The following is a 59190-nucleotide window of genomic DNA, read 5'->3' on the forward strand; positions in this document are numbered from 1 at the left end:
GTATTTGAGCCGCTATCGCTGGTGGTTGGCCTTGCAACCCTCTTGCATGCATCTAGGATAGATTTTTACATTGTATAATTGCCTACCATTTTATTTTTTATTGAAGTTTTTATTAGAGGGAGCAGCGAGTACTGTTTCATACTCCTTTCCTCCCCCGCCATTTCCCTGAGTATATATTAATTTATAGCAGTCTTAACTTCTTATGCACGCATGGATCATTTTGCTGCGCTTCTTGAACTCATTCTGAATCTTTTTCTTCCTTTTTAGCAGTCATCGATCCCCATGCAAACTTCTAGACTGTGTATATATACTTTGTCCTGGGGAGAAAGAACCCGCATCCACATTTCTTGCAGATTAACATAGAGACGTCTTATTATCAGGCAACAATTCAAGGGCGATCACAAGGCTCAAAAGGTGCAGTTAGATCCAACAGGCAACATCAGAGTTCGAACAAGAGAAAATATAGTGGCAACCCTCCATTTGGCGTGAACCAGGTGCATTTCGAGGAAAAGCAACAACGTAATTATTTGGAAAAATTAAGTTCACAAGCCATCTTTTATAGTTTGATTTATTTAACAACTAAAAAAATAATTTTATTTTTCTATTCTATTATATTTGGTACAACCTCAAAAATCATATATAATCGTGAACAGAATTCATAAAAAAATTAATATAAGCTGATATAAAAAAATGCTAATAAAAAAAATAATATTCGTCAATATAAGTTGTTATGTAATTTTTAAAATTATGCTGATAAAAAAATAATGTAGACCGATATATAATCATACTAATAAAAAAATAATACTAACAATATAGAATTATGTTAATAAAGAATAATGTGGACTAATATAGATTATTATATGATTATTAAAATTATGCTAATTAATAGTGAAAAACTCATGTAGCAGTAAGGGGGCTGTTAATTATCCTACTCGCGTCCGAGGAGTTAATGCCAATATCATCATGCATCACGTCACTTAGATACCAATATCATCATGCATCACGTCACTTAGATACCAATATCATCATGCATCACGTCACTTGTCAGCTTCCATGAGCTCGCTTGACTTAAGTGCACATCCGCTCACCTTCTTATGTTATTTTTATTACATTTTTAAAGACAGGATTGTTTTCTTTTTTTGAACTTTGCGATCTAGCCAAGTATACCCGACGCATCCTGTCTCTAGGAGATGCTTTGCTTTTTATTTTTCATACGTTGCCTCTTCTCGATTGTTCTCCCTAGACCCCACCTCGCTTGGAACCCGCATTTGAGCCGCTATCGCCGGTGGTTGGCGGACAACTTTTAATTTTAATGGCATTCGATGGCCTAAATGAGTTCATCAAAATAATTTTAGATTATTAATAATTTTTATTTCAAAATAATTTTATTTTTGATGATCAAAGATCATCATGTTTGGCATGCAATATTCTAGTGACTAAAGATATCCGAATATCCATAAATACGTTTGGTATTGCATACGAATCCAAGATTATTGAGCATATATAAAATACATTAATTATTATTATAAATTATTTTTTATTTATACTTATATTATTTTATTTTTAAAATTAATATTTATTTTGATTAGAAAATAAGATAAAATAAAAGTAATATATTAAATAATTTCATAATACAAATATAAAGTGCAATAATATTTTTGTATTATAATTTAAAATTATGATTGAATAATATGATTGATAATATATTATAATATAGTATATATCAAAATCATAAATATGTATATCAATATAATATAATTTATGTAATATTGATATAAAATATTAGATATATTGATATACTAATTTTTTTTAGATCCAAGAGTTTTTTTTGTCTTCAAATTTCAATCCAAGATCACTGTCTTGGGATGATTCTGGATACTCGATCTCAGGGATAGGTTTTCAATCATTGGGTTAGGTGGTGATTTGAGAAGTAAGGGGTGTTTTAAGATCAATGCCACATAGGATCAATCACTGCAATGCAACCACATATGGTGATCCTGGATACTCGATCTCTTCTACCCACATCATCGTTGATTTTAGGATGATCGCTCCATACCAAATACCCTCTTAAGGTAGATTTATCAAAAGGCATAAAGACGGTGGTGGTCCACATTATTTGTTGTTTTTGTAGCTAATTCTATGGTATCTCACCATCGTGGCTCCCCCATAGCAGATGTCGGATTCATGCCAATAGCATCTATCTCAGCATCCTTCAATTGTAATTTTAGTTGGATCAGGAGCACCGATGAGCTAGTGGACCAGTCCAACTATAAACCGACATGCACAAAACACGTGTATATCGCTCCATTTTTCGTGTTATCTCTTTTTGTCTGTTTGTGTTGGTTCATGGTTGGACCAATCTATCGTTCAGTTAGCAAACCTAATGCAATCCGAAGGCCGGGCTCTACCGCCGTCTTTTTCATTCTAATAAAACAAATATTATATTATATCATTCGGTCAAAAATAAAAGCAGAGCAATTATTAACACTTACAAAGTTACAAAGTTGGCTGCCATAAAAATAATATATAAAAAAAAAACAAAATTGGCTACCAACTCCCATAAGAGCAGCTCTCTAATTGACGGACGCTTCATGACCTGTGGTGGTTATGAGCAATGTTATGGTAACTACGGGAAATAACACTCCAAAAAGTCTCTCTCAACCTAATTAATCTTTTACCATCCACTTTGCTTCATTACGTGACATAATTCCCAAGGCCAATATAGAAGGAGCACCGGGAATACAACGCATCTTACTAGTGTTTTTGTTCGTGTTAGAAGGAAAAAAAAAAACACAATCGCGTGGGGCCCGATCATACGTTCTTGTCGCTGGGGGGGGGGGGGGGGGGGTTTCGTTGTCGGCAACCGCATGGCCCTACTGAATCGGCATCTCACGCCGCCCATGAATTCCATATACAAGAGCGAGTTCTATAGCCTTTTCTCGCCCAGCTCTTCTGCGCATCAACTGAAGGGGGGCACGACAGAAGAAAAAGGATGAGGAGGGGGAGCACCGTTCCTTTGTTGCTCCTCCTACTGTTTGCATCTCTGGAGGTGGATTCGAGCCGAACTGCACCACGATATAGCAGGGATGACTTCTCACCGGACTTTGTCTTTGGGGCTGGAACCTCAGCTTACCAGGTAATTAAGTTTTCTCTCGATTTAAGCTCCTCAAAGAGAGAGAGAGAGAGAGAGAGAGAGAGAGAGAGAGAGAGAGAGAGAGAGGGAATAATGAGCAAGATTGAGACAAGTAATATACTGGTTCTTCGTTCTAAACTGTAGGTGGAGGGAGCAGCAGCTGAGGATGGAAGGAGTCCTTGCATCTGGGATACGTTTACTCATGAAGGTGAGTCCATTTCTTTCAGCTTGGATTGGGTGCATGCATGGGAGGGGCATGGTTTTATGCCATCAGATTAATTTGTTGTTAGCCGGAGAAAAGGACAGAAAGATCGGTGCAATCGGTTTTCACGTTAGGTGTACATCATAGAATTTTTTAGATTTAAGATTTGCTGGGGCCGATCAGGTTCGCAAACAACAATTTATCGGCAAAGGGTTTCTCTCTCTCTCTCTCTCTCTCTCTCTCTCCTGCTAAAACAATGGGTTTGGGCATGAAAAATACATCTAATAATTTTTTTGATTAGGTATTTCAGAATTATACCCAAAGTCTTGCTCCATAGGATTTGGGATTTGTCCCAAATCCAAACCAATTATATGCTTAGATACAAATATATGCATATATGTACTTGCACATGTAAAAATACACGTACACGTACATACATGTATATTTATCTATAACTTTTCTTGTCGGTCATAAAAGAAAAAAAAAATCAAGTAAAGAATAGTAAAACTTTTTTTTTTTTTTTAGAATGGAGGAAGTAAGATACTTCTCCCATATTATATTAATTATTCGGTTAAAAGTATATTAAGTGTTATAGAATCGGAAAGAATAGTAAAAATCTTAACCCATCTTATTCCACCAACTTTATGCTCATCTCATTTGCCAATATTTTTACTTAATGTTTATACTTTTAAACTCTTCTGATTGCATGAATGCTCGACACAACTATCATTTTTTCTATATCAATATGTGGTGTTTGAAATAGAATACTTTGAAAAATGATTCAAAAATATGGCAAAACAATTTGTTAAATACTCGATCTCTATCCTAATGCAATATGATATTGGACTATTTTTGACTATAATATTAAAATTAGATTTAAGATTTTAATTAGATGTGGATCTGAATTACAAATATATATATATATATATATACACACATCCATAAAAGGGTTGACTATCGATAACGAGTTCACGACCATGACAGGAAAGATGCCAGACAAGAGCACCGGTGACGTGGCTTCTGATGGGTACCACAAATACAAGGTATGTCACGTCCTATCTAAAGGCCGTCCATGCATTGATTCCACCATGCTGCTCGAGCGGTATTTTATTTATAAATTTTCATTTCTTTCTCTCGAAGTCCCCTGAGCATGTCGTCATAGTCCACCCTGAGCGTGCGAGAGTTGAAGAACTTATTTGGCAGAATTTTTTTTAAATATTTTTTTAAAAATATTGTTAAAAATATAATATTTAGAAAAATAGTTTTGGCATATTTAGTTGATCGGAAAAAAATGACAAATTATAGAATGGCTTATGTTTGATTGGATATATGTTTTACCAAAAAAGTTATATAAAATATCTATTATATTCTTAATAAAGGAAAAATTTTTACCGATAGATTTTGATGGCTTAAGAGTCCTACTAAAAGAAAAAGATTCCAATTTTCAATCAGTCCGGAAGTAATATTTTTTCCGTTGACCTTACTTTTTTTCTTTTTTTTGCAAACCAAACAAATCCAAAGATCAAGAAGTTTTCTTTAAAAGAAAAAAAATATGTTCAAACTTAACATGGAGGACTTGTTTGATTCGTGGAAAAAAAATGGAAAAAAAATGGTCAACGGAAAAACAAAAAAGTGTAACAAAAAGTAGCATTTTCATGGAAATAAGGTCACCATATTTTATGAAGAAAAAAAATTCATGGAGGACATAAGAAAGCTACTTTCCCACCAGTTGAAAATTGGAGCTCTTTTTTTCTAAAAGTACCCTTAAGTTATCAAAATCTATAGGTAAGATTTTTTCTTTGTTAAGAGTATAATAGGTATTTTATATAACTTTTTTAAAAAAAGTAGAGGCTGAACCAAACATAAGTCACTCTGTAATATATTACTTTCTCATGATTAATCAAATTAATATACCAAAACTATTTTCCATTATATTCCTAGAAATCATCTTCTCAGTAAAAATATTACAGCAAGGAAAAATTCTTTCCGTGAATCGAACAACTCCATAAGAGTAAACTGAGCTCGAGCCTAGCTCAAACTTAACCCAATATATATTCTTGTTGCGCTTAATCGTGAATTACCAAACCACTGCGAGCTATCAAGCCAAGCCAAGCCAAGAGTTCGGCTTATGTGGAGCTTCAGCCTGCGTATGTTTAAATGTCTATCATAAAAAAATAGCATGATTCTTTTGCAGGCCAATACAAGAAGAAAGGTTTGGAACATTTACATTTTTTATGAGAAAATTTAGACAGGTATTAGATGCAGCCTGAACTTGAATTAATAAGGTCCCTTTCTTCTTATCCTTCTTTCTTGACTTTCACTTCCCCATTGTACTGCACATGCGTCAATGGTCCTTGTGAAAATACAAGACATAAATAACCAAGTAAGACGTTTTTGTGTATTGATGAACGGAAAAGAGCTCTATCTTCATGATAGCAAAATTTTGATGAAGACTCTTCAAATCCTATTATAGTTAAAATTATATACACATCAAACTTTTCCTCTTTGTTGCACCTATTTTTTCTGGTTATAGATTATAACTCTATTTGAATATATGGAGTCCTTTTTTTTTTTTTTTGATGAAAAGGGAGGGAGACCCATCCTATATTTCATTAAGAGGTAATTAAGGAGTACAAGAAGAGAAGAGCACAAAAGCTGGAAAATTTTTTTACTTCCATCTAAGATAAGACTCTGAGATTCAAAACTTAAAATTCAAAATACCTCCCATACAAACCATATACCTCATTCAAATTTTAAAACTTAAAAATTCAAATTTTGACTGCAGTCTACTTCGCTGCTGGTTGACTCACCAAAGATTAGTGCATAGATAAGCACGCAGATTAAGGCCTTGTTTGGAGGAGCTGTTAGTAGTAGAGCTTTTGGAAGTAGAGCTGTTAGAAGTAGAGCTGTTTGAAGCAGAGTGTTTATAAAAAGCTGTTTGCTGTTTGATAGCTACATTTCTAAAGTGCTGTGGCACTTTAACATGTGTTTGGTAAATAAACTGAGAAAGTACTTCTGTGTGACAAAATGATCATAAAGGACATTACCAGTATTATATAACAGAGCATAATAAAATAAAATATATATTAATATATAAATATATGATATAGTATAATATTAATATAATGTAATATAATATTATCATAATATAGTACTATAACATTATGTATTATAGAATAATAATTTAATATAATATTAAATTATTTAAATAACATATCAATGCATAATGATATAATGTAATATAATATTATATTTATAGTATAATACAATAATAAATATATAAAATATTATAATTATTAGTGTAAATTTATTTTTCATCCTTCTAATGACCATTTATCACTCTAACAAATAGAGAGAAAGGAAGAAGAAGATTGAGAGGAAAAGGGAGAAAGGAAGAGACGGGATAAGGATTTTGAGGAAAAAAAGTGTGATTTAAATGGAGGTATTTTGGTCAAAAAAATAGCTTCCCGACAAAGCTGAAAACAGCATTTCGGAAAGCTCCAAATTAGAGCTTCTCCCCAAAAGTTATTTTCAGCTTCCCGCAAAAGCTGAAACAGCTTTCCGAAAATTTTACCTTGAAAAAGTTTTTTGGCCCTTCAAAAGCTCCCCAAACAGGGCCTAAGCCGCTGAAAAGCATTAAGAAAGAGCACAACTAGGACATTGACGTCCGTAAAGCAATCTACTAATTGAGCTCTCGTAAAGAGAGAAGGGAGAGGGGAAGGAAGGGAAGTTGAAACTAATGGGAGGCATTCACATTGAAGAGAGAAAAAAGAGGAGAAAAAGGAATGAGAGAATGGGTAGATTTGGAGGGCCAGTTGAGAGATAGGTGTAGAAATCTTATCAGCAACGGTATCAAAAAAAAATAAGGGAAGAGGGAGGAAGATAGGAAGAGAACAAGAGGAGAGCGCAAGAGAGAGAGAGAGAGAGAGAGAGAGAGAGAGAGAGGGAGGACTGGAGGGAGAGAGAGAGAGGGGGAGGCAGAGGGGTCCAACGGCCGGCCAACTACCAAAGAGGATGTACGGTTGCGGACACCTTCACTAGGAGAGCTCGGAGAAATTTGTTGTTTGGTCGAAGAGTAAAATATATGGAGTAATTTATGGTCCATGCCTCGATAGTATTATTTGCATCTTGTAATGGTGAACTGTGGGTCTCATCTTCTAAATGCATAGTAACTTAGATTTTGTGATCACATTTTTTCAAGGAAAAAACAAAACAGTCTGAAGAATTGAGATGTAAAGTCATGCATCAAAGTTTTGCAGCAAAGATGTGAATCTATGATTGTTTGTGACACTTTCCTAACGTCCAATGTAATCTTTCAGGAAGATGTCAAGCTTATGACAGATACAGGACTGGAGGCCTACAAATTCTCCATCTCTTGGTCAAGACTTCTCCCAAGTATCACAAACAAACCAATGCTTCTGATTACGGGTGTGCACCATAAAAAATGTTCCTTACTTGTGTGCTGTCTCTTATTTTGTAGATGGGAGAGGAGCTGTCAATCCAAAAGGCCTTGAGTTTTATAACAATCTCATCAACGAGCTGGTAAAACATGGTCAGCTCAGTTTGTTCTAATTTGCTCTTATCCTTAGTTTATTGATAAACGAAATTCAAAATTACGAAGTCACAAAATTCTAAAGCCATGCATCCTTTGTTGTGTGCGTGATACCATAAGAAGGCACAAGAGATCAACAATGGGAAATACATATCAATTAAGTTATCAAAAGCTCTAAAGATTGCTCAGCCTCTCCATAAACGACAGTTTCAGTAACTTTCTGATAAATTAGCCACACTATACAACATACCTCTCTCACCTTTCAAATTAGTCAAATTTATAGGGAAGACTAACCATACCAAGCAGGTGTCACTCTATGGATCAAGATGATGCCGGCCCTTTAAAATGGTGCTCAATTTCCACTAAGATAACATCAGTCAGGAGTGGTTCTTCCTGAAAATCAGATGGATGACAGTTAAATAAATGTACTATCAAAAAATCCAGCATAAAGTTGGACAAGAAATAGAACATCATCATCACATAAATAATGCCTGATATTTCAACATCACGTAAAGACTATCTCACTATATGCATATTTATGGGAGGATGAGAACTGAAACCAGGTGTCAGTTCTTTAAGTGTAAATATCGTACCATAGATACCGGAGATGTCAAACCTGTGCTCCTAAGATGAACTGCATTTGATTATATCTTCTTCTCAGTTCTGTTTTCTTCTGAATGATATAGGAATTCAGCCACATGCTTCACTCTATCATCTAGATCTTCCCCAAGTACTTGAAGATGAGTACCGAGGATGGCTGAGTCCTAAGATTGTGTAATCCTTTTTCTATTTGATGTTCTAAACTTTCCTACCAAAATGCAAGTGATCTAATGTCCTAACCCCTTCAAATTAATAACAGAGATGATTTCACAGCATACGCGGATGTGTGTTTTAGGGAATTTGGTGACAGAGTTTCCCACTGGACCACCATTATAGAACCCAACATCATGGCGATTGCTGCCTATGACAGCGGAGCATTCCCACCCAATCGGTGTTCTTATCCATTTGGCATCAATTGTATAGCAGGCAATTCCAGTGTAGAGCCATACATCGTGGCTCACCATGCCCTACTGGCACATGCATCAGCTGTCACACTGTATCGGACTAAATATCAAGTAAGTCATTTTGTTCAAATCATTTTCTTAAATTAAGTATCAATTCTAGTGACTTCCATAAGGGGCCAGGCTTCTATCAACATACATCTATCTTTCAGAATGGAAAAGCAGAAGTGTTTGAGTGAATGCTTTATAATTGTGAGGACACGCTTCCAAATTTATGCAGTTGCAAAGGTGTTGAACCCTCCAAGAAAACATGCTAAATACGTATATTATAGAACCATAGACAGACTCTATCTGTACAGTTCATATACATGATTGTAATAGGGGTGAATTATCTGCGTGTGGCGAAAACAGGTGTCACATTTTTTAAATAAAGAATCTACTATAATGAATGTTCAAAAGATATTAGTGACTAAAAATTTAAAACAGGATGGCTCTCATCTCTTCATTGATTATCCAAAGAATGTTTTGTTCAGGTCATAATCTCTCCAGGAAAATGCTCTACTCTAATGATACCGAATTTGGTACAGCATCGAAAACGCCACAAGCAAGTCATTGAAATGTTGTATCATAACAAAAATTGAAGACATCTACTTGTTTAACACCTTGAAGCGCAAGGCTAAATATGACCATTAACCTATAACTTTTATTCTGCCTATAACTATGACTAACGAGCTTTAAGAGGCTACTAATTTGGTTAACTTTTAGTTTTCATTCCTTGCCATTCAAACCCACTGCACAAGACATCCTTATACCGAGCTTCTATGAATTTTGTTCTCACAGCTTCTGAGTGAGGTTTCCTCCTCCTTTCTATCCTAGTTCAAAGTCAATATTTATGAAGAATTTTCAGTTCATGCATACAGCACTATGTAGTTTTACTCAGTTCTTCTTGACAACACTATCATTTTATTTGAACAATATCCACATAATAGTCTATCAAATTTCATTAAAACTGCATGCTTTAGATCAAGAAAGAAGGGAGGCAATGCTGCTGACATCCTTAAATTCAGGTTATGCAAAATGGCTGGATAGGCTTGAATGTGTATACTTTCTGGGCTTATGCATTTACAAACTCCACAGCAGATGTTCAAGCAGCCCAAAGATCATTAGACTTCATGATAGGCTGGTAAGGGAATAGCATGTATAGTACCCACACTGATATGGATATAAGCAGCTGACCTCCTAGCATCCACTTCAGGATCATAAATCCCCTAGTATTTGGAGACTACCCTGAGGTCATGAAGAAAAACGCCGGTTCAAGGCTACCATCCTTCAACAAATACCAGTCCAAACAAGTGAAGGGTTCATTCGACTTTGTTGGTCTGAATCACTATTTTTCGGCATATGTCAGTGATAACTCCAATGGTTCCAGGACAGATCTTCGAGACTACAATGCAGATATCTTTGCAAAATTCACAGGTTTGGTTTCCTTGCATTGGTAATAGGCTGATGGAGACTATGTGGACTGTACTCTAACCAATGGCTGATATCTCATTGCAGTATCAAAGAATATAACACCCACTGATCAGGTAAAAGTGCAAATGATTCCTTTATTGAATGCTGGTTACTAGTTCACTGCTTCTTGTGGCTGACTCAGGTGTTAAATCAGCTTATCCCAGTTCCTGCACCAGCAGATCCACAAGGGCTGGAATATATGTTGGAGTATCTTAAAGAAGCCTATGGAAATCCTCCCATTTATATCCAAGAAAATGGTCAGTCTGCTTCCAAGGTCACGAGGCACCTCCTAAAATCTTCAACTTTTCAAAAATCAAACAGTTGTTAAAATATGTCCTGGAAAACCTTTTTTTGAAGTTTTTATACCCTCATAAACCATACTTTTTGAATGTGTCAACCACCCTAAGTGTCTGAGGTGATGCTTGAATGTCTGATGTCTATGTCTGCAACAATGCATTTTTGCCATCAGGTTATGGAGTAGGAATATTTAACGACACAATCCATGACACTGCCAGGATAGATTTCTTGAGTGGCTTCATTGGAAGCACTCTAGATGCTGTCAGGTAACGCTGCTGTCTTGATGATATACACTACAAGCCACCAAAACAAAGAGTAGGAAAAATTAGGCTGTAAACCTTTTAAACACCTTGTTCATTTCTGCAGGAATGGATCAGATGTGAGAGGATACTTTGTGTGGTCATTTTTAGATGTATTTGAGCTCTTGGCTGGGTATAGATCACGCTTTGGGCTCTACTTTGTGGATTTTGATGATGTGAAGCGTGAAAGGGTTCCAAAGCTCTCTGCCTTTTGGTACTCCAACTTCCTCAAGAAGAAGCAAGATATGAACATAGAAAGGACTGGTCTAAATGCCACATCTCATGCTCAGCAATGAGACTGCTTCAGATTATCCCTTTTGGCCTACAATGGAGAGGAGAGCGAGAAGACAATGCACACGGCTACCTTCTGCCAAATCAGATTATGTGTGATGTGCACTCCCTAAATGGCTCAGTAATTCAAAGTTATGAGATTAGTAAGTTATAATCAGCAGGGAAAGTTACAATCTAGTTGCATGTAAATGTTCAGTAAGCTATTTCAGTTTCCATGCAGTGGCATTTGAGCTATCAATGCACTTCTTCCCTTCTATTTTCACACCAGTTATTCTTGTGACAGGACAACATATCTTTTCCTGACGCCTAGAATCATTTTCAGTCATTTGTCTGCTAAAAATTTTGACAGAGACTTGGGGAAGCCTTGCAGAAGAAAACTTTAAAAAAAAAAAGAAGAATTGGTGGGTTATATCCAATAAGTATAGCATCTATCGGATATGGAAAAGAAACCCCAACCATAAGTATAATATTTTGATTTCCTACACTAATAATTGGAACCCAACCTCATAGGTTTGAGATGCTGAAACTATAGAGGATTGATGCTTGGATCAAGGAATGGTTCTCACACTAGTGTTTATCTCATAATTCAAAGAAGAAACAGATTTTTTTTGTTTTCCTTCTCCACCAATAATGCAAATGTAAACATATATTCTATTCCATCCGAACATAACACATCAGCACACAATTCCCACAAGCACTTTACATGGCCAAGTCATATTTCATAGTGCCACTCTGTGGAATCTCTTGGCTCATTTGATGTCAAGATTTTGGCTGTTGTCGCCAAGAGTGGAAGCTTATACTGATCTACACTCTAATATAGATTAAAAAAAAATTAAAAGAAAAACTTTACATAGGACAAATGATAACAAAGTAATGAAAAACATGTCAAAAGTCAGATCAGATAAAAGGGGATATACTAATAAAAAATGTCCTTTTTTGTTTAGTTTACTCATCCTTAGTTTTAAATATAATTTTGTCATGCAAGTAGGTCTCTAAAATAATAATCATAACAAAGTGCATACAGTATTTGACATATCTGTCTTGTACCATGCCCAACAATATTCTTCCGCATGCCTTTCTTTTGGCATTATGCTAAATTTAACCCAAACAGTCAAAACTTTTGTTCTACCCCAAGCACAGCATTTTAAAAATATAAGAGCCCTTTTAAGAAGTTAAGATGCCATCAACTTATATACAAATCTCAATTTAATTATGTTTCTGATTCTATTCAAGCGCCAATATTTTTTCAAGCTCAAATCCATAATTCCAGCTACAGAAACAGCTTGCTACAAGCCCGGTATTGTCCAAAATACTGCAAAGAAATCTGACAAATTAATGACAAATTATAGAAATCTCAAAGTTTTTGGTTGTACAGCTTATGTACACTAAAGTGAAGGAAAGCTTGAGCCTAGATCTCTAAAGTGTGTGTTCTTAGGCTACCCAGAAGGTGTTAAAGGGTCCAGATTATGGGTGAAAGATGCTCGTGGGGTTAAGATCATTATTAATAGAGATGCAATCTTTAATGAAAATGAAATGCTTTGTTTGAGGACTAACAATGCAGGTAATGAGGCTGAAAGTACAGAGAGGAGTATATCCTCACCAGACAAGGAGTATTTTGAGTTTGAAGTGGAGTTTCCATCCTAAATTGACTATGAGCACCATGTATCTCAACCTGGTGTTACTGAAGATCCACCCAATAACCAAGGAACCACAGAATTTAGTTCAGCTGGAGCACAGGATCAGGTGGAGTTGAGAGCAGATGGATCAAGATCAGTCTTGAACTACCAATTATCTAGAGATAGAACTAAGAGGGCTATAAAACCACCTGTTAGGTATGGTTTTGCAGATTTGATCTCTTATGCCCTTATGACTGCCTTAGAGATTGAAGAACAAGAGCCAACTTCTTACAAGGATGCTGTTGAAAGTAAAGAGTCCAAGAAATGGATTGTAGCTATGATTGATGAGTTGGAATCTCTGAATAAGAATCAGACATAGATTTTGATTAAGAAACCAGAAAACTAAAAAATTGTGGGTTGTAAGTGGGTGTATAAGAAGAAGGAAGGTGCAACAGCTACTGAGCCAATGAGATTTAAAGCCAGGCTTGTTGCCAAGGGCTATACACAAAAGGAAGGGGTTGACTATAATGAGATATTCTCTCCTGTAGTCAAGCATACCTCAATCAGAATTTTAATGGCTTTGGTTGTGCAGTATGACTTGGAGTTGGAGCAGCTTGATGTCAAAATAGCTTTCTTACATGGAGATCTTGAAGAAAAGATATACATGTGACAGCCAGAAGGTTTCAAGGAACCAGGCAAAGAGGATTTAGTGCGCCTACTTAAAAAGTCCTTATATGGACTGAAGTAGTCCCCTAGACAATGGTATAAGAAATTCGATGGCTTTGTCATTAAGATTGGTTTCAAGAGATGCAATTATGTTGGGTGTTTCTATTTCAAAAGACTTGAAAGTGGCAACTTGATATGTTTACTAATCTATGTAGATGACATGTTGCTAGCTTGCAAAGAGAACCCTGAGATTCAAAAGCTAAAGGGTCTGCTGAGTTCAAAATTTGACATCAAGGACCTTGGGGCTGCAAGACGAATTTTAGGTATGGAGATCAAGAGAAAAAGAGATAAGAAGGAGCTATTTTTGTCTCAAAAGAGTTATCTAGAGAAGGTTTTGAAACGATTCTCTATGCAAGAGTCTAAACCTGTTGGTGTGCCCTTAGCAGGTCACTTCAGATTTTTTGTGACTCAATGTCTTGAAACTAATGAAGAGAAGGAACAAATGGTTAAAGTCCCCTATGCTAATGCTATTAGTTCAATGATATATGCTATGGTGTGCTCGAGGCCTGACATTGTTTATTCTGTCAGTGTACTTAGCAGGTATATGAAAAATCCAGGTCATGAGCATTGGAGAGGGGTGAAATGGTTACTGAGATACCTTAAAGGTACGGTGAATGTGGGATTGAGGTTTGGTGGAGCTAATAGTGTGGAAGGTATTCTATGGTACATTGACTTAGATTATGCTGGGGATGTGGACAAGAGAAGATCTTCTACTGGATATATTTTTACCATCTGTGGAGGATCTGTGAGCTGGAAATCATAGTTGCAATCTATTGTGGCTTTGTTTACAACAGAAGTAGAAAATATTATTGCTACAAAAGCTGTGAAAAAGGTTTTATGGTTACAGAGTTTGGTTAGGGAACTTGGGGTGATAAGTTCTTCTGCAATACTATATACAGATAGTCAGAGTGCTCTTCAACTCTGCAAGAATCCAGTATATCATGAAAGAACCAAGCATGTAGATATGAGACACCATTTCATCAGAGACATTGTGAGCAGCGGATTGATCAGTTTGAAAAAGGTATCTACAGAGGATAATTCTGTAGATATGGCAACTAAGGTTGTTTCGTTGGCCAAGTTTAAACATTACTTAGATCTGGTCCAGATTGAAGTCGGTTGATAAAGATGAATAAGGACATGGAAGCAACTACAATAGAAAATCACTTGTTTGTAAACCAAGGTGGAGGTTTATGAGTTGTGGTTTACAAACAAAGTTAGTTGTAACCGTTTTTTCAGTTAGTTAGTTTATAACTCTTTTCTAATTAGTTACTGACTTGGCACCTAAAGTTGTTAGTTAGTTATTCTATTATTTGCTTCAGAAAAAAGATAGTGAGAACATTGGGTGTACTGGAATTTGTGAAGTGAGCTCTTGAGAGGTTTTGCTTTGGTGCTAAGTCTAGAGAGTGAAATCTTGTATCGTGAGGCTGTGAGAATAACTTTCTCCTTGAGGGTGTAATCTTGTTTTGTATGGTAATTGCTTAGTGGCTGAGTCCCGTGGATGTAGGGTTCTTTATGAACTTGAACCACGTAAAATCGTGCTCTTGCCTGGTTTGATAACTTGATTCTATTTCTGTTTTATTAAGTCTGTGTATTTAGATCAGTCTATAATCTTGAAGGTTGATTCGGTTTGATCCCAACAGGTATTTAGGGCAAGCTCTAGAGATCGATCAGTTGCAAAGCTAGGCTTTCATCCTTATTATCATTATGTATGAAATTGAGAAGGAAAAGATTATCAAACTTCTGAGGAAATCTTAGGGTTAGCTTGCTCTAACAGTGAGATGGCATGCTCGGAGAATGCAATCAAAGTGTTTTTATCAATTGCAAATTTTAACCCTAGCTTAGTTATGGTAGCTGTTCCCTAATCTCTAAACCTCTAGCACAACTTCTGCCCACCTAAGAGTGTTAGCAGTTAATCCAAGAGGATCATCATATCCGACTAGCCATAGGGTTTAAGAGCAAGATTCGCCACATAGGAAAGCCAAGTCGTGCATTAAATTTCTGAAAGTCCTAACTTGCCCATATGATGTCCGATTTAGTGATATTTTTTATGAAATTGAGTAACTTTTTGAGATGCACAATATGATGTCTATCCATGAAGGATTTAGTGCACCAAGCAATCAAAGGAAAATTTTCATCATTTATGCCTCAAAACAAGCCAATCAAAATAAAAATTTTCTTTTTTAGGAAAGACTTCGGCTGTACATATTCCTCAATGTAAGAAAAATTAGCAAGTCAACTAAAAATAAAAGTTAATGTAAAAGTTGAGATTCCCAACTTGTAAGATTTTAGATTTTTTATGACTATTTACACTACACATATTTTTTTTGGAAAAAAATATGTAACATCTTTGAACTAAGGGCGATGATTGGGGATTCGTGGATTGAGCCACTAAATAGTATTTTCAGCCCAATCATTCAAATACATCCTAAAAGAGAATTCCAACCTAGAATTTATAAGGATGGACATCTTTAGTACAAATAAAGGTATCATAATTTAGTTTTATCATCACTAACGAAAGAGAATGGATCATGGACCCTACTTTTACTAGTTTTTCTATTTTCTAATATTATTTTAAGAGATTAGAGCTGAATGGGTTTAAAGATTTTTTTTCTTCTTTAGGATTAGATCGACAATTTTGATCTTCTTCTCAAGAAATCAGATAGTTTACTGTAATGGGGCTATAGGCCCATCTTGTTTATTCTTGCTGTTCTCTTCTTTCCATTCTAGTTTTTCGAAAAAAAAATACTTGAGAGTTTACACAATATATGCATATTGATGCATTATGATATCAACCTACTGAGAAGCCTAAATAAACTTGTTTGATAGGGTTACGTAGGAGGACATGAATAGAAGTTGGACGGCAACAATGTGTTGTATATTGATATATTAATTTTTTTTATTAAGTTATTTTTTTTTGAATCAGCTTAAAATTATTAAATTAAAAATAATTTTAGAAGTCAAAATAATTTAAAATTATTGTCATATAGAATTATTGGGGTATGATTGGCCTCGTCATCTCTGCCCACATCCCTATGTCAAGCTGGAACCTCACCTATTCAATTATAAGAATCCGATAAGAATTTGCCAGCCTGGCTTGCACGTTTTACAGTGCAGAGCATCTACGGAAAGATCACATCACACTTAATTTCACTGATCGGACGGTCCTTGAAAGAGTTAGTGTTAAACTAAAGCACCTGCTCTCTCCGACGCAGCGAAACCCTACGGCGCACCCAAACACTCGCCTATATAATCCTTGTCGGCCATTACTTCTTCCCTCTTAGCTCGCGCCTCCTTCGCCCTTCCCCGGCTCTTCATCTTTTTGTCGCCTAGGGTTAGGGCTTGTTCATTGGAGGAACCATGCTCGTCTACCAGGATCTTCTCACAGGTAGTTTGCCGATCCGTATGTTCTCTTAGTCGTTTAAGCTCTGGATCCGAGGGAAAGATATGCGATCCTGGAGGCTGTAGAGTACCAAATCAAAGCGTTTTATTAGTTAATCTGTGCTCGTTCTTTTCATATATTCTGTTGTAAATCTCCGATTTTAGTGCGATTATATGTAGTTCCTTGTTTGGTTGTCTGATTGTCTCTTATTTTATAGTTTCTGGTTTTAATCTTTTTAATCTGTTTCCTTGGGTTATTTTAGATGGTATATGACTAATGATTGGGATGTTTGCTTGCTTGCTTGCTATTTTAGTTCATTGATTGAAGGAAAACTTTCAGCTTGGTGGTGTTATAGAGTCATGCTGTGTGTTGTCATTGGTAGAAGGATTTTTTATTTAAAATCTATTCATACTTTGAGCTGTTGTTGCCGCCGCCGCCGATGTATGTGGATTTGATTTTTATTAGGCATTATAATATTGGCTTTCTCTTAAAATGAATAGAACTTGCTAAAAGAGCATAATTTTTCGGATGACTATGTGATGTTCATGCAGCTAGGAGCTTATTTATGTTTTCCTTTTCTGATTAAGGTGGAGCTGAAATGGGGCAGAAGGGAAGGATGGAGTAGATATTAGCAAAAAATGCTGAAACCCTTATCTTTATGAGAGTATCTGTTCCTCCAATTTAAAAAGTAGCTCTTGTCAAGATGGATAGAATTGAGAGGGGGAAGGAAGAGTAGTAGTGCAATGAGAGAACAAGGTGGAAAATGGTGACCTTGAGATATACTTCTGATCCCATATTAATGGATATTTCATCTTTGTGCAAATCATGATTTGGCCACTCGCACCATCTGAGTTGGAGATTTAGTGCTTCAGCTAATTACCTTCATATAGCTTACCTTGCCATCTAGATGCCTTTGATGATTTTTTTAGAGTGACATTGCAAAGGTGTGGAATGATGCTCTGTCAACAAAAATAGGCAGTGCCATCCTGGAGTGCCATCACCAGACATAAAGGGATATTAACAGTATTTTAACTTTATTAGGAAAATAGCTAACTCGTTTGATTATCTTCATTCTTCCAATGTCCATAAGTATCCTTGTCTCCTGTTTTCTCAAACACTGACCACTGCTAGTTTTTTTCCCAGTTAAACTAAACAGCTGATACATCACAAAATAAGGCATGTGAAGAACCCATGCTTATATGGACAATAGGTGAAGTTGGTATTAAGTGATTAGGGCATTGTAGTCTAAATTCTTTCAACCAGGATTTCTTATTTGCTTTAACTAGCTATTATAATGCATGTTTGAAATAAGATACTTTTTTCTATGAGACTGAAAATTGATCTATTGACTAAAGAAGCAAAATCATACTCTTTAATCCTTAAAGATGATAAAAGATAGTGAGTGAAAATAAACTTAGAGGGTCATGAGATTATAGTGCGAAAAGACAATTCTGTATTTCACATTATAGTGGATCTACAATAATAATGAAGAAGAAATTTGTAGATGCTTGCTTGGAGTCATGGGAACCCAACTTGGAGAGATCAGTTTATCTCAACTAGAGGCGGATTTCTTGGAAATAATTTTTTTAATATCTGCAAATGGTGGTCTCTTGTTTGAAATTTAGATTTGTTGATGAGGTAGAATATTAGAGTACTAGAATAAACGATATTTGGTATGATGGGATTGTGTTGTTCCCAGCAAGCCAATTTTTACTTTGCACTTGACCATCACGACTCATGTTGCATGTGGATCTTGATTACATATTGGAGAGATTTTTTTTTTTTGCCTCGTATGAGGCATGCTGGTGTAAGGGATTCTAGATTTGATTCGCTAATGCTGGTGTAAGGGATTCTAGATTTGATTTGCTAACTTATGTTCTTATTTGAGAATGCTTGCTTCATTGATGCACAGTTTTGCGCACTATCACTTTATGGACTTTTTTTTAAGAAGATGTGGTATTTTTATCTATGGTAATTTGAAAGAGCAATTTCACTTGCATTTTTGCATGTTGGACCTGGAGGCACCGATGTTTGCATTTATAGAAGCATTCATTGCAGCAAACTATTTTATTGTTTTATTTTGTTTGGTTTTTCAGTTTGGCAGAGTTATTAGTTCATAATAGCAAAGTGACAATATTGACTCTGGGACTTCATGTCTGCCCCTTTGGCTTTTCTTTATGCCTTTAGGGATGAACAAGTCCCTAATATGAAATCATCATCAGTAATATTCTATCAGCTACACAAATGACGTGGTTTAGCTGATTGCTGTTAGTAGAACATTTTGATTCATGATAAATTATAAATCTTTCTTTACAAAAGGCTGAATTTCTATTTAGGTAAGGTCTAAATGTGGATGCATCCAAATAATCTTCATCTCTGTCTTGTGTGTTCCTCAATATTCCTGGTTTCTTTGTCTAATCCTTTCTGAGTTTCAGCATGACCCTCAAATGATTTCCATCTATGTGTGCAAGTAAATTAAGCATGCCACTTATTTGAGTCGAGCCAAAGAAATATCAACATGCTTAATGTTCATATATGGATGCCTTTGGTACAAAGGAAAGAGGCTAAGATAAAATGCAAATGCAAATATCGTCAAACATATCTGGTAACACGAAGGGGCAAATAAATGGGTTCAACATATATGGCAGCATTAGCGGGCAGGACATTGTAGAAGTAGGATGTCAGAATCCTATGGTTGTACTTCATTTTAATTTGTGAAGCCCTTCTTTTGTAGTCTGGTGTTCAAGGCAACTGCATAGTTAAATCACCTGCACCTTTTCCGCTGCTGTTTCACATGCCTACTGATCTCGGACTTGTATAGCTCATGAACTTTCAAAAAAAGATAAAAAGCAGCACTTTCCAGTTACTGCTGCACCTCAATGTTGATTTACTGGTTAGGAAGGGTAATGTATATGACCTTGAGCTTTTCCTTGATCTTCAAGGCTCCATTGATTCTTAAACTTTGACTTCTTAGCTCTAGTATCAGCAGAATGTTTCTCTTTTTGTCATCCAACTGTTATAGTCATGTCTCAGTAATTCACATTAATTGTTGTTCATCAAGACACTTTGCAATTTTTTTTATAGAAGAATCCCTATAGATAAATGAATAGTTTAAGATTTGTTCTTGGCGTTTTCTGTCTAAAGCCTGTGCTAGGGATACTGGTCGGGTATATTATGGGGCATAGCCTATGTAAAATTACTTTAATATGTTCATTAAATTATAGTATATTAGTTTCATTGATTCTTGCTACCATGTTTGTGCTTTGAAGATCATGTTCCCCAGTCTTGATCTCCATGTCACATGTTAATGGACAAAATTTTGTGTTTAATGCAATTCAGGAGATGAGCTTTTGTCGGACTCATTTCCATACCAGGAAATAGAGAATGGTATGCTGTGGGAAGTTGAAGGAAAGGTCAGTAATATTTGCTATCCACTCACCTGTTTAAGTTTTCTATTTATCGATATTGTGAAATTTAATTGTTTGTCCCATGTTCTTTTTCCTTGTGTGGGTATTCGTGTGCATGAATACTCTGCGATTTTGCATTATATGTTGTGCTTGCATGTGATTCATGGGTTTTTATTGTAATGGCCTCTATGTGGCTGGGTGCTATTTGTAGGATAAAGTTTTCCTGTATGCATAGTTAAGGCAGCATCTAAATTGTTCCAGATCCTCCCATTCTGTTGAAGAAGTTCCAATATCATATTTGAGAAAGAAGGAATTTTAATATCACATATGAAAATTCTAAAGTTGAAAACTGTCCTTGTCTTATAACCTAGAAATAAAATTGATCTGGCATTGTTTGGCAGTGGGTTGTTCAAGGAGCAGTTGATGTGGACATTGGTGCAAACCCTTCTGCCGAAGGTGGTGGTGACGATGAAGGAGTTGATGACCAGGCTGTTAAGGTGGTTGATATTGTGGATACCTTTCGTCTTCAGGTCAGTACTCTTCTTGATTAACATTATTTGTTTAGTTAAAGTCTTGATATATGTATAACAGATATATAATGTTTGCTTTGCTGTTGTGTTGTTTCTTCAATTTTGTAGGAGCAACCAGCATTTGATAAGAAACAATTTGTGACCTTCATGAAGCGGTATATCAAAAATTTGACTCCTAAGTTGGATGCCGAGAAACAGGAGCTATTTAAGAAACACATTGAGGGAGCCACCAAGTTTGTACTTTCAAAGCTTAGTGACCTGCAATTGTAAGTGTTTTAATGAACAAGCGTTGGGAAATTTTTAAGAATTTATTCATATATCACATATGAAGATCTATTAATAATTTTTATTAGTAGTTATGAGCTATGTTATTACTACTAAACTTGGAACACTACAAAGCCATAATTTTTCTTCTTTTGGTGGTTCAATTAGTTATCTAGTTTAATTCTGCATGGATAACATATGTTATTTTTTTGTTGTGAACTGAAACTAGGTTTCGTTACTGCTTTGTATTTATGATGGGGAAAAATAAAATTACCCAATGTATTGTAACCAGATAGGTGACTCAGAAAGGTGTATGCATTGGCCCTGGTAAATTTTGGTTGGAAATCTCAAATTTTCATATAGATTTATTATATGCATCTCCTCTAGGTATCATCACTTCTCACTTGATAGGCGACTTGCAAAAGTTTAATGCCCTCGCCCTTGGGTTTCTTCATCTGCAAATGCTACAAAACTTTGATTAATTGTCTACCTATATCTATATGTGAATGAATAGTTGGTCCTTCTTGATATTCTATATTGTGGAATGTAGCTTAGCTTAGTATATTGTGTTCATTTCACTTTCCACTCACAAGAACCGTTATTTTGGCAGTTTCGTAGGTGAGAGCATGCATGATGATGGCAGCTTGGTCTTTGCGTACTACAAAGATGGTGCAACCGATCCAACATTCTTATATTTTGCCTATGGGTTGAAGGAGATCAAGTGCTAAAATATACCACTTCTCCAGATGGGGATATGCTGCTACTTCAGCTTATTTGTCATGTACCTGGGGGACTTAAGAAGCAATGCCTCTTCTTTTAATGTGCTTGAGAATTTGGATTTTGCTTTGGAATACTTAGTTGATCTTTGGTGATATTTGTGCTTCATCTCTGAATTATTTTGCCCAATTGCATAGATTGAACTTATTACAAGTGGACTCTGGTCTTGTGTCTCATGTCTGAAACATGACGTTAATTGGAGATTTGCAGTTAATGTTTGGCTTGTTGAAAGTATATGATCATGTACAAGCATCATGTATCAATGTCTAGTTGTCTGCTGGACTCGCTGTAAATGAATTCAGTAATCAGGCGTTAGGCGCTCAAAATCTTTGATGCTCCGATGTGTAAATATGTCACTGTTTCTATTAATCCAATGTATTCCTTGCTGGTCTTGTGAGAGCGCTTACCACACCCCCCCCCCCCCCCCCCCCCCCCCTCTTCCCACCAAAAAAAAAATTTTCTACTTGGATTTATCATCTATCAACAACAAAGTAGGGTTATATTCTTAAGCTCGGACTAGTTTCGAGTCCAGCACAACGTTACATTGGTGCAATCTTTAACCAGTCAAGAGTTCAAGATATTTTACTTAAAATATTCAACATGTTTAGTTTGGAATCTCAAAAGAGAGTTGGATTTTGGATGGAATTTTGGAGAATTAGAATATTTTTATGCTAAAATTAGAATGAAAATAAAAATTTCTTCCAACCAAATAGCTAGAATAAAAGTTACGTACTCATTCCATTTCAATTCTAAGGCCGGTCTCTCTCCAACCAACATGCCCTGAAATCAGTTCCAGTAACAAATGGATCCTTGGTTAAACCTCGTGTTAAAGAAGGATTTGATTAGTTTTTTAATATCAAATATTGTGTTCCATTCCACCCAGTACCAGACCAGTTTCTTTATTTGCACAGGAAAACATGGATACAGATCAGACCAAGGCGAATGGTGATTCACACGCAGAAGTACGAAAGGACGGAACACAGTTATTGGCTAGTCTTCCATTAAACAAACAAAATCCGATGTGTGGATTTCATAAGATTATCAGGTCAGATTGTGCTGTTTTTTCTTGGCATACAAATTGCTCTGCTTATTGTTTGGCTTAACAAAAGGCTAAATTTGAGCGTAAGCTGTACCATGTCACCTATGATGAACACGCAAGAATGGTGGGGAGCTCCTCTTTCATGCATCCCACCTAGTCACCTTTTTCCAAACATTGGGAGGAACAAACACCCAGTTTTCTCGCATAGCAAGCACCAAAGTTCACTAACAACAAGTACAATGTCCAAGTGAAAAGAAAATTTAAGAAGGGATAAAATGATGAACTTGATTCAACTCACAAACAGTGCTACATATATAAAGAGCATCGCAGAAGCATCAGGTATATAATGCATAGGTCGCGCATGTGTAACTTGCTAATACGTAGGAATTTTATTGGATACACGGTGATGGAGACTGCATCGCCAGCTTGTTGGCTAAATCACTTTTGCTTTGACTTGGGTTTCTTCACTATCATCACGGTGCAGTGAGCATGATGAGCACAGTAATCACTCACACTACCCAAAACTGCCCTGCAAAGTTCAGAGGGAATCCAATGTTAGACACATCACAAGACATTAAAAAGAATGGTGTAGCACTTTCTCTACTATGTTTCCTCTTGGTTTCCCCATTCGAGGAATAATTTTCTATTATGACTACTTGATTTACCGCAGATCCTTATATTTTGTTGAGATAGGCCCATGATTGATTACTTGTATCAAAGAAAAGTGAGAAGCTTATAAGTTCATTTCTTTCATGTTTGCTATCAGAAAACGACAGTTACAACTTCCCTACCAAGTTATATACTGAAGCCATAACTGGATATCACATATTTAAAACAGGCAAACATGATCGGCTTTGTCATTTGCAGTTGAAAGCAGTTTAAAGCAACTAACAATTTATTTTTTAACTCTCAAATCAAAATTTCAAATTTTATACTTATTGAAGTATGTTAAGGTATCACTACCCTCAGTTCTTGAAGGTTGTCACATACAAGGACTGATCTAAAATTAACCAGCAAGATAAAAATTTCCCATACCAGGGCCTTGGGTTCCATGCTAATAGTTGAAAGCCTCCTTGCCCTGGCTTATCTAGAGTTTTTACCATTTCTACGTTTGTATCTCTTTACACGATTATGACAGTAACTTACTACTAACATCTAGACGTACCACAGTATGTCAGATTCGTAAATGACATAGGTGTTGGTTGATGAAAAGGTCCTAGTTATATATTAATAAATTTGCAAGAAGTCTTAGGATAAAGGCTTAAAAATCACTAGAGCGAGAACACATTAATGTACATGGAAATGAAAATGAGAACCAACAAAGATTGCTGGTCAAAGACACCACAAAGACATTTAGGATATGATATACAAGAGAATAAAAAGATAGATAAAACCATAGCTAAAGATCTTCAGGTAGATGTATGAATAGAAATGTACCTTGTGTTCTAGATGACTAGCACATGCCTTGGAGACAAGAAAATTCTATGGAAAATAACAGCAGTAATACCAGAAATGCTGTATATTCAGAGTGTGGGGCAACGGCAAGGACACAAGCAGACAACACAATGCAGCAAAGGTTGCAGACAAAAGGAGGCAAGAAACTGGAAAACCTCTACAACACATGCATCCACTTCTATGGGAAACATGGAAACTTGAGACACAATATACTGCTGAAAGCAAGCTGACTTGGGCGTCCTTAGACATCACACTTGCATTAAATAATCAAAAAAATGCTCACATTCATATTGGAGTTCTGTAATGTCAATTTGCAATTCATATTGGAGTTCTGTAATAGAGAATTTGCCCAGTAGTCTCAAATAAGTACTTACCATAAATTTTCCCGTTACACAAGTTATGCCCACGTTGATATGTCATTGGCATTGCCATAAAGTTGTTCACTGTTCCTGCCAAGTAACATGGGATTACAAATAACAAGTTCCCCCATGATTTGTCGTGGATGGCCAGATAGCTGCGAATCTTTAACCACCCCAAGCCGCCTTTCGAAATGTCAAAATAACTCTTTGCTTCTTAGGTGATGTAATTAACTACTAGTGCAAAGACAACTAAATGATAAGATGCCCAAGCAAGATTGACATCCATCCATCTCATAATAATCATAATGAAAGGAAAGGAATTGTAAAGAAAATTTAAAGCAGATATCTTGACCATCAATTGGAGAAATAATTGAACAATATCTAGTCTCCTTTCCACTTGCCACGCTTTCCCCATATATTTCTTTTAAGGACCATGAACTCCACCATTATTTGAAACTCTACCACAGCAACTAGAAATCATGAACAGTCTGCTTCTTAACCTAACTACCTTAACATCTGACTTGATGCCCTTGGACATCAGCCAAACATTTGTAGAAATGATCAAAACTACCACATTGATTTAAGAACTTTTAGGTTTAGAAGATCCATGATAATCAAGTTAGTCCTAATACTATAGTACTGAGAAGTTAAAACTACCTTAGAATTTCTGTTATTGAGTTTTCTAATCAGCCAATCACAGTGTAACACTTTGAGAAGAGTTCAAAGAAATGCTGTTATCAAAAATTTTTAATGTTAGAATATATCCCATAACAGAATGCAGCTATTAGTGTCATAATATATATAGAGCTCAAGAATTCCATAACAGCTATCGATCATAATAGTCATATGACACATGAAAGATTTCATGATACTGCCAGGATCCATCATGAACATCTAATTGACAGTGACAAGTGCTCCATATATGTGACATTTCTTGAACTTCCCACAAAATCTATAAACCAGTATTAAGTGAGAAAATCCTACCTTTTTATTGCTCCATACCCATGGTTGCCCACAACCAACATATCAGCATGATGCTTTTCTACTGCCTCACAGAGAACATTCCTTGCATCTCCTTCCACCACTTCAAACAGTGCGCTCACCTGCAGTCAGGACATATAAAAAAGGAAGAAATTAAAGCTAGAAAAATAGACATCGGCTCATTTCATTTCAATTCAAGAATGTTAACATAAACTCCTAGATTTCCCAAGAAATGATTTTATGTTCTTGAAGACAAAGGTCTACAACCACCTTAGTTGTATTATTTGGACCTTCACATTTTAGCTGCAGACACAAGAAAGCAAATATTGGACTTTATTCTCTGAATACTTCGTATATTTTATTGCTATCCAGTGTCACGTGCAGTTGACAACCATTATGTTTTATCTCTAACTTTGGTGGCCTGTTTAACCTTTTTTCTCGGGCGTTCTTTATGGAAGTGAACAAGCATACACCACGATAGCCCATGCTGAACATGAACTAGCACTTACTAACTTTCATACATAAGTCAATGTAGAAATAGTAATAAAATGCATGTACATGTGCTGTTTTGTACCAAAGCCAATTAAAGCCGCGCTAAGTTTGGGTTGAATTGGATCCTTGTGGATTAGCTTGGGCTTCATGTGGCGACAATAATCCAAAGCCAACTTATACATCTGTGTCATGCCCACCAAGACTAAGATGAATGGTATTTCACTTTAGAAAAAGAAAGTATGTTACAAAGACAAAGACGATGAAGAACCCGTGATGCTTCAGTAGATAACACTACCAACCTCTAGTTCATGGACAATGAATAAGGTTTTCTACTTCCATTTTGCTTTTGTTTTTAGAAACGATTAGGTCCTAAACACTTGGTAAAGAGAATGAAATGTACAAAATATGAAAAAGAGCGAGAAAGAGCGAAGAATGCAAGAAAGTGAAATGATTAAGAAGGGAAGGTGAAAGGACTCAGAGAAAAAGGGAGCAAGGCTGTTAACCAATGTCTTAGGAGAATCAAAGAGCTTCCTTATATAGGAAATAACAAGTGTATAGAATTTAAGAGCCTCTTTCCATAGCAAACTTTCTCCAACTTCTCCATCTTATTTCACAAGGCAAGAAGTGGAGATCACAATGTGTGGTATTATACATGCATCTGGAGGGACTGCTTTTGTCATACTCCCTGCTTCGAACTCTTGCATACTGGATTTTAGCTCAGGAAGTTCAGGCAAAATCTTGATCAAAATCACCACAATTTGGGTGCCAGTAGCTAAATACTCAAGACTATAATCTGAACATGTGACAAATAGATGTTAGAGCATTCTTTCTAAACAGGAAACTAAATATTCCAGGAAAATATATTATTCCAGGACAAGAACATGAAGTGTGTGTATTATTTATTCATTAGTCAATAAAACTAAAAAAAAATTAGCAAATGGCTTGGACAAATCAGAAAAATTACTGATATAGTGTGATAACTGAGAAGTTTATAATAGATGCATGAAAGCAAATTGTCAACACATCATTCATTGATGCAGGCATATGAACAAAAACTTCAAGTCTGAAAGATATGTTACCGCAAACATACAACATCAAGTTGTCAATTTGTTAATATTTTAATCATGTTGAGAGATGTTACATTTCAAGAATAAATTTTATTCGTCGGCGATCCACATAATTCTACAGGGAAATAAAATCATCCATACGTAGAACTTGCTCTTTTTTACACGAGAACTACAATCAATTCTTGATCAAAGGAGCACATGACCATCAAAAAATAAAACAAAAATTCCCTTCCCCTGTTCCTAATTCAGTCTAATTTGTCTTCAAGCCTCGAAATTTCTAAAATAAATCAAAGAACCAGAAATAGGCCAGAAAAAAAAAATACCGATTTGGCCACGCAGTCCTCCCTAGCCTTCTCCACGATCCTCGCCGCGCTCTTCCGGAGATCCGCATCCACAAACGGCAGCACGTCCGCCGCACCTGCACCCAAAAGAACCGATTTTTACCAAAAATTAAGAACAATCCCCACCTCCCGAGCATCAAACCCCTAGAAAAAACTAAGGATCGATGAAGAGTACCAGGGCCGGCGAGGGAAACGACGGAGGAGGGGGAGGGCTTGGCGTGGACGATGACGAGCCTAAAGGCCGGGTTCGGGCCGCGGACTTTGGGGGAGAAGAAGTGCTCGAGGGTCCACTCCAGGGCGTAGTAGCTGTGCTCACTGTCGTCGATCCCCACCACCATCACCGTCTTCTCCTCCGCCGCCTCCTCCTTCGCCGGCGCAGCCGGCGCAGCCGTCGCGTCCGCCATCTCTCCGACCAAAGAAGGGAAGAAAGCCCGAGAACAATCGGTCGGACAGCCCGCTCGCTTAAAACTAACGGCGCCGCTCAACAAAAAAAAAGTCCGCATAGGGTATTGTATGAGGCAATCCCATTATTTGCATATCCGACGGTAGATTGAGTACTCGCTTAGAGATATTTATGAGGATATTTGGATGATGCTTGTCACTTGATGACTACGACATTGTTAAGAAGCGGATAGGTTCGGAGTCTGTCATTATTATCGGCTCATCATCTGGGGAGGAGTCCACACCAAACAGCGTTCCTGCAAACAGAAACTCAACACCTGCGGAAGCTGCGGGCCCACATAAGATGCATGGAAAACAACAGATTTTACGGGCTGGACTCTGATCCTTGGCCGGCCTTCCCGCCTCCCTTATCTTTAAAAAGAAAAAAAAAACGTCATAAATAGACACATATAGAAGTGAAAAAAAAAAAAATACACCCCGTATTGTGTGTATGATTGTGGTTGGACTGGTGCGCTGCTGAGCTCATGATTTGATCCAATTAATAATTTCACTATTGATAATAAATTAATAAATTGATCAAAAATTATAATCAAGTATATAGAGTTTAATTTTAAAAAAATTAAAATTGCATTAATATATTATTTAAAGAGTTGTCACATAGCATATAGTAAGGGCGGGACATTGTAATTAGATGCCACAATGGCAAGCTATACCATGCGTTCATACTTCATAGCTATGTCAATATATGAAACTATGGGTGGAGTGGCCCTTGCATTCATATTGCTCCTCTCATGAGCAATGAAAGTAATACCCAATCAAAAATTATAATTACTTAATGATACTGTGAGACCCTGGAACTGGGCCCGGTCCACTTGACCGGCCCAGTCCCAAGTTTTGGCCTCACGTGCGGTGCACGTGAGGCAACGAGATGGAGGGATCCATCCCGAAGAAGAAGGAGCCCCTGTTTTAGGGCTCCTTCTCCTTCTCCTTCTCCTTTGAGTCCACCGAGGGAGAGAGCCGCCGCACCCCAAGAAAGAAATGGGGGAGGGTCTTCTTCGTGTGGCCACCGAGAGAGAGGGAGAGAGAGAGAGAGGGAGGGAGAGAGGGAGAGAGAGAGGAGCCACGGCACCGGGTGGCGGGTGGTCTCCTTCTTCTTTTCCGTCGGAGAGGGGGAGGCGCCGGTCTTCGTCGGGGCTGAGGTAAGAATCTCTCACCTTCTTCTCCTTTTCTTCTGAAGCTTGGCCACGATGTGTGGTGGGTTGGGGCCAGCCGATCGCCGGATTTGGCTCCAAAACGGCTGCCCTAGCCGTCGGCGTGTTCGCCGCCGCCAGTCGCCGGGGGTGGCCGGGCTTGCTCCGCCACCTCCTGCCGCTGCCAAGGCCAGCCACCGCGGCCGCCTTGGGTCCGACCGAGAGGGAAGAAGAAGGGGGGGCGGGGTCTCACGGGTCCCCTGTCTCGCCAAAGGTGAAGAAGGGAATCAGGAGAGAAAAGAAGAAAGAAGAAAAAGAAAAGAAGGGAAAAAGAAAAGAAAAAGAAAAGAAAGAAGAAAAGAAAAAAAAAGAAAAAAATAATAAAATAAAAGGAGGGTGGTTTACGGGTATGAACCCGAATCCGAACCCGAACCCGGGGTGCTAGACACTTCGGCAGGGTCGGCCCTGGGAGAATGTTAAAATTTAGGTTTTATATATATATATTGTGATGAATTTTAAAAGAAAATATGGTTTTTGAATATTAGGTTCTGCGAGGGATTTGCGGAATTAATTGGATTTGTTGTGGATCGCGTTCGCAAGGTAAGTGATGTAACCTCTTTACTAGATTTATCGGCAAAGTAAATATCTGTTTTACGAATCGAATTATTTGTGATTACGAATTTGATGCATGGATTATATGTATATTTTTAGAATATTGTATGACTCTGATTGGACGTATTTGCTTCTGGTTTGAATTATGTATATTTTTAGAGTATTGTATGACTCTGATTGGACGTATTTGCTTCCGGTTGAATTGTATTTAATTGCTCTGACATTGTATTTTTCGGCTTGAAACACTGAACATAATGTAAGAAAAGATAATGACTTGAGATAGATTCAGACTTGCAGTCGAGCTATGTTGAGGACCCTGCCAATGGGGGCTAATATATTGGTACCGCAAGAAGAATAGTCGGTGATATGACCCTGCCACAGGGAACATGTGGTCATAGTCCTTGGCTGTTGAGTTGAATCTGGTAAATTGAAAGAGGTTAAGATATGAACGATATTTGGTTTTGACACTGTATGTTTTTATAACTGAAATATGAAATAGAGAACTAATTGAACTATCGACCTGGCTATGTTGAGGACCCCGCCAATGGGGGCAGATACGTTGGCAATTGACCGTCCTGAAGGACTCACCGCAAGAAGATTAGTCGGTGTTGATGACCCTGCCACAGGGAACATGTGGTCATAGTCCAGGATCGACAAGATGAATTGAATATGTGAAAGAATCTTGAAACCGCGAAAAGAATCTTATGAATTTAAGAAATATTTGACTTATACTTTGGAACTGCATATCTATTTATTTTCCACATATTATTGCTTGATTTATCTAGCTAGGGTGTTCATTACTTACTGGGCTGTCTAGCTCATTATACCATCTCTTGTTGTTTTACAGATTTCGAGAACTAGTCTATTGGGGATTCAAATTGGGAGAGCGCCTAGAAGGATTGTGGCACAAGTTATCTTAGATTAGGGTTATTTAAGTTGATTTGTTATTATGGACATTTATTATGATTGGTGGACTTTTATTATTTTAAGAACTAGGTTTCTGCATGTTGGTAAATGATTATTCCGCTGCATATTTAGACTTGTGAGACATTATGACTTGAGTTAGTCAATGGAATAAGATTTCAATTTATTCTGTTAAATTATTTTGGAATTTCATAATTGAGGTGTTTGGATTAGATGCCTTGCATGCTCGTGGGGAGAGTTTCCTACGGGTGTGCGGCGGTTGGCGCGACCCCCGGCCCGCGATCTCGGGACGGGGGCGTGACAACTTAAGTGGTATCAGAGCCAGGTTGGATAAAATCTAAGACAAACAATCTGACATAAGATGAGTGTAGGTGGATAAACACTAAGGGCATTGGACGTGAATCCATGTCAATTGCATTGTAAGCTACTTTCAAGATTTTCTATTAAGCCTTGTGATAGATTATGTATGAGAAGGTTACTAGGAAATTATGATTGAATTTACTTATGAGGTTTGATACATTATGGAAGATTGGGCAATCTATGAATCAAGTTATAATTAGTTAGATTTGGATCTAGATTAAGTGCAAAAGGATTGGCCATGGAATATTATCATGCATTGTGATTATTTATTATTTAAGTGAACTTGTAAACTCAAAAATTGATATGGAGGTATACTATGATTTTGCTTAATTTTGAAGATAATTTTTTTAGAGGCAAATTAAGATCCATTTATATAAAGTTGTTTAAGATTTGGGCTATGAAACCTTTTTACAGTGCTTGATTAAAATATTCTTCGAGGATTGAAAACTGTATGTGGATCATGTATGAAACTCCTGTGTAGATGGAGAATATATTTGGGATAAAATTCTAGAATTAATTTAAAATTACAATATAGATTGGGATTATGATTGGAAGTAATTTAGTAAATTATGAGAATACTGGTTGTTTAAATTATTTTAAGATGATCAACGATATTAACTCTATGATTGGAAAATATTTTCTGATGGGTTTCCTTGTTAAGGAGAATTTCGTTGTCAAAGAAAAGAATAGTATTTTTGATTTTGACTGGATATCATCATGTTATTAATAGGTTCTTCTATCTGTTGTAAAAAAGAGAGAGAGAGAGAAATCTGGCATCCCAAGTCTAGGATTAATTTAGCTGATCTTGGATTTGGAATGTTTTAGCCTAGATCTCTTTTCTTTTAAATTTGTAGCTTATGCTTTTGACAGAATTAAGAAATAATTATCAATCTTGAAGAAATAATTTTATTGGAGATTGTAAAGTATTCATCTCTGTGGATTATTATTAATTTAAATTATCGTCTTTGGATCCAAATAATAGATCTTGTTCCTGTCTATCAGAGACTATGTGATGTATATAAAACTTCAATTCAAAGTTTGGATTTAAGCCGATCTAGGGTCTTTTGTCAATATTGTTGCGGTTGCTGATAAAAATCTAGATTTGCATAAAGAATTTGTATTTTAGAGGCTTACATGGTTATGATGAAGGATCTTTGATAAATGCTAAAGATCTCGATGAAGAAAATGTTAGGAGGGATGGTTGAGTTGGTTTTACTCATTTGTATTGATTTAACGCCTTCTAATTTGGACGAGCATTGAGAGAATTCTTCTGGTTGATTTTACGTGGAGTTTGACTTAGAAGCCTCTAGTTGAACTGATAAGAGAATTAAGATTCAATTAATTTTGACCCGAGGGTGAATCTAGACGGATGGCTGGAGGTAAAGTAGGGGACGAGAATCAAAGATTTCTTTTTAGGCTTTACGTGGAAATTGAAATTTTGAATCTCTTTAGTTCATAATACAAAATAGTATTTTGATCAAAAAATTATTAGTGAATCCAAAGAATTTTGGTAGTTTGAATCAGAGTGCGCAACGAAAGCGTAGTGGTCTGAACTATTTTTCTAAGTTGGTCAGAAGTATTATTCCTTTAATTCGGCAAGTTTTAATAACAAAAGACTTGATTTGATTTTGAATTTTTGGATGTCGCTGCACTATCTTAGGTTCTCTAATTTTATGTCATGCTAAGGAAATGATTAACATCTTGAGACTAGAATTAATAGATCATCGATTTTGATTTTGGATCTGGAATATTTTGGTGTAGACCTATTTCCTCCTAAATCTGAAGCTTGTACTTCTTCAATTAATATCAACCCTCTATTTGAAAGAACTTGAGGTTGTCAAGTGACTTTGATGAATATTCCACTAGGGGTGGATTAGAGTTATTTATGACCTAATCTTGTGATAGATCGATTAATCAAGAGTAGTTGATATTTTGACAAAGAAACTTGATGTTCTTATTCAAAATTAAGACGTTGATTTTTTATTTATGAGAGAGAGAAGTTTGATTTACATCATCTATAAAAGAACCAAATCTGGAGGTATTGGACCTTATTCTTATGATAAGATGAAATTATATTGATAAGTAGAACTATTGGAAGACTGAGGTTAGTCTTCTAGTAGAGAAGAATGTTGTTGGTTCTATGAATAATCTGAAGGTAGCTATGTAATTTTCATCAGTGGGGTTTTCTATTGTTGACAATTCTTGGGAGAATCTTGGGCATCTTAAATTTAGTATTAACGGATTGATGGTTACTTGGTTGGACTTAGATCTGGAAAGTTTTAACATGGATCTCCTATTCCTAATTCTAACATTGTTAATCTGGCTATTTGAAAGGGCTTGAGGTTTTATAAGACAAAGGTTGATCATTATATCATGGAAAAAAAAAAATGAGGAGCATTTGATACTAAAGCTTTCTCCTACTTACATTTAACCGATTAAATTTCTATGTAGAATTAATCAGGAGCAATTAATTTCTTAAAAAAAAAAAAGAATTATGACATGTTAATCCAAGGCTGGAAGGTTAGTCTTATTTTGAAAGAGATCAAAAGAACTTGCTATGAATCATAGATGGAAAGGATTAAGTTTTAAGATGCCATAATTTTGCCAAAATCTTGTGAGCCTGCATTTCGAGATGGGGATTGTTTAGGAGCTCGGGAATGATATGATGTTTCTATATTTTCAAAATTTGAAGCCTTAAGTGAGTTAATTTCGAGGACGAAATTATTTTAAGGGGGGAAGAATGTGAGACCCTGGAACTGGGCCCGGTCCACTTGACCGGCCCAGTCCCAAGTTTTGGCCTCACGTGCGGTGCACGTGAGGCAACGGGATGGAGGGATCCATCCCGAAGAAGAAGGAGCCCCTGTTTTAGGGCTCCTTCTCCTTCTCCTTCTCCTTTGAGTCCACCGAGGGAGAGAGCCGCCGCACCCTAAGAAAGAAATGGGGGAGGGTCTTCTTCGTGTGGCCACCGAGAGAGAGGGAGAGAGAGAGGGAGAGAGGGAGAGAGAGAGGAGCCACGGCACCGGGTGGCGGGTGGTCTCCTTCTTCTTTTCCGTCGGAGAGGGGGAGGCGCCGGTCTTCGTCGGGGCTGAGGTAAGAATCTCTCACCTTCTTCTCCTTTTCTTCTGAAGCTTGGCCACGATGTGTGGTGGGTTGGGGCCGGCCGATCGCCGGATTTGGCTCCAAAACGGCTGCCCTAGCCGTCGGCGTGTTCGCCGCCGCCAGTCGCTGGGGGTGGCCGGGCTTGCTCCGCCACCTCCTGCCGCTGCCAAGGCCAGCCACCGCGGCCGCCTTGGGTCCGACCGAGAGGGAAGAAGAAGGGGGGGCGGGGGCTCACGGGTCCCCTGTCTCGCCAAAGGTGAAGAAGGGAATCAGGAGAGAAAAGAAGAAAGAAGAAAAAGAAAAGAAGGGAAAAAGAAAAGAAAAAGAAAAGAAAGAAGAAAAGAAAAAAAAAGAAAAAAATAATAAAATAAAAGGAGGGTGGTTTACGGGTATGAACCCGAATCCGAACCCGAACCCGGGGTGCTAGACACTTCGGCAGGGTCGGCCCTGGGAGAATGTTAAAATTTAGGTTTTATATATATATATTGTGATGAATTTTAAAAGAAAATATGGTTTTGAATATTAGGTTCTGCGAGGGATTTGCGGAATTAATTGGATTTGTTGTGGATCGCGTTCGCAAGGTAAGTGATGTAACCTCTTTACTAGATTTATCGGCAAAGTAAATATCTGTTTTACGAATCGAATTATTTGTGATTACGAATTTGATGCATGGATTATATGTATATTTTTAGAATATTGTATGACTCTGATTGGACGTATTTGCTTCTGGTTTGAATTATGTATATTTTTAGAGTATTGTATGACTCTGATTGGACGTATTTGCTTCCGGTTGAATTGTATTTAATTGCTCTGACATTGTATTTTTCGGCTTGAAACACTGAACATAATGTAAGAAAAGATAATGACTTGAGATAGATTCAGACTTGCAGTCGAGCTATGTTGAGGACCCTGCCAATGGGGGCTAATATATTGGTACCGCAAGAAGAATAGTCGGTGATATGACCCTGCCACAGGGAACATGTGGTCATAGTCCTTGGCTGTTGAGTTGAATCTGGTAAATTGAAAGAGGTTAAGATATGAACGATATTTGGTTTTGACACTGTATGTTTTTATAACTGAAATATGAAATAGAGAACTAATTGAACTATCGACCTGGCTATGTTGAGGACCCCGCCAATGGGGGCAGATACGTTGGCAATTGACCGTCCTGAAGGACTCACCGCAAGAAGATTAGTCGGTGTTGATGACCCTGCCACAGGAAACATGTGGTCATAGTCCAGGATCGACAAGATGAATTGAATATGTGAAAGAATCTTGAAACCGCGAAAAGAATCTTATGAATTTAAGAAATATTTGACTTATACTTTGGAACTGCATATCTATTTATTTTCCACATATTATTGCTTGATTTATCTAGCTAGGGTGTTCATTACTTACTGGACTGTCTAGCTCATTATACCATCTCTTGTTGTTTTACAGATTTCGAGAACTAGTCTATTGGGGATTCAAATTGGGAGAGCGCCTAGAAGGATTGTGGCACAAGTTATCTTAGATTAGGGTTATTTAAGTTGATTTGTTATTATGGACATTTATTATGATTGGTGGACTTTTATTATTTTAAGAACTAGGTTTCTGCATGTTGGTAAATGATTATTCCGCTGCATATTTAGACTTGTGAGACATTATGACTTGAGTTAGTCAATGGAATAAGATTTCAATTTATTCTGTTAAATTATTTTGGAATTTCATAATTGAGGTGTTTGGATTAGATGCCTTGCATGCTCGTGGGGAGAGTTTCCTACGGGTGTGCGGCGGTTGGCGCGACCCCCGGCCCGCGATCTCGGGACGGGGGCGTGACAGATACAAGATATGAAATTTTAATAATATATTACTTAAAGAGTTTTCATTAATTACAAGGAAAATAAAAATTATTTATAGATCATATATAGATTCTATTTCAATGTTTCTATATAGTGACCATAGAACTATTCAATAATAACAGTATATGATGGAAAATAAAATTTCATATAAGTCTTGTTCATTAATTACATTAAATATAAACTTTATGTTTCGATATACTGCATATTAGTGAAACATGGAAAATGAAATTTAATAGCAGGCCCTTTTATAGTTGATTAATTATTTTAGGGTACAACTTTCATGTTTCTATAGACATGGATGATTACAATTCCGTTTGTGGTTTATTATTTATAATAAGGCACAAAGTTTATGCTTCCATATACCAATTATATAACTATTCTATGGTCATTATATGAAAATGAGAAACTTTAAATTTAATGACATACCCATCTATAGTTTACTAACTGTATTAAAGTTCAATTTCTATGTTTTGACTACAAAACCATTTTGTGATCACTATATGAAAAATGGAAAGTGAAATTTAACATGTCCTTTATAGTTCATTGATTGTCATAAGGTTCATATTTTGTGTTTTATATTATTATTAAATATATAAAACACGGGACTTGAAATTTAATTGAAGGTTTCTCTATAGTTCGTTTATTATATTAAGCTCTAAATTTATTATTTTCATATAGTGACCAAAAATCATTCTGTGGCCACTATATAAAACAGTGAAGATAAAATTTAGTGACAATTTTGTTTGTAATTTTTGTAATTATACTAAGGCCCAAGTTCTATATTTCCTTGCATTAAAGATAAAACTATACCATTGGCGCTGTATGAAGCATTTGGAATAAATTTTGATGACAATTTTAAAGCTAAAATTTTTGAGTTACATAATAGTGGCCATAAAATTATTCTATGGTTATTATATAACACAAGAAATAAAATTTGATGATAAGTCACTCTTTAGTTTGTTGATTATATAAAAATGAGAAATGAAATTCGATTAGAAGTCAACCTATAACTTATTAATTATAATAATGCTAAATTTTCATGTCTCCAAGAAAGCTATTTTAAGTGACTAAATGAAAATGGAATTTGGGATTTTTGGGAAGGCCCCTCTTTCGTTTGTTCATTATATTAAAACCCAAATTTTGCATTTCCATACAATGATGGTAGAAAATTTTGTATTTTCTGCTAACGACTACAAAAATGTCTTGTTACCACTGTATAAAAAAAATAATAGAAGAAATTTGATGACATATCTATTGTAGTTCATTTATAATAATAAAATTCAAATTTCTTATTTTTATATAATGACCACAGAACAATTCTATGGTAATTATATGAAAACTGAAAATGGAATTCAATAGCAAGTTCCTCTCTCTTTCAACAATTATAAAGTGACTTAAATGTCATATCATACAATCATTTTATGGTCACTATATGAAACATTAAAAATAAAATTTGATAAAGAAATTATTCTTATTATTATAATCACTATGGTAAAATTATTATGAGCATATTATGGCTACAAGATAAAATAATAGATGATGGACAGCAAATAAATCATAAAGAAATATTTGTAAGTTTAAAAATAATTAATGCATAACTACTCCAATGGCGATATATCCAAACTTGCAGGCTTGACAGATATTATATACCTAGCATTATGAAATGTTGTGAGTAGATGGGATCCGATCATTGTTGAGTTCTAGGAAGAAAACTTGCTAGAACTTTAAATGAAAACAAAAATTAAAAATTTAAGTTAGAACAACCAAATATGATAATCCAAGAAAAAAACCTAATGTATTTTAATTCGAATTATGAAGATATATATATAATACTTAAGAGGCATCAATTCGGTCACACAAAAAGTTTCTTCTACCACTCAGCACAAGATGATTCATGCGATTAGCTAGGGTCCAAGGCTCTCTTAAATCCATGTTCAGCTTATCATTGACACAAAACATAATTTCACTGCACGCTCGCTAGCTAAATTTATTTTATCATAGAATTACTTTTCTGAATTCTTTTATTACTATGATTTTGTTATACCAATTTTCAGCAATAAATTGCCTACATACTTTTATCTTTTATTTTTTTTAAAAAAAGGCACATGGGAAATTTTCTATGGCATTTTAACTTCAAATGGAGAGCCAAGGGGTGGATCTTAAAATGTACTAAGTAAAAATTGACCGAATTTACTATTATTCTAATACAGCGTATTGTTCTTCTGAAACCCATAAACCATGAGGGATGATGGATTCTCAGGCCACTAAATCACAATTTGCCCAGGCTATTCATGGATTATTCCTGGGACGTGACATGGGCATAAACCCTCAAAGCAAAGTATTCCATTGTCCACTAGATGGCTTTAGCTCCAAGTTGTACCACTGCCAATTCAATTTGGACAAAACTTTTTATCTTATCCATTTTATGCAAACAATGCATTCCACCAATAAAATATCATCTTTAATTGATTCATACATTTTTAATATGAATGTATTTAAAAAATAAAAAAATAGTAAATTTTAAAATGTGCTGATTATTTATTTATTTTTTTTCAATCTATAAAATTTTGAGTGATCAGTTGCAACCCCATTAATCTCCCTCAAAGAATATGCGAAGGTGGTTGGTGGTACCTGAATTTAGAGCTAGTGGCCGGCAAAAGTTGGTGGGATTCTCATCATCCATTCCTCTTTGTTGGATTTCTCCGAGAGCCACCACCTTATTCGATGGAACTGGAACCCCAGGTCATTATTTTTCTAATCGAAGTCCCATCAATAGAACGTTAAGTTTTAACCCTTTTACTTTGTCGCACCGATTCCAAACCTCGACCGGACGGCACTGACTAGGCCTATCCTTGTCGAGGCTAAATCTGGAGTCCAATTACAGTTTGACGTGTGGCACACAGGAAGATCTATTTCAACCGAGCTCTGATTTTTGGATGGATTCGGATAAGAAAACGACTTCTAAGAGTCCGATCCAAGCGGGTTTATAACTTCTTCTCTAGAAAAATCGAAAGTTTTTATTTTATGCATAGTATCCTATTACACTATTTTATTTTTTTCTTATATATACATTGGCAGGTCACACACAAAGAGTGCAAGTATAACTCAAAAAATCAGATAGTAAAAAAAAATATAAGAGAAACAAAATAAATGCGTGATTCTCCAAAATAAAATTTCTAAAATGATGAGCTGCATAGGATGCCGCCCAATCCATGATACTGTTGGTATCTCTACACTATTCTGTTCTTTGGATCTAATTTTGGCCGCAGCAATACTCTATCCAACAAGAAGATATAAATTCTTGACATGTACCGCCTCCATAACTTTTTTTCCCCCGAAAAACAAACATTAAAATGGCCCTAAGGTTAACAATGTGGCATCAGCATAGTTTTAACTAACAACACTAAATAACCATCATAAATTTCGACCAACGTAATATAGAGATTGTTATCATCCAATTTTTTCCTAAATAACTACAATTGTTTTTTCTTTTACTTTCTTTTAAATAAAATAAATTTAATTAATTTTTAAATTTTTCCTCAAATTTTTCTGCATAGTTGATTGTACAATCAAACAAATATATTATTTTATAATGACAAAAATATAACACCATTATTTTTTCAATTATTGCTCATTATATTTTTTGCATTATAATTGTGAGGCCCAATAGTCCCACATCGGAAAGATTCGTTATAGAGCCTGGACATATGAGGCGGGTGTCTCCTAATCCTGCAAACGCATTTTGAGAGGAAAACAAAACCGGAGAGGGGTGAAGGACGATTGGGTGAAGTCCCGGAACCGGACAATATCTGTCAGGGGAGCCCCGTGTTCCTCCCTCATATGGCCCCCACGTGGGCACTGGGTGCCTCACGTGTCCCGCGCAAGCGGGGCGTGACATTTGGTATTAGAGCCGAGGACGGCTCTTGTCCGATGGTGGAAAGGATGTGAGGCTCAATAGTCCCACATCGGAAAGATTCGTTCTAGAGCCTGGGCATATGAGGCGGGTGTCTCCTAATCCGGCAGACGCGTTTTGGGAGGAAAACAAAATTGGAGAGGGATAAAGGACACTTGCGTGAAGCCCCGGAATCGGATAATATCTGGCAGGGGAGCCCTGTGTTCCCCCCTCATGTGGCCCTCACGTGGGCACTGGGTGCCTCACGTGCCCCGCGCAAGCGGGGGCGTGACAATTATACTGTTATAACGGTAATATTTCAATAATTATTTAATATTAAAAAATATTGTTTGAGATAAATAATGACTATAATAATCATTGTAAGAGTCAATAATTGGTCCTATGGAGGTTATTTGAGACTATAGATGTTAAGCCATGTATACACAGCCGACAGTGTTTGGGTTGTATCTATCATGCAGAAAAATAATTAATCCTTTTTCAAATTGTCGATCATTAGATGGCATTCAGCATAGATCTTAAAGCACTCAGAACGACTTCATCCTTTTTTTATCTGCATGGATCTTGAAGCGGTTACTATGCAATCCAACAGTAGATACAAAGATGAATCCTTCTTTGGCCCCACTAGAACACGTCTTAAGGTAAGTTCAAAGAAAGGAAAAGGAGACCAGTGACAAATAACTAATCACATCCTTTCGCTTACCATTTCATGTCAACCAAGGCAAACCAAAACAAGTCTAGCTTGGCTAATGTGGACCAAAACAAGAGTCGACATTTTACCAAAGCTGATCGATGAGCAGGAAGATAATGGTGCAATTTGTTCATGCAAAACTGTGTTTTTTTTAAAAAAAAAATATTGATACCTAGCTAGCATACTTTGATCATGCTGCCATCAAATGGATGTAGGAATTGGCCTGCTACTTGAAAACAGTTTCAAGTATCCCTTTCTTTTGAGGGGCCAAACACAATTTTTATCTTGATCCAGTCTTCTCCCCCATCGGCATATCAAATAATATGCATGACATGTTGGCACCTAAATCTTATGGAATTGCCTTTGCATTTATATCATTACTTGTGCACAGAAAATAAAAATGATGCATGCCACCTTCAGGTACCAAGTGTTTGCCTGATATATAGTTCGTCATCCACAAATCTGGCTTGTTATGTTAATCCAGTTGTCTATGCTTTGGCATGTGTCTAATGCTAAACAAATTATATCCTACTTGTTCTCGCAGTGGTGCACCAAGATGAGCAGTTGATGAATGGGGCCATAGAAACAAGTAACGAGAACTACAAACAATATTGAATCAGGACTAGCAGCGAGAACAACTATAAACAGCTGAAGCTCTACTTTTCCATTTATATCCAAATTGAAGCTCCACTTATTAATCCTTTGTCATGTTTTTTTCACAAAATATCTCATGAAATTACCATTCAACAAATCCTCATTACTCCAATCTCATGCACTATCACAAATTTCATACATGCATGTCCAAGCGCTCGTCGAACATCAATGTCGGAAGGTCATATGCTTGCTTGCATATCGCTCGTTTAGGGTTGGTCGCCCAATTTGAATATTGATGGGCAAAACATTCTTGCACCAATAATTCAGGATGCCTAATCCTGCACCTTGCCATTGCAACAAAAATAAATTTTGATAATAATTTACATATAGCATTTCTTATTTTATGCAGTTATTTTTTTTTTGTAGCATTATAGTATAAGTGCGACTACCATCTCATAAGTATTTTTTATTAATAGTACTTTATTATACATGTCTCTATAAAATTTTATTCTATGGTATATAATTTGAAGTGATGGGGACTATAACTATTATTATGATATTTAATTAATATGCTAGTAAATAATCTTATAATTTACAGAATTTTGGGAGATTATTGTTAAACCTAAAATTACAATTTTTTAAGAGCTTGGATGTGGTCACTCCAGAGTCATCAAATATAGTCGTACATATTAAGGTGGTCATCAAATCATCTCATGATTGGAATCTTTACAATAAAGTTATTTATGATAAATAACATATCTTCTTAGTATTAATATATATAGATCACTGGTTCGACTAGACATATATTAAAATATTAATAATAAAAAATATTTTATATATAATATAATATAAAAATATTAATATTTTTAATCAAATATCATTATTATTTTTATTATTAGAATAAATAAAACTAATCATGATTTATCTATTCTTGCAGAGCTTGTAAGTAAAATTTACATGAACATAGAAATACACAGTTCATTTTAAATATGTTAACAATAAATCTTTGAAAATATAATAAAATAATAAAATAAAGTATGCTTATTTTTATTTTTATTAAATTGAAATTTTTTATATAAAAACAATGATTAAAATATAAAATATCAAAATATGTATTAAATAATTATTTGATGATCTAAATGTATCCAAATAAGTAACGCAATTTTTTTATATATGATAGAAATGCATGTCGCAATATGGTGGTTGAGGGTTTGAATCACTATTATTTTGTAACTAATGATGTATAAATGTAACGATGACCCAGAATCTCATCTAAAAAAGCTAGTCGAAAGGTATTATTTGAATTCTTTAGTCCTACATAAGTATTCAAAAATCTTTCGGACGAATAATCGATGTTGAACTAAATATACATCTGCATGGATTATCACATACTTCTCTATTTAAAACGATCAGCTCACGATCAATGCAAATAGATCCATGCTGCAGCCTCTCCTAGTCCTCTGTTTCCTCCTCCTCTGTTGCTTTGGGTGGTGGACTGAGCGGTGGTGGCGACGTTGCCGGGACTAAGAGGGCCGCTGACTCCGTTTCCCCGGATGTCGTCGGATCCGATCACCCACTGACCAGGTGAGCCGTGAGCGTTAGACGCTTTCTTTCGTTAGCCACTTAGCCTGCTCCGTTTCTTTTCTTTGTTTCCTCTCCAAATGGTTTTTTGATATTTTCTCTGTGCTAGAGTTTGGTTGGACTTTCTTTTGCAAATCTTTACTCTTTTCTTGTAGTAGCAGTAGTTTACCATATGGTTGGATCCTTTATTTCTTTCCTCATCTTAAGTTTTTCTTTTTTCCCCCGTTGATGATAGACTCTGTTCTATTTCTAGTACTTGTTGAATGCTGTGATACTTCAGATCCTCCTTTTGGCATCCCATTTTTTTCTATTTCTATTTTTACAATTTGTATCTTCTTTTTTTTTTCCTAATCTTTTCCATTTCGAGTGTTTTCCCCCTCTTAATTTTAGTTGTTTGATTGTTTCTTTTTATTGTCAATTGGTTTCTACTTGTGTTTCTTTCTGGTATTGTGTGAAAAACTATACATTTATTCCCCCTCTATTATTTGTTCCAGTTCTTCAAAATAATTATGCATTGATTTCTTACAATTTCATTTTAATAATCTATTTTCCATGTACAACACGATTGGAGGATCCGGAATGGATATCTGAAACAAAGCGAGGGTAAGACAATGGCATCACACTCTAAAATTTCTAAACTAAAATTTCTTGTGTCCTTTTCATGAGACTTTAATTTATGCAGTTAAGTTGGGCCAAATCAAATTCTTTTTGGTGGAATACTCACCTTTCTTATTGAACAGACTCTGCCGGGGCCCGTCACCGATGCCAGCAAGCTCCCAAAGTCAAACAATGATGGTTCAAGTACAAGTCAACCTCCAGGTGAGGATAGTGAAGTCATACTATAGTAAGTTTTGCACTTCCCCTTCTATACTTTTATCATTTGATAATGTTTTCAAAGTTAATATCTTTAATTTTTCTGGCCACAGTAACTTTGTGCATATCTTCACTTAGGGCTCATTTGGTTCACGGAAAGCATTTTTTTTTATATAGGAATATGATTCTTGTATAGCAGATTCCCGAAAAGAAGATACATGAAAAAGTGTTTTTGGCATGTTTGGTTGACAATGAAAAAGTGGTAGATTTTCAAAGCGTTTATATTTAATTGGCCATCCACTTTTTTGGAAAAGTTATGTGTAATTTCTATTATAATCTTAATAAAAATTAGGTTTTTAATGCTTTGGAACAAATAAAGATAGCTGAAGGACTTTTTTGGGGAAAAATAAAAATGTTTTGATTTTTAGATTATGAAAAAGTAACTTTCTCATATTTTTTTATGGGAAAGACTTTTTCATTAAACGTGAGAGTCATATTCCTACGATAATACGACTTTTTTGTCTCTCTCTTTTGAAAATTTTAATCAAACAAGAGATATCTCTTTACTTTTCCATTGACCACACTTTTTCCATTCTTTTCCTACGAACCAAACGAGCCCTTCATGTTTTGATTTGGATGTGTAGTCCTCAAGCCATTTTCAAGGATCCAGGAACAATATTCTTGTAAATATATCGTTTCCTTAAACTTTTTCCAGAAACCTTTGTAACTATTAATTTAATACTTTTTGGTGTTTGGTTTAAATTTATTGGAATTTCCTTAAGCTGGACACTAAATTTGGATAGAACTCATCAATACTAGCATTTGATTTATCTAAGTTTGCTTCCTTTTGTTCTCTCTATTGTAATTAATGCTTACTCTTTACAAATTATGTGAGCGCATTTCCTTGCTGTGGTGATGATAACTAGTAGCACGAAATTAGCTTTTTGCAACTTAAGGAGTGAAAATCGGAGAGGCTATGGTTAGTATTTGTGTCTATTGGCTGTTGTTGCTGGAAATTGGACCCGGGGGCCGCCACGGAGCCAGGGGAGGAGGAGCTCCGCCGCAGGGAGGGCGGACGGCGGTGCGCCGGCCGGCTGCGTCCTTCTGGAGGGTGAGCGAGTGAGGGAGAGTGCGTCCTGTCCTGTCCTGCAAAAAAGCCGGTGGCCGGGCTTCCCGGCGCCGGCCATCCGATGCTTAAGTCAGAGGGGGCAAATATGTGGAGAGAGCAAGAAAGAGATATGGGGAGAAGATGAAGAGAATATTGCGCTCAATTGTGTCTGTGCTGTTTACTTGTGTTCCGGTCCCCCCTTCTTTCCTCCCAGGCTCCCTTTTATAGAAGGATTTTATGTTGCCCGGGAGGTGACAGGGGGTTTGTTCTCTTTTGTAATAATTGGGCACGATTTGGCCCATTAATGGCGTAGTGGAAAATAAGGCCGAATCAGACCGGAACCAGGGAGTTGTCACGGTCGATCGGACCTGTTGGAGTGGTTGAACCGCCGACCGTGGTAGGCCTGGGGTCCATGGATGGTAAGTGCATTTATTACCGAGTGAACCGGCGGTCAGGGAGAGCCATACGCTTTGATGGTTCAGTGATCCGGAGATCGTCTTGAGCCGTGTTCATTAAATGACTGAGGGCATCGGAGACTTGAGGGGGTCTCATGCATTAATGGCAGGTCGTGCCAAATACCTGCGGAGATCTTATGCCTTGATGGCTTGGAGATAGCGGCAGGTTGTAGTGGAGTTGTCATGTCCCTCAGGGGGTTAGGCAGGAGTTGAACATTTGGTCAAGGCAATCGGCTCGGCACCCCTGCCGAGCCGAGCTGGTCGCCCAATGGGGCGCCCTGTGGCGGGGTTGCTTCTAATGCTTCTGGTCAGCGTCTTCTAATCGAGCGCTTTTCTGGTCGGCGTCCTCTGGTCGGCTCTTTCTAGCCGAGCATCCCTACTTGGTTGTGTTGGTTGGTCCGAGCGCCTCTTCTTGGCGCTCCCTTTGGTCGGCACTCTTGGGCCGAGCATCTTTTCGGATCGGCGCTCTCTAGCCGAGCACCCCTCTGGTTGGTGCTCTCTGGTCGGCACTCTTTGGCCGAGCGCCTTTCCGGTCGGCGCCTTTTGGCCGAGCGCCTCCGTGGCGGTATGACTTGGGGTTTTTCCCCCAACACTACCCCCGACTCCCGAGTTCCAGTTGGCTACCAGCTGGAGCGCGGGAAGTAGCTTTAGTTGGGTCGTTACGAATTCCAAAAATTTTAATTTATTGCGCATTTTGAATTATCGGACGCTTCGAGATGCCTTTAATAGGCGGCGTCTCTTCTTTCTCGAAAATTCTCATTATTGGGACACCTTTTGCGAGGCGTCCTCGCGCCGTGGGCTCATGATGGGGCCGCACGATCCGATGGGGCGCTTCGGCGTTCGAAGCGTTAGCCCTAATTAAATGCGTCATTCTGTCTTTTGGACCGACACGTGTGGTCATCTCAACGGGGTGCGGCTTTTCTTTTTGCCGATCGAGGCCGTTGGGGAGGTTTATATAAACTCTCCCCTGGCCCTTCGCCCCCTTCCTATTGCCTTCTGCTTCCGACTTTTCTTCCCCCAGCTTTTCACAGTCCGAAGTTCTTTTCTCCGACATCTTCCTCAGGTCCCCCTTTTTCTTTTTAATCTCTCTCTCTCTCAATGGGTTCTCTTCCCAGTGAGGTTGTATCTACCATGAGCGTCCTGGAGGTCGAAATGACCGAAAAGTGGTTTTTCCCTCTTCACGGGTTCCATTTGGAACCCGCCAGGCGTGGGGATCGGGTAACCGATCCTCCGGTAGGCCGGATTGGAGTGTACCTGGAGTCACTCTGGGCCGGTCTCCGATTTCCTCTTCACGGCTTCGTGAATGAGTTGCTGATGGTATGCCGGCTGGTTCCGGCGCAACTCGCTCCGAATGCCTGGAGGACAGTGATCGGTTTCCTGTCACTGTGCTTACTGCACGGGATTCCGACCTCTGTCAACGTTTTCCGGCGACTTTTTATTTTTAAGTCGAATCCGGGAGACGGTGAGTGGCTCTACATCGCCCTTCGGGCGGGTCGGCCACTCTTTCATGGTGCCCCCTCGTCCATTCATGACTGGAAGAAGAAATTCTTCTTCCTAGGTTCTGAACGGTCCTGGGGGTTTGACCCCAGGTGGGGGCCGGCCCAGCTCAGGTCCATCAACAAACCCCCCCAGCTTTCTCCACGTGAGCAGGGGATCATCGACACCATCCGCGGCCTCAGGGACGGCATTTTGCTGAACGGCCTCATATGTGAGGACGCTCTAGTGAACGTGGGCCCGAGCTCGGCACGTCCCCACGGTAAGGATAGTTAGTCTCTTTCTATTTCCTTACTGTTCTAATGTTCTAATCCTGTTCGCCTTTGCAGATATCGCAAAGATGGTGACTAAAAGCGAAGTCCTCTACGCCCGCTTCCAGAAGAGGGCAGCCGAGCTCTCGGGCGAGCCCACCGAGCCGAGGAAGAAGCAGAAGGTCTCGGCGACCTCAGCGACCCCGGCGACAGCAGTGGCCGAGGCGGGTCCTTCTCGCCCCGCGCACCCCGATGCGGGTCAGAGGGAGGGCGCGGATTCTAGGGGCTCGGGCTCCCGGGGAGCTTCAGCAGTGCTCCCATGCCCGGTGCCCCTGGCACAAGTTCCTGGTCGGCAGGACGCTCCAGTTGCCGACCAGGGGAAGAGTCCTGCAGGTCCCGCGCTTGCGCGCCCCGCCTCAGTCGTGCGGCAGTCAGATCGGCCGCTTGTCCGACCCCAGCCCCCTAGCTTCGAGCCGGAGAGCAGTCAGGAAGCCTCGGGGTCGGCTCCGCCGAGGCCAGCCGATGCTGGCCTTCTGGGCCCATCAGGCTCGGGGGAGCGAGTGCCTCTTGCACTCACCTGGTCGGTATTCGAGGGCGATTCAGCCCTCGAAAACCCTCGAGTGGCGCGCGAAGTATTTCGGGTCGCGCTGCTCCCGGCCGACCGGGCCACGATACAGTCCATGAGCTACAATGCCTTCATGGACGCTACCCGCTGCAACGCCATCCGGGTAAGTAAAATTTTTCATCTGCGTAATTTGTAAAAGATTTTTACTCGCAGCGCCTTATGTTTTTCTTTTCGTCTCTTTCACAGCACTTGCACGAGACGGAAATGTTGATGCACATAGTCCAAGACTACCGGAAGCGGGCCCGGAGGTGCCAACGCGGTTACGAGGAGGCCCAGGCGAGGTACCTGGCCGCCGGAGGCGAGGTACCAGGCCTCCGAGGCCGAACGTCAGGTGCTCCAAGAAAGAATTGGAGCATCCGACGAAAGAATTCGAGCTCTGACTGCTGAGCTCGATGAAGAGAAGGGCGCGCACACATTAACAAGGTCCGAAGTGCGCGCCACCGAGGCTCGTTTGGCCGCAGCCGAGCTGGCGTCGGCCTCCCGTGAGCAGGAGATAGGGAATGCCCGCCTCCGACACTTGGAGCTTGAGCGGAAAATAAAAATCCTCGAGCGGAAGGCCGCATACCACGAGGCTCGGGAGCTCGAGGCTCGGGAGCAAGCCCAGAACGCGGTGAGGCTCTTCCGCAAGTCGGAGGAGTTTCACGACCTCCTAGCAGAGGAGGGCGTGAACGGGCTAATTCAGGGCTTCCGGGACTTCCGCAACCAACTGCGGCGGCTTCTCCCGGATTTCGATGTAAACCTGCTCCAACCGGGAGCAGGGGTCGAGAGGCCGGAGGCGGAGGCAGAAACTCCGGGGGCCGACCAGGGAGGTCCGGCCGAGGCGACCGAAGCCGCCCCCGAAGCCGCCCCTGAGGCTACTCCCATTGCTGCCGAGGCTACTGAAGCCCCAACTGCTGAGCCTACCGCTCCCGATACTGCCGAAGCCGAAGTGGTCGAGCTCGAGCCTTGATGTAATTTTTGTTATTTTGTAAAGTCGGGATGGCCCCCCATACTTGTAAGGGCCGAACCCGAATTTTTGTACTCGGCCTACGGGCTTTTTGAAATGAATATACTTTTTTGGAAACTCGTCTGTAGTAGTCCAAGTTTCTCTGCTCGGATCCATTTTAGGTTCCGAGGATATGGGCTCTAGGGCCTCAGCTTTACCCGCCACAGGGTTTGGTTTTAGGTTTGGCTAGCCGAGCTTCATTGCTCGGTCCTTCGACCAGTGGTATAGCGACGCTTATGCTTATGCCAAGGGGATTTGGGCTCGGAGAATTTTTTCGAGCCTAGTCCAGAATTCGACCAAGCCCTGGGGCGGCCGCTAGGACTTGGATTTTTTAGCGTAGTGAACTTTGAATCCGAGCCTCGGGTTGCCGGGGCGGACCGGATTCTTTTCCAACGAATGGGTCAAATGCTCGTCAGCTCGTGACGGGGATTCAACAGACTAGGTTTATACCAAGTTTGTTGGTATCGTGAGTGTTTCACGCCGAGGCGACTAACATTCTGCTCGGAGTCCACTCTTTGAGGACGTCGGCAGAGAAATCCAAAACAGATAAGATAATGTAGAAACATTAAGTAAATAGGTACCTTGTACCGCGTGCGTCCTTGCGCCGAGGCGACTGAAGATGCTTCTCTGCTCGGGGTCCGTTCTTTGAGGACGTCGGCAGAGATCCAAGAATAGATAAGATAATGTAAAAACATTAAATAAATGGGTACCTTGTACCGTGTGCGTCCTTGCGCCGAGGCGACTGAAGACGCTCCTCTGCTCGGGGTCCGTTCTTTGAGGACGTCGGCAGAGAAATCCGGTGATGGAGAACGAGCCGAGCTTGTTGGTTGAAGCCGGTGGAGAACGAGCCGAGCTTGTTGGTTGAAGCCGGTGGAGAACGAGCCGAGCTCGTCTTGGTCAGTGAAGACCGCATCCCGACGTATCGGGGCATCTCGACGTCTCGAGGCATCCCGGCCGAGGTCGGGGTAGGAGAACGAGCCGAGCTCGTTGGCCGATGGAGCACGAGCCGAGCTCGTCGGTGGAAGTCGATGGAGGACGAGCCGAGCTCGTCGGTCACTTAAGACCGTATCTCGACGTCTCGAGCCATCCCGACGGATCGGGGCATCCCGACGTCTCGAGGCATCCTGACCGTGGTCAGGGTAGGAGAACGAGCCGAGCTTGTTGGCCGATGGAGCACGAGCCGAGCTCGTCGGTGGAAGTCAATGGAGAACGAGCCGAGCTCGTCTGGTCAGAGAGGACCGCAACTCATATCTCGACGTCTCGAGCGTCCCTATAGCCGGGGCATCCCGACGTCTCGGGGCATCCCGACGGATCGGGGCATCCCGACGGATCGGGGCATCCTGACCGTGGTCAGGGTAGGAGAACGAGCCGAGCTCGTCGGTGGAAGTCGATGGAGCACGAGCCGAGCTCGTCGGTGGAAGTCGATGGAGGACGAGCCGAGCTCGTCGGTCACTTAAGACCGTATCTCGACGTCTCGAGCCATCCCGACGGATCGGGGCATCCCGTTGTGGTAGGGCATCCCAATATATTGGGGCATCCTGACGTCTCAGGGCATCCCGACGGATCGGGGCATCCCGACGTCTCGGGGCATCCTGACCGTGGTCAGGGTAGGAGAACGAGCCGAGCTCGTTGGCCGATGGAGCACGAGCCGAGCTCGTCGATGGAAGTCGATGGAGGACGAGCCGAGCTCGTCGGTCACTTAAGACCGTATCTCGACGTCTCAAGCCATCCCGACGGATCGGGGCATTCCGTTGTGGCAGGGCATCCTGACCGTGGTCAGGGTAGGAGAAATAAACCTGGGATCATGAGATAACCAGGAAAATCGGTGAGCTTGAAATGAGTATGCAGATCATAAGTTTATTATGAAATGAAATCCACAGAATGAAATTCAATAGTTGAATAATGAGGGACCCCTTGGGGTTCTACTGGTGGTACACGCGGAGGTTTTCAGAGCTCCAACTCCGCGGAATGGGAGTCCCATCTAGAGACTCCAATTTGTAGGTTCCGGGTCGGCGGATGCGCGTGACTTGGTATGGTCCTTCCCAGTTCGGGGCCAGCTTCCCTTGCTCAGTTGGTCGGGAGGCTTCAGCTCTTCTGAGGACAAGGTCCCGTGGTCCGAAAGATTTGACTTTGACCCTGGCGTTGTAGTATTGAGCTGTCCTTTGCTGGTACCTCGCCATACGAACTCGGGCGGCCTCCCTTGTTTCCTCGACTATGTTAAGGTTGCTTCTGAGCTGCAAAGAGTTGGAGCTAGCGTCGTGATGCTCGACTCTCGGAGAAGGAATCCCAATCTCCAGTAGGATGACAGCCTCCGTTCCGTATGTCAGGTTGAAGGGAGTCTGGCCGGTGGGGACGTGGAACGTGGTCCGATAAGCCCACAGGACATTGTATAGGTCTTCGACCCATTGTCCTTTGGATTGGTCGAGCCTGGCTTTGAGACCCTGCAAAATAGTACGGTTTGTTACCTCGGTTTCTCCGTTTGTCTGAGGGTGCGCAACCGAGGTGAAGCGGTGGTCAATGCCAAGCTCGGAGCAGAATTCTCTGAAGTGAATGTTGTCAAACTGGCGACCGTTGTCAGAGATGAGGATGCGGGGAAGCCCGAATCTGCAGATTATGGATTTCCAAACAAAATTCCGCATCTTCTGCTCGGTGATCCGGGCAAGGGGCTCGGCTTCCACCCATTTTGTGAAATAGTCGATGGAGACGACCAGGAACTTCCTTTGCCCGGTGGCCAGTGGAAATGGCCCTAGGATGTCAATTCCCCACTGGGCAAAAGGCCAAGGGGAGCTGATTGAAGTTAAGAGAGCCGAGGGCCGGCGTTGGACATTGGCGTTCCTCTGGCACCGGTCACATCTTTGGACAAAGTCCATAGCATCCTTCTGGAGTGTCGGCCAATAATATCCTTGGCGTAGAATTTTATGGGCCAATGCTCGCCCTTCCAGATGATTTCCACAAATCCCTTCATGGACCTCGCGCATGGCGTAATCAGCCTCCGTTGGGCGAAGGCATCTGAGGAGGGGAGATGTGAAAGATCTCCGATAGAGCTTTTCCTCGTATAGTATGTACCGGGTGGCGGAGCGCTTTATTCGGCGAGCTTCTTGTTCATCAGTGGGAAGGACTTCATCTTGCAGATAGCTGATGAGTGCGTCCATCTAGCTCGGCTCGAACTTAGTGCAGAGGGTCTGCTCTGGCTCGTCTGTACTGGGCTTTTGGAGGTACTCCAGTACTGCCTCCTTGGGAAGCTCGCTCATGCGAGAGGACGCCAGCTTTGATAGCTGGTCGGCCCTGAGATTCTCCGACCTGATAACATGTTGAATGTGAAAAGAGTCCAGGGTCGAAGCGAGATTCCGTACCTTCTGAAGATACTTCTGCATGGTCGGGTCTCTGGCTTCAAAGTCGCCCATAATTTGGTTGACGACGAGCTGAGAATCACTGAAGGCCTTCAAGTCCTTTACTCCTAACTCTTTGGCTAGCTTGAGCCCGGCGACAAGCGCTTCGTACTCCGCCATATTATTGGAAGCAGAAAACTCGAGGCGCAAGGCTTGCTCAGCGACCACCCCCTCCGGGCTGGTGAGGATAAGTCCCGCTCCGCTACCCTCCGAGTTTGAAGAGCCATCGACATGCAGAGTCCATGCCAAACTCGGGGTCGGAACCGTTGGTGGCTCAGGTTCGGGCTCGGCCTCGTCCGGTGTGGTGCACTCGACTATAAAGTCTGCGAGCGCTTGTGCTTTGATCGCCGGTCTGGGTCGGTACTCGAGGTCGAATTCTCCGAGCTCGACGGCCCATTTAGTGATCCGGCCCGCACGGTCTGATCTTTGCAGGATTTGCTTGACCGGCTGGTCGGTCAGTACAGCCACTGTATGAGCTTGGAAGTAGGGTCGGAGCCTCCGAGCTGAGATGACCAGAGCATAGACAGTCTTCTCCAGCTTGGAGTATCGGGTCTCGGCGTCCCTCAAGACCTGGCTGGTGTAATATACTGGCTTTTGAAGTCTACCCTCCTCTCGGACCAGGACCGAGCTTACTGCTACAGGGGAGACGGCTAGATATAGATAAAGCAGCTCTCCCTGTTGAGGCTTTGTGAGCAGGGGAGGGGAAGCCAGTAGATGCTTGAGCTCCTCAAAAGATTGCTGGCACTCGTCCGACCATAAAAAGTTCTTCGGCTTCTTGAGGGCTGTAAAGAATGGAAGGCAGCGCTCGGCCGAGCGGGAGATGAATCTCCCAAGGGCTGCCACTCGGCCTGTGAGCCGTTGTACCTCTTTGACCGTCCTGAGAGGCGTCATCTCTTGAAGGGCTCGAATCTTTTCGGGGTTGGCCTCGATTCTCCGTTGTGTAATAATGAAGCCGAGGAATTTGCCGGAGGTGACTCCGAATGCACATTTGGCTGGATTGAGCTTCATCTGGTACTTTCGGAGTGTGGAGAAGGCTTCATTGAGGTCGGTTATATGGTCTTGTGCCACCTTGCTTTTCACCAGCATATCATCAACATAGACCTCCATGTTCCGACCTATCTGGTCTTTGAAGATCCGGCTGACCAGCCTTTGATAAGTTGCCCCGGCATTTTTTAAACCGAACGGCATCACTTTGTAGCAGTAAGTTCCCCCGTCGGTGATGAAGGCTGTCTTTTCCTCATCTTCTGGCGCCATGCGGATCTGGTTATATCCGGAAAAGGCGTCCATAAATGCCAGCAGCTCGTGACCTGAGGTGGAGTCCACGAGCTGGTCGATGCTAGGGAGTGGGAAGCTGTCCTTTTGGGCAGGCTTTGTTCAGGTCGGTGTAGTCCACGCACATGCGCCACTTCCCGCTGGCTTTCTTGACGAGGACCACGTTGGCGAGCCATTCCGGGTAGGATATCTCCCGGATGAAGCCAGCTTCAAGGAGCTTGCCGACCTCTTCGGCTGCTGCTCGCTGTCGTTCAGGGGCAGCGCCTCATTTCTTTTGTCGCACGGGCTTGCTGGTTGGCTTCACTTGGAGCCGGTGGACCATGATCTCCGGGTCTATCCCCGGCATGTCTGCAGGCGACCATGCGAAGACATCCATGTTGTCTTGTAGAAAATTGACGAGGCGACCCCTCTCATGCTCGTTGAGGCCAGAGCCGATCTGCACGGTTAGTCCGGGAGAATTCTCTTGTAAAGGAACTTGAATTAATAACTCACCAGGCTCTACCCGCTCTTTCTGAGGGTTGACCCGTGCCTCCAGAGTCTTAGTCGAGGGCCGATCGGTTGCTGGGACGGGCACCTCGGCTGGTCGCTTTGCCTCGTGGGTCGCCAGGTAGCATCGCCTTGCCACCATTTGATCTCCTCGAACTTCGCCGACTCCCTAGCCGGTGGGGAACCGCATGAGCAAGTGGTGAGTTGAGACCACTGCTCGGAGGGCGTTGAGGCCTGGCCTTCCGAGGATGGCATTGTAGACTGAGGGAAGGCATATCACGAGGAAGCTCATCCCCACGGTGCTTTCATGGGGGGCGAGCCCAGCTGTGACCAGAAGGTCAATCTCGCCCTCTACTGGGACTGAATCCCCAGTAAATCCAACTAACAGAGCATTCATCCTCCGTAGCTGTTCTTTGGTCATCCCCATTTTACAATAGGCACCATAATACAAAACATTCGCCGAGCTTCCATTATCGACCAAGATGCGCTTTACATCAAATTTGTTTATGATCATGGAGATGACCATGGCATCATCATGGGGAGTTTCGACTCCCTCTAGATCATCATCTGAAAAGGAGATGGCTTCAGAGGCGCGCAGGCGCTTCGAGGAGATTCCTTCCCCTGAAGTTTTTCCAACCGAGGCCCCGCCTTGGATGGTGTTGATGACGCCGGCGATGGGCCTGTTGGCATTTGAACCTTCAGGCCGTGTGGCTCCTTCAGCTGGCTTCTTCTCCTCACGCCGGCCTTGCACAAACTGATTGAGCACCCCTCGGCGGATGAGTGCTTCGATCTCGTTTCGGAGCTGATAACAATCCTCAGTATCATGGCCGTGATCCCGGTGGAAACGGCAATACTTCCGGGAATCACGCCGGATTCTGGTATCTTGTTTCGGAGGTGGGAGCCAGATGCGATCTCGACCCTCGATCTCCATGAGGATTTCAGCCCGAGGAGCATTGAGGGGAGTGTATTTTTCATACCTCTCCTCGGGTGCATGGGCCCGCAGTTGGAACTTCGGGCGGAGTGGTGACCTCTGCTGTGGCGGTCCCCTCAACCGGGGTGGACTCTTCGGGCGGGGCGGATTCTTAGCTCGTCGCGGGACGGGCTTTTGGGCTGGCCGCGCTCCTCGCGGCGTCTCTTCCTGGGGTTCTGCTCGGTCCCGCCCCGCCTAACGGCCACGGCTTCCTCAGCCTTGGCGTACTTCCGCGCCCGGGCGAGCATTTTCGGGAGGTCCGCAGGGAAATTCTTCTCGATCGAGAAGAGGAACTTGTAGGACCGGGCTCCAATCTTCAGTGCTGACATTGCGATTGACTGGTCAAGCTCCCGGACCTCCCATGTTGCGGCGGTGAACCGGTCCAAATACTCCTTGAAGGATTCTCCCTCCTTTTGTTTGATATCAAGGAGGGAGTCGGATGTCCGCCGCTGGGGCTGGCTGGCGGCAAAATTGCCAGCAAACTGTCTGCCGAGCTGCTCAAAGGAGGAGACAGTATTCGGCTTCAGCCCGGTAAACCACAGCAGGGCTGGTCCTCGGAGTGTCGCCGGAAAAGCCTTGCACATCATGGCCTCCGAGGCTCCTTGTAGGGCCATTAAGACCCGGTAGCTTTCCAGGTGGTCAAGGGGATCAGCCTTGCCGTTGTAAGGCTCCACCTGGGGCATCTTGAACCGTAGCGGAACCGGTTCATCTTCGATCTCCGGGGAGAAGGGTGACTTCGTAGTGAACTCGAAGTCACCGTCACGTCCTGATTTTCTCCCGTGAAGTGCCTGGATCTGGCGCTCCAGCTTCTCGACCTTCTTGTCGAGTTCGTCATTCTGGAGGATTGCTGCAGCGGTTCGTTCGGGTGCAGGTTGCCCCGGAACCGACTCAGCTTCTGAAGGTTGTGGCCAGCCTCCGTGGCCTCTGACTGGGTGCTCTCTCCAGAGGGAGGCCTGGACTTGAGAGTCCTGACCTCGAAGGGGAAGTCCGCTTGTAGGAGGCTCCGGTTGAACTGGAGCCGGAGGAGGTGATGCCGTTGGGATGCCCCTGGGTTGCAGGCTTTGGACAGCGGTGGCCAAGGCCTGCACCTGTCGTACCAGGGCATCAAACTGCTCCGGCCGAACTTGAGGTGCTGACTCGGCCGGAGGTGGTGAGTTTTGGACAGAATGTTCAGGACTGGGTGGAGGACGTCGAGAGGCGTTGGAAGCCCCTTTGCTTCTTAGCTTCATGGCAGCGACTCGGTCCCTTCCTCTAGCGCCAACTGTTGCTGGAAATTGGACCCGGGGGCCGCCACGGAGCCAGGGGAGGAGGAGCTCCGCCGCAGGGAGGGCGGACGGCAGTGCGCCGGCCGGCTGCGTCCTCCTAGAGGGTGAGCGAGTGAGGAAGAGTGCGTCCTGTCCTGTCCTGCAAAAAAGCCGGTGGCCGGGCTCCCCGGCGCCGGCCCTCCGATGCTTAAGTCAGAGGGGGCAAATATGTGGAGAGAGCAAGGAAGAGATATGGGGAGAAGATGAAGAGAATATTGCGCTCAATTGTGTCTGTGCTGTTTACTTGTGTTCCGGTCCCCCCCTTCTTTCCTCCCAGGCTCCCTTTTATAGAAGGATTTTATGTTGCCCGGGAGGTGACAGGGGGTTTGTTCTCTTTTGTAATAATTGGGCACGATTTGGCCCATTAATGGCGTAGTGGAAAATAAGGCCGAATCAGACCGGAACCAGGGAGTTGTCACGGTCGATCGGACCTGTTGGAGTGGTTGAACCGCCGGCCGTGGTAGGCCTGGGGTCCATGGATGGTAAGTGCATTTATTACCGAGTGAACCGGCGGTCAGGGAGAGCCATACGCTTTGATGGTTCAGTGATCCGGAGATCGTCTTGAGCCGTGTTCATTAAATGACTGAGTGCATCGGAGACTTGAGGGGGTCTCATGCATTAATGGCAGGTCGTGCCAAATACCTGCGGAGATCTTATGCCTTGATGGCTTGGAGATAGCGGCATGTTGTAGTGGAGTTGTCATGTCCCTCAGGGGGTTAGGCAGGAGTTGAACATTTGGTCAAGGCAATCGGCTCGACACCCTGCCGAGCCGAGCTGGTCGCCCAATGGGGCGCCCTGTGGCGGGGTTGCTTCTAATGCTTCTGATCAGCGTCTTCTAATCGAGCGCTTTTCTGGTCGGCGTCCTCTGGTCGGCTCTTTCTAGCCGAGCATCCCTACTTGGTTGTATTGGTTGGTCCGAGCGCCTCTTCTTGGCGCTCCCTCTGGTCGGCACTCTTGGGCCGAGCATCTTTTCGGATCGGCGCTCTCTAGCCGAGCACCCCTCTGGTTGGTGCTCTCTGGTCGGCACTCTTTGGCCGAGCGCCTTTCCGGTCGGCGCCTTTTGGCCGAGCGCCTCCGTGGCGGTATGACTTGGGGTTTTTCCCCCAACAGCTGTCATGTTGCTTTATGATATAAATCTAATATTTTACTGACAGAGAAATTGATTATGTTGTTCTCATCCATTAGAAATTTATCGAACCTTTTCTTTTTTTGCTTGGGGTTTGCAATTACTTTTTACTCCAAGCTTCTTCCAATATAATTTTTCGTTAAACATATTTTACTCATCAGAATTTAAATTCCGCCTACCATTCTTGTCATCAATTTGGATTATTGTAGGTTATTTAATTTTTTTTTTGTCACATAGTATTGAAAATAGTATTTTAATAAAAAATATATTTCATTGAATTTTGAGTACAAAAATTTCATTAATAATTTTATATCTCAAAAAACTAGATGAATTATTTTTAAATAAATTTTTAAAGCATTTTACACTTATTAAAATTTTTTATTTTTTATTTTTTAAAATTTTTTTAGTGAATTCGTCTTGGACCTCGGGCCATCGTAGGGCTGCAGATTGGGTGGCAACTTATGTGGCTAGCCATTCGGGCGGTACTCTATGGAACCAAGAGGGAGAGCTGCCTAGGGCACTCCGTGATGTTTTGTTTTCAGATTTTATTAGATATATCCGTACTCGTGTAGTATGATGCACTTGCTTTAAAAAAAAAAAAAACATATCTTGCACTATACTCACAATGAAATATATTTTTTAAAAAATAAAATTTGTTGTAGTTTGCATTGGCCCATTCTAGGTAGGAGCTCCGGCGGTAGAAACTCACATAGTTGCCACTGAGATGGTAGCCTAGTGGGAGCGTGGCCTTACTTCCAACCAAGTGGTTCCGAGTTCGAAACGTACGGGCGTCGATTAAATTGTGGAGATCGGATGCTTCCTGCTCGGACACGGGGTCTGGAAGGGCATATCGCTCTGCTGGTGGCCTAGGTAGTGCTAGGTGTGACGTACTCACACGTGGTATTCGTCCGGAGCCCAGAGGGGAAACCGAGGCGGATCCACGGATGGGGAGGGTATGAGTAAAATCGGCCGGGGTGCCCAACACACGGTCATTTCTGCCCGCATGGAATATTCTCCTGATGGGGTGGAGGTCCAGTGGGAGCTGCTACGCGGGATGGGCTTGTCTCTTCCTCCCTTTTTTTTTTTTTTTTTTTTTAAGAAAAAAAAAACCCACCCAGTTGGATGATTGATTTGAAACGCGTTCCATGATCCGTCATGTCCGGAGACGTTGGCCTCCGCACACTCCTTGACGCGTCTCCGAAAACTATAGCCGTAGCTTTCGCACGCGATTTGTTACACTTTTCGTCGTTTTTTCTTCTTTTTTGTGGTTACGTGCACGACGGTGCGTCACGGAGATAAAGCACGATAGACGTAAGGTGTGGCATTCCATCTGAAACTGTCCTCAGTTTTATCTCATATATCTATCGTATGGAAGATAAGCTTGTGATGGTTGAGGGCCTTGAGGCCTGAGTTGCTCATTTGGCACTCATTGGACAATTTACTAAACAAAATTAATAGCAACACTGTTCGATGTTATGCCTATGTGTCATATATTGCCATGAAATCAATAAATAGAAGCATGAATTGATAAGATATGCAGCGTTGTGAGCAAGGATGTAATAGCTTGTTGCTATTTAACATTTGATTCCTTGCCTTCTTGAGAGCTTGGATGAGAGGAAATCTTTTGTCGAGGATGTGTTCGAACCTAAGCCGCTAGTACCCAACATATAGTGATTTTATCAACCATTCTTTTAGCATTTAGTTCCAAACTGTGCATATGAAGAAGAAAATTTGTAAGAAGGTAGCCATAATTCTTCATGTTCTAAATTCTAAATTCAGTTTAAGTTAGGAAATAAAAAAAAAAAAATCCTACTACCTTGGCTCATGCCTTAACTAAGAAAATTTAACTTGCTTCTTTGATGCATGCTTACTGGATGGTAAATCAGTAAAAAATATAACCATAAGTATGCAAAAGTTTTGCCATTCATCTGTCATCAGTTGTCGGACAATTGAGGGCAACATCACAATTCAATAGAATTATGTGCTTT

General features: G+C 40.5%; 3 protein-coding genes and 2 long non-coding RNA genes across 11 annotated transcripts; 4 read left to right on the top strand and 1 right to left on the bottom strand.

The window, feature by feature from the left end:
• The first annotated feature begins 2926 nt into the window (after positions 1-2926).
• On the top strand, positions 2927-11608 carry LOC103715308 (beta-glucosidase 22-like). 6 transcript variants are annotated; one of them, XR_005510988.1, is made up of 13 exons: positions 2927-3136; positions 3278-3341; positions 4320-4378; positions 7655-7730; positions 7816-7887; positions 8574-8661; positions 8747-9002; positions 9956-10071; positions 10144-10364; positions 10446-10474; positions 10543-10674; positions 10870-10963; positions 11064-11554. XR_005510988.1 is itself a non-coding variant. In XM_039124563.1 (13 exons), exons 1-13 carry the CDS (start codon positions 2993-2995, stop codon positions 11290-11292), a joined length of 1563 nt encoding a protein of 520 aa, XP_038980491.1. In that variant the 5' UTR covers positions 2928-2992; the 3' UTR covers positions 11293-11608. The 6 variants fall into 6 exon arrangements, 4 of the variants coding, with proteins under 4 accessions (XP_038980491.1, XP_038980492.1, XP_038980493.1 ...); XR_005510989.1 differs by having other exon boundaries at positions 2928-3136; positions 10555-10674; XM_039124563.1 differs by having other exon boundaries at positions 2928-3136; positions 10543-10657; positions 11064-11608.
• A 5234-nt stretch (positions 11609-16842) lies between these two features.
• LOC120110219 (translationally-controlled tumor protein homolog) lies at positions 16843-22220 on the top strand. Its single transcript, XM_039124570.1, has 5 exons — positions 16843-17014; positions 20348-20421; positions 20817-20945; positions 21054-21211; positions 21820-22220. The coding sequence occupies exons 1-5, from the start codon at positions 16987-16989 to the stop codon at positions 21935-21937; spliced, it is 507 nt and encodes a 168-aa protein (XP_038980498.1). The 5' UTR covers positions 16843-16986; the 3' UTR covers positions 21938-22220.
• A 979-nt stretch (positions 22221-23199) lies between these two features.
• Positions 23200-28269, bottom strand: LOC120103878 (universal stress protein A-like protein). 2 transcript variants are annotated; one of them, XM_039124569.1, is made up of 5 exons: positions 27896-28269; positions 27703-27797; positions 25824-25942; positions 24855-24929; positions 23200-23554 (listed from the first exon to the last, which is right to left on the bottom strand). In XM_039124569.1, exons 1-4 carry the CDS (start codon positions 28221-28223, stop codon positions 24878-24880), a joined length of 594 nt encoding a protein of 197 aa, XP_038980497.1. In that variant the 5' UTR covers positions 28224-28269; the 3' UTR covers positions 23200-23554; positions 24855-24877. The 2 variants fall into 2 exon arrangements, with proteins under 2 accessions (XP_038980497.1, XP_038980496.1); XM_039124568.1 differs by lacking the exon at positions 24855-24929.
• Positions 28270-31137: 2868 nt separating this feature from the next.
• LOC120110222 lies at positions 31138-33226 on the top strand. Its single transcript, XR_005511002.1, has 2 exons — positions 31138-33076; positions 33114-33226. It is a non-coding gene; the product is annotated as an uncharacterized LOC120110222 (long non-coding RNA).
• An 802-nt stretch (positions 33227-34028) lies between these two features.
• Positions 34029-35994, top strand: LOC120110225. The gene is made up of 3 exons (XR_005511005.1): positions 34029-34298; positions 34834-34888; positions 35748-35994. It is a non-coding gene; the product is annotated as an uncharacterized LOC120110225 (long non-coding RNA).
• Positions 35995-59190: the final 23196 nt, after the last annotated feature.

This window comes from Phoenix dactylifera, chromosome 3, assembly GCF_009389715.1.
Source record: "Phoenix dactylifera cultivar Barhee BC4 chromosome 3, palm_55x_up_171113_PBpolish2nd_filt_p, whole genome shotgun sequence".
In the NCBI taxonomy this organism is placed as follows: domain Eukaryota; kingdom Viridiplantae; phylum Streptophyta; class Magnoliopsida; order Arecales; family Arecaceae; genus Phoenix; species Phoenix dactylifera.

Coding starts and splice junctions, on each gene's coding strand:
- LOC103715308 (XM_039124563.1), top strand. CDS start 2,993: ATGAGGAGGGGGAGCACCGTTCCTTTGTTGCTCCTCCTACTGTTTGCA. Junction 3,137..3,277: donor CTGGAACCTCAGCTTACCAG/GTAATTAAGTTT, acceptor TCTAAACTGTAG/GTGGAGGGAGCAGCAGCTGA. Junction 10,072..10,143: donor TTAGACTTCATGATAGGCTG/GTAAGGGAATAG, acceptor CATCCACTTCAG/GATCATAAATCCCCTAGTAT.
- LOC120110219 (XM_039124570.1), top strand. CDS start 16,987: ATGCTCGTCTACCAGGATCTTCTCACAG. Junction 17,015..20,347: donor CTACCAGGATCTTCTCACAG/GTAGTTTGCCGA, acceptor AATGCAATTCAG/GAGATGAGCTTTTGTCGGAC. Junction 21,212..21,819: donor AAGCTTAGTGACCTGCAATT/GTAAGTGTTTTA, acceptor TTATTTTGGCAG/TTTCGTAGGTGAGAGCATGC.
- LOC120103878 (XM_039124568.1), bottom strand. CDS start 28,223: ATGCGGACTTTTTTTTTGTTGAGCGGCGCCGTTAGTTTTAAGCGAGCG. Junction 27,798..27,895: donor CGTTTCCCTCGCCGGCCCTG/GTACTCTTCATC, acceptor TTTTGGGTGCAG/GTGCGGCGGACGTGCTGCCG. Junction 23,555..25,823: donor GGGTATGGAGCAATAAAAAG/GTAGGATTTTCT, acceptor TGAACTTTGCAG/GGCAGTTTTGGGTAGTGTGA.